General features: G+C 30.4%; 1 protein-coding gene across 1 annotated transcript; it reads right to left on the reverse strand.

Annotated features, from left to right (window-relative positions):
* Positions 1-27,989: 27,989 nt before the first annotated feature.
* Positions 27,990-38,071, reverse strand: LOC129906665 (putative uncharacterized protein DDB_G0291812). Its single transcript, XM_055982532.1, has 3 exons — positions 38,044-38,071; positions 37,443-37,527; positions 27,990-29,013 (listed from the first exon to the last, which is right to left on the reverse strand). The coding sequence occupies exon 3, from the start codon at positions 28,889-28,891 to the stop codon at positions 28,100-28,102; it is 792 nt and encodes a 263-aa protein (XP_055838507.1). The 5' UTR covers positions 28,892-29,013; positions 37,443-37,527; positions 38,044-38,071; the 3' UTR covers positions 27,990-28,099.
* Positions 38,072-72,089: the final 34,018 nt, after the last annotated feature.

Raw genomic sequence — 72,089 nt, forward strand, 5'->3', positions numbered from 1 at the left:
AGATGAACAGAAAAACCTCATCGAAGGTAAGCTTGATACTATCGAGAACAAGTTCATTGCTCTTGATGCTTCCATCAAAGGTGTTGAAAAACAATCTCAAGAAAAGTTCGAGAAAGTTGAAGACAAACTCGAAAAAGTTAAAATAAAATTCGATGACAAATTGAAAGGAATGGAAGTGAAAATGCAAAGTTTTACCGAAGAACTTGACAAGGTTCGAAAAATTAAGGTGCGAGAAAGTTCTGGTGAGTATTTAAAGAAGAAGGAAATGCATCCACCAACCTTTGATGGACAAAGTTCTTGGTCGATCTACAAGAAACAGTTTGAGGCAGCTGCCACAACAAATGGCTGGGATGACGAAGACAAATGTATAGCGCTGACTCTTGCTCTTAGAGGTCCTGCTGCTGAGTTGTTACAAACGTTACCACCAGAAAAGAATGGTAACTTTAACGCTCTTGTCCAGGTCATTGAAAAACGCTTTGGAGATGGCCATATGCAGGAAGTCTTCCGCGTCCAACTCAATACAAGAGTCCAGAAAAGAGGAGAAACTCTGCAACAACTTCAAGCAGATATTGAAAGGTTGGCTCATCTGGCATATCCGACAGAAGGAGACGACATTATCAATCAGTTTGCGACAGAAGCCTTTGTACGTGCTGTATCGGATATAAATCTTCAGCGAGCAATTCGAACAGCTGGAAAACGTTCCCTTCCTGAAGCATTAGCGTTTGCACTGACTATGGAAGCAGCAGAACAGGCTTCTCAAGGCGTTCATCGGGTAAGAGAAGTTGCAGTGGAGGAATGCTCTTGTCAAAAACTCGCGTTCCAAAGAAACCAGCGAGACGGAGCTGCTCGATGCTGGAACTGTAACAAGACAGGACATCTCCAGCGGCAGTGCAGATTGCCACCAAGAAGAACTGCTTGCGAACACTGTGGAAACAGGAATATTGCCCAACAACAGGTAAGCGATACAACTAACACTCATGCTCAGCTTGATTCCCATTCGGGAAAACGAGTAAGAACCAACTTCGAGGGGCAGAAGCTGGTTTCTGGTATCGATGGCCCCAGAACCACAATTCAAGTCTCACAGACTAAACGAGACAACAAAAGTCTGACAGTGGAGGCGACCATAAACAACAAACAACACGTGGCTACAATTGACACCGGTGCCACCGCCTCTATTGTACGAAGAGACTTGGTGAAGATGACATGGCTACATAACACCAACAGCTACCGTCTGAAGACAGCCACAGGAGAAGCAGCAAGGGTGTACGGTGAAGTTCGTCTTACGATCCGTATGGCAGAACTAGAGTTTTCGCATGTGTTTTTGGTGGCAGATATATGTGACGAGTGCATCATTGGAATCGACTTCATGAAGGACCATGAAATCATTTTGGATATAGATAATCAAGTCCTGAAATACAGAAATGTGGAGATATTGGGATCTATGGCAACGAAAATTCAACAACAATTAGAACTGTCATCAAAGAAGACATGTGCCTGCCTCCTTCTTCAGAAGTTTTTGTGTGGACGAAACTAAAGGGGAATATTGGAAGCCATCGATACCTCATGGTTGAGCCAGAAGTTGAACAAAGTTCCCAAAACATCATCATCGGGAAGACTCTTGTGGCACCAAAGAACAACATGGTACCTGTACGGATACTTAACATCAAACCGTACCCAATCAAGCTTAAGAAAGGAGAAGTTGTTGGGCAATGTGAATCTGTGGCCGCAATAACTAAGATCAACGAGGTGGATACACAGATGACTATGAACTCGGAGAAACTAAAGAAACAAATTCTCAAATCAGACAACTTGAGTCAACATCAGCTTAATGTTGCGGGAAGTCTTCTTCACGAATATGCTGATATTTTCTCTTCACCCAGCGGGCAATACGGCCGGACACAACTGGTGCAGCATCGAATCGATACAGGAGATGCTAGGCCGATTCGTCAACCAGCAAGACGTCTCCCGTTGGCCAAACAAGGTGAAGTTGAAGAAATGATAACAACAATGAAGAAAGACGGGCTAATCGAAAATTCCAAAAGCCCTTGGGCATCACCGGTAGTTCTCGTCAAAAAGAAGGATGGAAGCACTCGATTTTGTGTCGACTACCGCAGGCTGAATGATGTGACGAAGAAAGACAGCTACCCACTGCCAAGAATCAGCGATACTCTAGATGCAATGGAAGGAGCACAATGGTTTTCGACTTTGGATTTGAAGAGTGGCTACTGGCAGGTAGAAATCCATCCAGAAGATCGGGAGAAGACGGCTTTCTCCACAGGAAATGGTCTGTGGCAGTTTAATGTCATGCCGTTTGGGCTATGCAATGCCCCAGCTACTTTTGAGCGCTTAATGGAGTGCGTTTTAAATGGATTAACCTGGAAATCTTGCCTAGTCTATTTGGATGATGTCATCGTTTACGGGAAAACATTTGATGACCATTGTGAAAACCTAAAGGCTGTATTCCAAAGGCTACGAGAAGCACATCTTAAGTTGAATCCAAAGAAATGTGCACTTTTCAAGACCGAGGTTAAATATTTGGGGCATATCATCTCATCCCAAGGAGTGAAGACTGATCCTGAAAAAGTTGACACTGTGAAGAACTGGCCAACCCCTCAGGACAAGCATCAACTTCGGAGTTTCCTCGGTCTGGCAACGTACTATCGACGATTTGTAAAGGATTTTGCGAGAATCGCCAAAAGCTTGCACCAACTTACGGAGAAGGGTAAACCCTTTAAATGGTCAGGTGAGTGTGAGAAAAGCTTTCAGGAACTGAAGCTGCGGTTATGTGAAGCTCCTGTGCTGGCCTATCCGACTCCAGGCAAACAATTCATCATTGACGCAGATGCAAGTAATGTTGGAGTTGGTGCTGTTTTATCGCAAGTTCATGACGGAGAAGAAAAGGTCGTTGCCTATTTCAGCAAGGTACTCTCGAAACAAGAAAGAAACTATTGCGTGACCAGAAGGGAACTTCTAGCTCTAGTATTGGCAACAAAGCACTTCCATAAGTACATCTATGGACAGAAGTTCCTTCTTCGCACAGATCATGGTGCACTAAATTGGCTTTTGAACTTCAAAAATCCAGAGGGTCAAGTAGCAAGATGGATCGAGATACTTCAGACGTATCAATGTCAGATTCAACATCGAAGAGGAAAACTGCATTCAAATGCAGACGCATTATCTCGGCGCCCGTGCAAGCAAGACTGCAAACATTGCACACGACTAGAAGAAAAGGAAGTTGTCGCTGTTAGAAGAACGAGAGCTGATCCCATTTGCGGCTGGAGTAATGAAGAACTCAGAATGGCCCAACAGGAAGATTCGGACATCGAACCCATCCTTGCATGGAAGGAACATCAAGAGAAACCAGAATGGGCCGACATCTCCAACCGAAGCCCCACTCTAAAAGCATATTGGGCACAATGGGACTCACTTCATGTGCAAGAAGGGCTACTCAGGCGTAAGTGGGAATCCGCAGATGGTAAATCCTATGTAATGCAGCTAGTCGTACCTCAGTCAAAGGTAAATGATGTTCTCCGAGAGATGCACGATGGAACTTCTGGAGGCCATTAAGGCATCAACAAGACGCTGGAAAAGCTACGACAGCAATTCTACTGGTTACGTATGAGAGAAAACGTTGAAAAGTGGTGCCGAAAATGTGATACTTGTGCCGCTAGCAAAGGACCAGCTAGAAAAATCCAAAGCAAGATGCAGCAGTACAATGTGGGTGCACCTTTTGAGAGAATTGCAATAGACGTAGCAGGTACTTTTCCCGAAACCAACAACGGAAATCGATACATCCTTGTAGTGATGGACTACTTCAGCAAATGGCCTGAGGCATTTGCCATTCCAAACCAGGAAACCAAAACAGTTGTGGATAAGATTGTCTTTCATTGGGTGAGCAGGTTCGGAGTACCCATGGAACTTCATTCCGACCAAGGAAGGAACTTCGAATCTAAGATTTTTCAAGAGGTTTGCTCACTCCTTGGCATCAAGAAGACGCGAACAACACCACTTCATCCACAATCTGATGGGATGGTTGAGCGATTTAACAGGACACTTAAGGAACACCTGTAAAAAGTAGTCAATGATAATCAACGAGACTGGGACCGACATATTCCATTATTCTTGATGGCTTATAGAAGTGCAACACATAGTTCTACTGGACATACACCATCGGAAGTCCTATTTGGCTCAACAATACGTCTGCCAAGTGAGATAAAATTTGGAAGTGTTCCAAACGAGCCACATGAAATGGATGAGTACGTAGATAACCTGAAAGGAACACTGGCTGACATTCACCAACGGACAAGGACAAATATAAAAGCGTCTAGTGACAGGATGAAAACAAGATATGACGCACGAGCGACAGCAACAGGGTTTCAAGAAGGAGAACTTGTGTGGTTTTACAATCCCCACCGACAAAAGGGACTATCACCGAAGCTACAACAAAACTGGGAAGGCCCTTACACAGTAATAACCAGAATTAACGACGTGGTTTACCGTATACAAAGAGGGGTAAGAGGCAAACTAAAGGTAGTTCATTGTGACCGTTTACATCGTTATAATGGTGATAGAAGCAATGGAGTTGTTCGGGACGAACAATCCTAAGAGGGGGGCAATGTAACGATGAATTACTGAACTACTTTTAAGATAAAAGTCTGAACACACTACCTACTACTGCAAAGGTAGAAATGTGAACGGACCTTTAGTAATTAAGAAAAATATCTCACTGAACACATCTAAAAATATTCCACTGAACACATCTAAAAATATCTCACTGAACACATCTCAAAATATCCCACACTGAACACATCTCAAAATATCCCACTAGACTGGAAGTATGAAGTGCCCTTCCTGGAAAGGAAGTTTCGAGAGACAGGGACGAGAGCCTTCGAGGACGTTCTCGAGTCTCGAGATTCCGGTATAAAAGGCAGCGTAGACACCGACCGGAGACAGTTTAATCTTGAAAGTGAAAGAGTACAGTACAAAGTGAAATAAAGTGTTGCGAATTGTTAGTAGTAAATAAAGTGATTTAAAAGTGTGTTTGTTTGAGCGAATAATAAAAGTAAATTGAGTTGAAATAAAGTGTGTTCTTATTTGAACGGAAATATAAGTGGAAATTAAATAAGTTTTATTGTGAACCCGGAATAAAACTTTACAGTATCTTATTGAAATAATACGACCAAATTAAATATTATAAACATAAAATGAAAAATGTGTTTATTCAATAATCGATAAAATATTAATGATATTAAATGAAAAACAAACTAATATAAATATTACAAAATGAGCAGTAGTTGTGATAATAAAAAACACCACAGACAAGAACAACGGAACATTCAAAAAATAATATCTGACCAATAAAAAAAGATAAAAATAAATTGTAAACGCAGTTACAATGGATAATATTTCTTAATATACCTTAAAATCGTTGCTAGCACTACTATTAACAGAGAACTAAGCGTTTACGTAGGTCAAGGTATGCCAAAGTGAGCGTTTTCTCAAGCCTTTATTTTTTCAAAGTACAAAATCTCGGCATTGCGCAAGCATGCGCAGCTAAATATTTTTATTTTGGCTCAACAATTTGTTGGTACACATACCCTATTCGGCCTAATGCATGGACTCGAATGGATTATTAACGGTACCTGCCATAGAACCGTTTTTTTTTTAATCCGATATTCTCCGAAACGGCTTATTCGATCTCAACGAACTTTTTGTGAAGAAGCACTTATATAACTCAAATATAAGCCAAAAATAAAACTAAAAAAAAATAATTTTTGGATTATAAAAAAAATTTTGAAAATCTTTTTTGAAAAATAAAATTTTCGAAAACGGGATGTAAGCATTCTTTTATAACAACACTGGGTTCATGCATTTTGTTAATTATGTTCTCTTTCTTAATTAAGTTCAACTTCACTTATTTGTAAATCAGTTTTATATCATATACAAAATTATACAGTAATACCACTGTAAACTACTACTGTTTAAATATCACACGATCATGTAAAGCTCTTTGTATATACCATCAGAAATATGAACGTTTTATGTTTAGCCCTATGGCTCATGCTGGGCATTCGATTTTATACTTTTGTGAAGAGAAGAACAATAAAGCTAATCAAATGTAAAAGTTGTATTTCGTCTTATTTTCTTTATCGTCTTAAATTAATTGTGGCCGTCCTTATAGATCAGAAGTGGGATCAAGAACACGTGAAATTTATATTGAGAATTTCAATATACCGATAAAACAAAATTGTGTGTGAATATTATTTATAAAAATAATAAAGAACATTTGTGTGTAAGATGGAGAGTGCCATCAAAAATAGAGTGAATTTTTTTTTGGAAAACGCAACCGTGAACGAGCTGAAAGAAAAACTAAGTGCCCTAAAATTAGTGACAACTGGTACAAAGCCAACGCTTCTACTCCGTCTCCAACAAGCATGGGAGAGCATGGCATCCAATGACCTGGATCAATGTGTTCCCCAAATGACAGAAGACGACGACTCACTTCCTGCAACTGGGTCTGTAGAAAATATTCATCAGAGCACCGTCGATTTGGATCAGCAAATAGAACATTTAAGACAACAGCTCCTTAAAAAACAAGAAATCGCAAGACTTAAAAAACAACTAGCAGAACTTACAGCTATAGAAGAATCGACAAAAACTAAATTTCCTTTTTTCCATTTCAAGGATATTGAGGAATCAATTCATCCTTTTAGTGGTGACGACAACTATTCTATAGAAAAGTGGCTTAATCAGTTTGAAGAGTGTGCCGAAGTTATGGATTGGGACTCTCGAATGCGTTTCATTTATGCAAAGCGCCTTCTCAGTGGGACAGCAAGACTTTTTTTGAGAACAATGTCCACAAAAAATTGGGAAGAACTTAGGAGCGCGCTCTTAAAAGAATTCTTCAAGAAAGTCACACGTGCAGATATACAGATATGCAGATAACCAACTTCGTACCCGTCGAAAAAAACGTGATGAATCTTTTCAAACTTATATGTTTTGCATGCAAGAAATTGCTTCTTTTGCCGAAGTAGATGAGGCAGATTTGCTGCAATACATTATTGATGGCGTTCCTGATTCACAAACCAACAAGATGATTCTCTATGGAGCGAATGACTTAGAAGAGCTTAAGTTTTTTATGAAAAAGTATGAAAAAATTAAGGCTGCCATGCCAGTGTACAGCAATACATCATACCAAACGAGACCTCGTCCAACAACATCAACAGAGCAAAAACCAGTTTTGTGCAATAACAACATCAGGTGTTTTAATTGCAATACTACTGGCCATTACAGCACCAGTTGTCCGAAACCACGACAGTCGAGGGGCCCATGCTTTCAATGTGGAAGCCATCTACATCATGCCGTAGACTGTCAAACAAAGCCATCAGTTTGCACACTTCAAACACCAATCGTTTCCTCGCCCGATCATGAAGAAGACAAAGAACAGGTGGATTCCAGCCAGGTTATTTGCGTTTCTAATAATAACAAGTTTGAACATCACATTAGGTACTGTTTTAAGCAAAACCAAGACTCAGCATCAAACTACTCCACATCTTTGCTCACACTGTTGGATTCCGGGAGCCCAATAAGTTTTATACAACAAGGTTTTGTTCCAACATTCTTGTCAGAACCAGTGCATGAAGCTGACTACAATTTTACCGGCATAAACAACAGCCCGCTTAAGGTGTTGGGTAGCGTAAGTTCACAAATTTATTTTGAAAATAATTCAGTTAGATTAAATTTAATTATAGTTAGTAATAATAGCATGAAATATCCAGTTGTTTTAGGTAGGGATTTTTTAAAAATTAATAATATGGAATTGACAAAAACCAAAAAAGTGATTGATGTAAATGTAGTTGATAAACAGGTTCAAATGTGTAATGATAATGACGATTTTAGTGAAAAATTTGAAAATCAAATTTTAAATATCGATATCTCTGATGATAGCACATCTCTAAATTGTTCAAACCAAAATATAATTATAAACGAAAAGCTGCCATACGACATTCGAATTAAAATGATAAAGATGATAACAGAGGCTTGTTCAAAAAGGCCATTAGAATCAATACCTAGTTTATCAAATCAAGTAGAAATGGAAATAAGATTAAGCAAAGTAGAACCTTTTTTTAGTACACCTCGAAGGCTTCCATATGCTCACAAGATTGAACTGAAAAATATTCTTGATGATTTGATCAAAAGAAACGTTATTCGTGAAAGTAATTCACCCTATTCTTCTCCGATAGTTCTCATAAAGAAAAAAAACAACGAATTTCATGTTGATTTGGATAAGGCTCGTGAACAGGCTTCAGAAGCAATTGAAAATCATCAAACCTATAGTAAACAATATTATGATAAAAAACACAAGCCACCCCACGTGTATCGTATTGGTGACTTTGTTATGTTAAAAAATATTGATACTACCCCAGGCGTGAACAAGAAGTTGTTGGCTAAATATAGGGGTCCTTATGAAGTTGTGAAAGTTTTGGACAACGACAGATATATGGTCAAAGATATTGATGGTATTCAGATTTCGCGCATACCTTACAAAGGAGTTTGCTCTCCATGTAATATGAAACCTTACGTTTCAGAAAAGTAGACAATTTGAACTTGGTTTTCACAGCATAATTTTAAATAAACAACCGCAATAGAAAAATTGATTTCGCATTATTTTAAAAAAATTGAATTAATATGCATTCGCATAATAATATTTTATATTAAAAAGAAACTGAAAACTTGAATGTTAGATTAAACGTAATATAAAAAAAAAAATAAATAAATAAATAAATAAACGTAAAATATAATATGTATAAACGTACAATATTAAACATCACTGTCTGTTTTATGTATACCTACATGTATCTTTGTATATCTTAACTTAAACGTTTTATGTTTAGCCCTATGGCTGATGCTGGGCATTCGATTTTATACTTTTGTGAAGAGAAGAACAATAAAGCTAATCAAATGTAAAAGTTGTATTTCGTCTTATTTTCTTTATCGTCTTAAATTAATTGTGGCCGTCCTTATAGGGACATTGTATTTTTGTTATGTAATATTTTATACATAACGAAGTCTTTATTAAAAAATTTGTCGTGTAGGCAAGGGATTTGGATCCGAGAGTTGGGTTCCTCTCCCTAATATTTTTTATCCCTATATTCCCTACTTTCTAGTTATTTTGGCACACTGGTAGCCAGTTTGTTAGAGGCGACTAGGCCTACTTATTTAATTCAGAGATACCAGAGGTATCTTTGAATTCCTGGAATGAGAGAAAAATAAAGATTAGTAATTTAGTTGCTTTGTTATTCTTACGTTTATTGTTTTCGTATCTGGACACCACGACGGGCAGCAGGTAATATTTTTGAATGTCATGCCTTAATTTTTCCTACACTATTTATACAACTTGTAACGTATAAAGTATTACCCAATTACAAAACTAGGATTGCTTACATTGCAATCTTGGGTAAAACTTTATTTTATTGCTATTTAAATTGAAATACAAAGAATTACCCAATTACAAAATTAATATTGCATACATTGCAATTTTGGGCAATTCTTTGTTTATTATTTATCTACCTATATTTAAATTATACCTACTTAATTACTTCTACCTTACTTTGCGTCATCCTCAATTTCTTGGTGACGCAATTTGAGCCATCAACACTCAATTACCAATCTGACCCATCAGCACTTTTCTTTTAATTACACGGTGTTACAAAAATGAGGTTTTAAAATATACGCTTGCGGAGACCTATCACGTTTTGTAGAGCTAGTCGCACTGATTACGAAACGGTATTTAAAAAGTCCCTAACACCCCCAAAATCTAGAGTTAGGGGCAAAAAACCGTTTTTTTGACCTTCACCCATTGAAAAAAATCTAGCTTCGTCAAATTTTTACCCATTTTCGACTTTTTTTTACAGTTTCTGATAGGAGATACACCTTCTAACAATGTATAAAACATGTAACTCGGTTAAACCACCTAGAATTTATAAGCTGTCAAAGTTCAAAAATTCCATTTTTTTCATCATTTACTCAACTTCGACATCAAATTAAAGTGTACCTATATTTTCACAACAACATGCTGTTTTAAAAATATATTCTTAAATAATATTTATTTCCAAATGAAAAGAGGTTTTTTTTTATAGAAATCAGTTTAAAATTGGCTCAGTTACGATTTCAACCCAGATACAGAAATTCGAACTTTTAGGTATAGAACATAAATGTTGTTTTGGCACGTAGTAGGATAACTTGGGCGCCAGGATTTGATAACGGGTTTTTGTAGAGGAATTCAATACAAAAATTTTTTTCTTTGGGAGGGGGGTCTATCTCCCGCCGTATAGGTGGGAAATAGAAATTTGCGATGCGGCGGTACTAAATGTTAACATTAAGGGCTGAAACTTTTACAGTATTTTTTTTTCGTCATTTCCAACAATATTTTCGGTAATGCTTTGAAAAGAAAAAAAAAATTTTGAATCAGTCTAATGTACATATGTTTATGTATATTGGTAAATACCCCGTTTATATGAGCAGACTTAAAGGTCGGATTCAGCTTATTTAATTTAAAGTTTTCGCACAAGTCGGGTTAAATTTTTAGCCGATAATACATTTTTGAAACATTTGAGGTGGAAAGATAATTTCAATTGTCAAAAATTTACTTTGGGAGCCGGTTAAATTTTTATCTTCAGAGGTACATTTTTTTGTATTTTTTTTTTGTATTTTTTTCATTAACTAATCAAGAACCGAAAATAAAGAAAGAAAATTGAGAAAGCAGTACAACATTATGAGTGCGTGTATTAGGGAACATTTATATTTTTCAATATACCTACATTACATAATTGATTTTATTGATGATGAAAAAATTGTTAGTGGCAACACAAAAATAAAACTCACAGGACAACGCGTGTTGGAAGTTTGTTAATTGTTAATATTTATAAAATTTTTTTTAACATCATTAATTCTTTTGATTTGCAGAAAATAAATATTTATCTACGTTATAATTTATCCCAATTCACTCAGCTGAATTAAGCCAAAGATAATTTTTTATTCACCAGATGTCTAAGATTTATTTTCGGCTAAATAATTTAACCCAATGCACACACGGCCTTAAAGTCACATAATTACCCGCGAATAACAGTTTTTTTTGAAAATTTTATATTTTATGTCGTTTTCTATTTGCTTTTGAGATTTTTGTGTAAAAATCTCAGATTTTTTCACGCAAATAGAATATGAAATCTAGTTTTGTAATTGTGAACGACATCTGTTCATATATATAAAAAAAAACATTTTAAAATAAAACAACAAGAAATGTTCAGACAAATGTGTGAATCTTGCTAAAAATCGAGATTCAGATTTTTGAATCTCGGATTCATTTTTTTGAGTCTCAATCTCAAGTCGCAAATAGATCATTAAATCTGAGATTTTTCCACTTTTCCCCCTCTTCACCCCCTCTTTCAGCTGTCAGATTCACAAATCTGATTCTGAATCTCGTCAATTAAATAGAAAATGACATTTGTTTGGACGTACACATGCGGCTTAAGTTTCAAGAGCACCTTAAGAGGGGGTGTACCGTCACATGGTGGAATGCTTTCACATTTATAAAAATAATGGAATGAAATACATTTTGTTATTTGAATTTAGTTAAAATATTCGACCTTATATCTCAATTTGAGAAATTGTAATTTAGAGAGCATTAAAAGCCATAATTTTAGTAGTTGTTTTAATATACGACCGATTTATTTTGTGTTTGTTTCTTACTCAGACTAAACATTTTATTTTTTTAAATTCTATTTTGGATTGAGATTGAATCATTCTATTATTTTGAACAACACATTTATGGATCGAATATATTAGCCCCGTTCCATTGGAGGTGGTAGTTTACTCATGAGTAGATCTAGTACTACAATTAACACATGATCTTCTGTGTAGTTGTTGTACTAGATTTCTACTCATGAGTAAACTAGCACCTCGAATGGAACAGGGCTTTTATTATAAATAAAGTTTTGGCAAATTTCAAGTTATTAAAAAAAAACTGAGATTGGCGAATTATTTCCCAATGAAGAAGTAAAGTAAAAAAAATTGCGTATTAATGCGGTTATGGCTTCAGGTGGACGATATCATCCGGCCCACCCTAGACAAAATCTCTAGCTACGCCCATGGAGATAACCTCAAAAAATGTCACGAAACAAATTTTTTTTTTCTTTGATCTGGATGTGCGAATATGTTAATCATATAGTTTTTGGATTTCTGAATCCAGATTCGAAGTCAATTTTGCCCTATCACGTCAAGTTTCTGAGATATCCTCAAAAAAATGTCAAAATAAAAAAAAACAAAAGTTCTTATCTGGGGTTCCGACTAAGCTTTTTATATAGTTTTTGGGCCCCTGAAACCGAATCCGAAGTTTATTTTGCCGTATCATGCCTGGTTTTTGAGATATCCTCAAAAAATATCAGATAGGAACTTTTTTTTTTAGTTTTGACATTTTTTGAGGATATTTCAAAAACATGACGTGATACGGCAAAATAAACTTCGGATTCGGTTTCAGCGACCCAAAAACTATATTAAAAGCCTAGTCGCAACCCCAGATAAGAACTTTTGTTTTTTTGGTTTTGACTTTTTTTTAGGATATCTCAGAAACCTGACGTGATAGGGCGAAATTGACTTCGAGTCTGGATTCAAAAATTCAAAAACTATATGATTAACATATTCGCACATCCAGATCAAAGAAAACAAATTTTTTTCGTGACATTTTTTTACATTATCTCGAAAACCTGACGTGATGGGGCAAAACGGAGTTCGGATTCGGTTTTGGCGACCCAAAAACTATATGAAAAACTTAGTCGCAACCCCAGGTCAGAACTTTTATTTTTTTTTGTGTGGCTGTGTTATCTGTGGAATTCTAAAAAGAACGGGTGCTCATATGTGCTCCATTTTTTGTTTTTGTTTTTTTAAATTACATCCTCAGTATATTTTAAAAGGCTTACTTTTTGATCTAGGTTTATTAGGAAGGTTCTTATTTTAAAAATATATGTAATTTGTTGCCCCCATAATCTTATATGGTTGGAAAAACTGTAGATGAGAAAAGCATGGGATTTTAGTCCTTGAAAAGTAAACTTTAAAATTTAGCGAAACTATTGCATAGTACGACAAACAAATCTCACTTAATCATTAATTTCATCCATCAAAAAAAAAAAACCTTGAAAAAACGGTCAAAAACTTTGGGGCAAAATAAATATTCTTCACCTTTATTCGGTGAAAAATCATTTTAGAAATAGAAATTTTAGCACACGTTCGTAAACCTATCACATATATGTACTATAAGTTTCAGATTTTTTGCAAGCTTTCAAGAACTCCTAAAAATAAAATACCACTCAAAAATACTCCTAAAAAATAGCTGTTTTTTCAAAAATCCATATTTAAAAAATTAGGGTCTTGAAAAAAATCTGTATGAGAAACTAAATTATTATCTTTCCATTGGAATACTTGGTTCAAATTTCGGTGAAAAAAATCCTTCATCTATTTATAACAACCACTATTTCAAAAATCTACTCCTTGGATTGCATTCATAACTCAGCATTCAATTTTTAAGAACTTTTTCAACACTTCAGACATTCTTCCAACAAATTTATCCAACAGATGAACAAAAATCAAAATACGTTCTACGGCTAACCATTTAGAAATTATTTTTTTGTTTACCATGTCATTTTACCCCAATTTACCCGATTTAATGATTGAATTTTTAGAAATCCGTTCTCAGTGTTCACTTTTAGGACACAAACTTTTAAATAATTTATAGTAAATTTTGTCTTAACCAATTCTCTCCCATTGTACTTTTTAAATTACAGCAAAATGCATTAACAATTTGTGCATGCTTTCTTTTTGCTTCGGTCGAAAAAGTTTGTATATAAAAAAAAATTTAACAAACCAAATGTTTTGCTTATTTCTGCAATAATCAATTGGAAATAAACCCAAAATTAAGAAAATAATAAATTTTATCATATTTTTATACATAAATACGGAGATAAACAAAGCTAAAGTTAAATGTACCTACTTTTAAAAGTACAGTGGGATCATACGTTCATTTTTCTTTCAAGGACTTTGAATGGATTTTATAACTATCCCCAGTATAAATTTGTATGGAAAACTTTTCCAAAATTTTGGTGCTGCCCTATAGAACAAGTTGATAACAACGAGGAAGTAGTCAACCCTTATAATAGTTAGCTCAGGGAAATAAGGCTCATGGACATTACGCCAACTTTTATGGGGCTCATCACCAAGTCAAGTGGGACATTAGTCCCATATAAAAAATTCGATTTTGTACTTATGTCCCACCTTATTGGGGCATCAGGCCATACCAGAATTGTATGGAGTTATACCCCACCTAGCATATTTGTTTTCAAAAGGTATCCAACAAAAGGATTCCTTTAATATAGATTCCTCAAATGCAAAGGAACTTTGCATACAATACTTCGCACCTACCCCATATCCAATAGTGTATCCAAGCAGGGGGTTGCGGGGAAGCAGTATGCCCTCACCCCCCCCCTAAACATATTTAACTAATACTGAGTACAAGCACTGTATAATATGTAAGCAATAATGGTGTGTAAGCAATGGTGGACACACTATAGGATTTTTGGTACGTGCGAGGTTATGTCGTTGGGCCTTATATGCCTGATTTCTTGACCATTGGACAGTATGATAGATGAAGAAGACATCGATGATGACAACAAAAATAATAGAGCTACTGTAATGTTCGACTTAAAATTCCAAAAGCACTAACACTCCAATATCTCAAAAATCGCATTATAGGGAGCGCAGTTTCTTAAAAAAACTGTCTAATGAACTAAAGTGTCGCAAATGTCATTTATGGTTAAAATGTTGCTGTTTAATGTGTAATGTTACACTTTGCATTGCAAAAGAATGTTTTGAAAATTCTAATATTAATGAAAATTAATATGGTATGCATGATCCCATTGTACTAAAAAATGGACACCCCCATAACTCCTAACCAACAATTTTTAAAAATATTTTTTCTTTCTATATATCTTAACTTTTATCTAAATAAACAGAAAAAATCATAGAAATATATTATTTTTAATTTTTACTACACTTGGGTGCTAATGGGTTACGTTGGACTTGACGTCATATATTAAGACAAAATTCCAATCAATACTAAATAGTTAACGGCAAGTGGAACTTGAGGAAGAGTCATGCTTTTTCATGTTTGAAGCACGGGTTCATTGATTTATAACAAATTCATGCCTATTACAGAAGACGCAGTGACTCACTCCCGGGGAATCTACTCAATCCGCAACCGAAACAAATTTCAATCTGTGAACTCCCCGGGATGAACTGTATTATCGATCCACCAAAAAACACACTAAACTGCTTACCGACATATGTCGTTGTTGACTCTTACATAGCCAAATGTTATTCTATCACTTCCGCACCGGCGGCTTCGGTAATACGAAAACTTGTGGAAGTGACTCTCACTCCCGTCGCAGTGCATCTGCGTCTTCGATAATAGGCATGATTATCACGTCACAAATAGAAATATCATTCAGCCAACTAAATTTCGCAAATGAATTAATTCCAACTTTCGGGGTATCTTGCCCCATTGTGCAGTGGGTCTTAAGATGCTATAGTGTTGGTTTATAAGTATTTTCAGCAAAAAAAAAAGAGTCTGACAAACTGCAAACAACTGAATAAGTTTTTTACTAATTGACTAAAAACTATGAAAATCAAGTTAGCTGGTTCTTGAATTCAGGTGACGATTTTTTGTTCTCATTTTTGACTTTTTTATACTCCGCCAACGATATTGTATGTACATATCGATATCGTCCCAAAAGAAAAATTAAATTCAACTTAAACTTGTTATTAAAGAGAAACGCATGCTTTTTGTTTTCAAAATTAGTTTATTTTATAATATCATATTAGGTAGATATATCCAATACAATATCTATTAGTTATTATTTTCTGTTTTATATTTTTTTTTTGAATATATTATATCATATAAGGCAAATTAAAACTGTTGTATTTACTTATCGATTTGTATCTTATGTTATTTTAATAAATGTTTATTTATGATGTTTCTTATTCAATTTATTTTAGTTAGACGCATCACTTTCATTTCGTTTAATGATTCATTTAATGTGAATTTAGAATTGTGAGACGTTTTATATAACCTAATCATAAAAGTATATTTATATATATATATGTATATATATATATATATTTGTATATATTTATAATAAAAATACAAATATTCTCCACCTTTTTTAATCTATAAAAAAATTAAGAAATTTAAAACTACTGCTTCATCTGCTTATATTATTTTTTTATTCTGTTATAATGATTTGTATGAATTAAATAACCTCATTTCATTTGCTGATTTAAATATATTTATTTAATATAATAGCAAATAGTAAAGAAAAGACACTTAAATTAATACTTTCATTATTTTGTTAAGTATAGTATATTCATACATATGTAGGATGTTTGCACACGTCATAACCTGAATTGCAATATTTCTCTTTAGCAACATCATTTCTTCAGATTTATAAAAACCTATAGGAAAATTTATTCTAAGTATTAAATTTAAAGAAAACCAAACGTCAGAGACCCAGCTTATTATCGAAGGCTACCTATGTTTGTATTTGTATATATTTTTTTATTGTTCACGCTGTGCGTTTAAATACCTAATGTATTTTGTCCATTAAGAAAAGGTAATTATAATATAGGCATACTGCAGATTTTTCCTTTTTTTAAGGAATCCATAACAAAGGCATTGTTATTAAATAAAACATAATGGCGCAAAATTTTAAACGATTTAGTAAAATGTTAAAGCTATTTTAGTAAGTTACTAAGTTAAAAAAAAAAATTTGCTAATTTAAAACGATTTTAGCATAACGTGTGCATATACAGGGCACATTGAAATAGCAATACAACGCCTTAACCACTTGGTCGATTAAGCTGCGTCCACATTATGTTGATTTGTGATGATCAATACGTTTGATCAACTAAGTGGAGTAAATGTGGACGTGTTGCGGTGTTGCTTTCGTTGATCCGAACTCAACCCGATATACATATGAATATCAGTAAGATCCAGCTTGTTGACAGTGAAATGGCAGTTGAATTCAAAAATGACGTTTCACTGACATTCAATATGAAATATAACACGTCCCGACTAGAGATTGCAATCCCAGGATGATTTTACGATCCCGGGATTTAAAAAATTCAATCCCGGGATCCCGGGATAATCCCGGGATTTGAAAAATATTTTCAGACTCAACTTGGAAGGCAAAAAAAACAAGTTTAATTGCATTAATTTTTATTATTAACAACGGACAAAGAGCAAAAAAATTATATTCTTCATAAAAACAATCAAAACAAGTAAAACAAAATAGCTTTAAACAAAAACTAAAAAATATTGCTAACGGATTGATATTGTCTGTAGGTTTACTTAAGAAGTAATTAAACAATTAAATAAATATTAAATTAAATTAAATTGGAATTATTTTTATAGTAAAATCGAATAAAAAGCAAAGGAGCAAATGTTTTGGCTGCAAGTCTGCTTCTAATTTTGGTTCCAAAACTTGCAGCAGCAAAAAATGCACGTTCGGGTTCAATACTCGTTGGAGGGATGGACATTAAATATTTATGTGCCTGCTCTAAGTATTTTCCTCTTATCTTATCTTAAAAGCAGCATCACTATTTTGATAGCTTAATTAAAGTCGTTTCATCAGTCGCTTCTATATTTTGGTAGGGTTCTATGTTTTTGAGACTATTTTTAACTTTATTTTCTAATTCTTCGCAGCTTGAAGAAACAGGAACAGGTTTAGTTTCATGAATATAGTCATCGTTGACAGCACCCACACGTTTTAAAATTGATGTAATTTGCTTTATTAATGTTATTTTGTTGGGATTTGAAAATAAATTTCTTACTTCTGGGCTTGAGTTTTCGAAAATTACTTTTGAGTTCTGTAGGTGAGCAAGAACACCAGATAATTCTGCTCGCCGCCGCAAGCTCAAGCGATTAATAAAAGCTGTCCAAAGTTTGTTAAAGTTTTCGACTCTAACTGCTTAAAAAGAAATTTAAGAGCACCATCAGCTGTACTCAAGTTAGAATCAGAACGGCAAAAAGATTCAACTGTTAATCTATTGGAGCTAGTAGGTACTTCAATAATCTCATTTATCAAATCAAAATCTGTTTCTTCAAACCTTATAAGGTGATTGAGATCGATAAGCGATTTTTGAATGCTCTGTTTTAAAAGTGCAAAGCGTTCAATCATCGTGAGAACTGAGAAGTCTATTCCACAATCAACTAGTAAGGAAAGTTTCTTCCATTTTTTTTTGCAGAATTGAGTCATTTTTTGTATGCGAATATTTAGCCACCAATCCCGAAAATCCCGGGATTGGAGAGCTATAATCCCGGGATTTTCGGGATGAAAAAATGGGCCGGGATCCCGGGATTCCGGCATCCCGAATCCCGGGATTGCAATCTCTAGTCCCGACTTAACTGAAAGTGTGGACGATTAATATGCTGGATGCTGGTCAACAATTAAAAAAACAGTGTTGATCGACATGGACGCAGCTTTTATATTTTCTTTTGAATTCTGCTTAATTTTTATTAATCAAAACTGATAATTTTGGCATTACGACGATTAGACTGCAAAATTTCGTAAGTCGTTTTTGCCTGATTGTTTAGAAATCGAAAAAACCTCTTAAAATAATTTTTTTAAAATGAATGAAAAACAAAATTAGTTGGTTTAAGTTATTAAATAAAGTATTTTTTTTTCTTTCATTTTTTAAATTGTTTTATAAGTTTTTTTTCGATTTCTAAACAAACAGGCAAAAACGACTTACGAAGTTTTGCAGTTCAACCGTCGATTAGTATTTACTAGTTGGGAAAACAATAAAAAAGGATTACAATTTTCGATTACTAAATTAATAAATATTTTACAATTTTTTAACTAGTAATATGCTAAGCTCTTAAAAATAGCTTGTTTAAAATTTTGCACCAAGGATTATAATGTTTAAGCCGTCGTATTGAGACATAAAAACCTACATAATGTAGGTACATATAATTGCTTTTTTAATTCCCAAATAATAACTTCCATATTAAGCATTTCTATTGTTGCAATTATCTACAAATTGGCTTATATGTATGTTATATCTAGACCCTCTACAATAAAAAGTCGGGCTAGTTTCTTCCTTTTTTGTTTAATTTACTCTTACATTCCATTTTCCATCAAAGAAAAGGTTATTATATCGGAAACAAAAAGTTTAACTTTTTTCTCCCTTTACCAAGTCCCTAGTTTCTGGCTATGTCTGTCTTCATAATTTTACCTTTCCCTGAATTGTATCCTATTTGTCGTTCGTTTTCTCTTAAATGAACATAAATATTTTCAAAATTCACGAATTCATAGGTTAGAAAAAATTCCCAACCATATTAAAAAACAGCCAATTTGTTTAGCTTAGCTACAATTTACATTAATTTATCAAGCTGCAAATTCAATTTCAATTTCTTCTAATTAAAAAAAGTTATTAACTTATACAATATTATTGGAATAATAACAATGTCATCTGTGCATATCAGTACGTATGTAACTAGCTTTTCATAAAAGGGAGTGGGGTTAATTTTTGTCATTTTCTTAAAATAGTACCTACTATAATAAGGTATTCACGATATTACGCGACTTTTGAATGTTTTTAAATGTTTTTTGTCTTAGCGAAGCGGTAATTTTGGGATAGGCTTTACTCGTTGTTTATGGTTATATGCATTTAAAAAGATTGAAAAAAATATATGGACTAGATGTGGGTTTTGTTTGCATGTATCTAAATACCTGAAATGTATATTTAGGCATTAATGAACCGATTAGAAAAATTCAAAGACTTAATTGTCTTGCAAGACATCAATTATAATATTTACTAATTTTGTTTAAAACGACACTTACCGATTTTGAGATAGTTCCTTTTGTTTATAAAATTTCAGGAATTTGCAAAAACTAACATTGCAGCTAGATTTATCATCCCCAAAAACATATAAAAACACTCCCATATTGCGTTGATCTTAAAATCTATAATCAAAGCGGGTATAAAGTTTAAGCTGAGTAGGGGTATAGTTTTTTCAAATTAACTCGAAAAATATGGGTCATATAGAAAAATTTATTAAGATAAGTTATAGAAAATAAAATTTTCAACAAGTTTTACCCACATAATTTTTGTCAAAAATCAAAAATGGCCAAGATTCACTAAAACGTGTTTTACCTTTAATCCAAGATGGCGGCTTAAGCACAAGGTCGATTTTCTCGAAAAACTGGTTTTAAGCTCTCAGTGATCCCCTCTACCATCTTATAAAAAAAAAATTGCACGATCTAATTTTTTCCATTTCAGCCTAATTTGTTGTACATCCCGACTGGGCTAAACCACTGCGTTTACAACCTATGTAAAGTACAACGTGAAACTGTACACATGTTGTACAGGGCTACCTTTGCGCCTCCAAAGAGGCGTTTTTCCTCTTTTTTTCACCCAATCCACTTTCCCTCCACTTTTTAAAAATTGTCGAAAAATACCGCTTTTTGATATTTTGGTTCCTCTTTTTCCTATTTTTTAAAGTAATGTACGTTTGATTAAAAAAAAATGGACATTTTTTGGAAAATCAAGGAAAATGTGACTTATACCACTTTCAATTGTAAAAAAAAATAGAAGTAACTGTTGTTAAGCGCTGATTTGATTAAATAAGGTTATTTTTGATAAATTTTGTGTTGTTTCTTGAAGAAATTATGCACAGGTTATATTATTCTCATTATGTTCATACAATTTTAATTTTAAGAAATTGTGTTAAAAGGTTTGTGTTGCGGTTCGGGAAATTCGAAAGTCGTTGGTGCCTCTTTTTTATCAAAATCCCCTTTTTTGGCCTCTTTTTGAAAATCTATAAAGGTAGCCCTGATGTTGTATAACTACCTTTGTAAAGTACATGTACAACGTGTAACTGTTTTACAACTTATAGCTATAGAGCATCATCATGGTATTCAATCAACAATTTTATTAGCTCATGATTTTAATAAATGAAAATTAATTTTTTTTATGGTATGGATTACAGCGATTAATTATGTAAAACTTATATCAAGTAGATAAAAGCGATAACTTTGTCCCTTACATATATAACATCACCTTCAATTGAGAATGCCGGAAAATAGGTAAATAAGTAAGAAGTTTTGGAGTTTAGAGCAAACATGAGCAATATGCTGGATAATTAGTTGCTGAACAAGCCTAAGTCACAATTTCAAAATTGCACAGGAGAGCTATTTTAAACTTGCAAATGTATTTACTCCTATAGGCTATTTAATGACATTCAATTAAAATTTTAAGTGATCAACTGCGCGAAGAAAAATGGTCATCACATAGGCAGGCGCAGATCGCAATTGGCTTTCTTCTCAAAAGGAAAACGAAAATTAGAAATTTTGGAGGCCAATTTTACATTCATGTGACGAAATGATTCATATAAAAAAAAAACAGATTTTTCTAAAAGAAGTGTAAATAATTCTATATCTCACTTGGTTTTAGAAAAAGGAAATTGCAAGAAAGTGCTGCTTGTGGCGTGTTGATTTGCTCGGATTACTTTCGGATCGGTTCTAGAAAAATTTTGTATCTACTATTTGAGATTTCTGCTATTGAGTTTATTATGGAAATAAGCAGTTTAAATTAATATATGAACTGGAGAACCGACTTGAGGTGATTGTACTCTTTAACGCTGCAATGGGAAATAATAGAAAAATGCATTTTAAATGGAGCCGTTTTACTTATGAATCGCTTTATGTGTAACTATGTGTAGTGTGTACAATGTACATACGTGTTTCGCCGGGTTGGCCTCCAAAATCGGCGGCAAGCGTCCCGGTTTCGAAATTGCTTATAAGTTATACCAGAAGTTTTTAGGCCTTGAAGGTCGTGTTTATGCACTTAGCATCAAAACAGGCATCCTGAGTATTAAATTAAAAAGTTATTTTAAAAACAAAAAACAATTAATAATTTTTTTATTTTGTTGGCTTCTACTTGGTACAAGTCATTTATATTTAAGCAAATCATTTTTTTTGTTGATTTTAGAACCTGCACTTTCTTTGTTTTAATTTTTGTTACGTCGTTTCGGCACAGTACCTTCTTCAGACTGAAGAAGGTACTGTGTTTTTTTTTTGTTGATTTTAGAACCTGCACTTTCTTTGTTTTAATTTTTGTTACGTCGTTTCGGCACACAGTACCTTCTTCAGTCTGAAGAAGGTACTGTGTGCCGAAACGACGTAACAAAAAAATTGTTTTAATTTTTGTTACGTCGTTTCGGCACACAGTACCTTCTTCAGTCTGAAGAAGGTACTGTGTGCCGAAACGACGTAACAAAAATTAAAACAAAGAAAGTGCAGGTTCTAAAATCAAAAAAAAAAAAATGATTTGCTTAAAAATTAATAATGTTTCGTTTTTTAACTTTTTATCAAAAATAAATATATCAGCGATGTCATTGTAGTCGTTTTAGCTTAAACTGTAGAGTTGAAGTGACACAAGCGTATTTTAATTTTTGACATATTTTGATCTTTTGGAAAACAGTGTGAAAGTTGCTCTTAAGATTCCCGTGAAATATAGGTACTGATATCGGAAATATTTCTTCTGTCTGTTCCTCACAGTTTTTGCTTCACCAAAGTATGTTATGTCATTTGGTTATAATACATATATGGATTTTATTTTTAAAAGATTGGCAATTTGGTATGTTAGAGACGTGTGCATCTAGTAAATTTTACTTTTGAAGTAAAACAAAAGCAGGTCATTTTATTAGTGTTCCTTGTTTGTAAACTTTTGCACTAAAATATTTAAGGTCTGATTATAATGGACGGAAAATTTTAAGACTTTTTTTAATTAGAGATGCCTGGGTCCACTTAAACGCAACAACATTTCAGATTCTATGACAATTGTTAAGAACCGTACCATATCCATTAGAAATGGCCAGCCATAACGTAAAAACAACGTTTGGCGTAAAATATGTATATTTGAAGGGGAGGATAATGTAATAGTGGCACAGCGCTGAGGCCACTGTTCGACATGAAAGCGATGTACATAAACATTTTCCAACTATGGATCACGAGCATTGAACGAGCATTGAAAGTAAAATCTTGCCGGGTAGATATGAAGAATGGTTATATGAAAAAAGTGCAAGTGGACCCATTAAAAATAATAGTAACAAGACTATACCAAATGAAACCGATTCCCAACTATTCTTAGTTTACTTATCTTTAAAATACATAAGTGTTGTTATTGGATTTTTTTTTTTTGAAATAAGCATTTGATAAAATTGTTTGTATAATAAATTTGTAAGCTTGCACATCTTTTTAAAGATATATTTAAAACAATAAAAATAACAAATATTTTTAGGTGTGTTTAGTTTTTTTTTGTTTGCTGGTTGTTTTTTGTGTAAAAACATTTATATATAAAATATTTTCAACTGTATTTATAAATATTTCTATAAAAACTTTGTTATATTTTATCTTGTTCTAACTTTTTTAATTTCTCTTTTGTGTTATTATTGTTTATTTTATCATATAAATTGCGCTACTTCAGAAAAATTAAAAAAAAATTTTTTCCGTTGATCATAACCAGCCCTTTCTCTGTTTAATTTTTGACTTACAACTTTCCTTAAATTTTTTTTTATTAAGATCACATTTTAACATCATATGTTTTTTTTTTAAATTATTTTTTTCTTTTTTATTCACATAAATATAACAATACAATCATAACGAGTAATTCCGATTTTTAAAAAAATAGTCAATTTTGTACAAAATTCATTATTTATCCATAAAAATAAAGAAAATAGATTATAATTTACGAAAGAGTTCAGTGATAGTTGTGTCTTTGGGTTTGTATACTCCCGATAAATTATGTTTTGGAATTGTCTACTTAGAAAGTGTTTATCTGAATATTATTATAAAAAGATGCATATTTGATAAATGAACTAATATTTAAAAATTGCAAAAATAGGTAATCATAAAAATACTAATTCTCTTGCCTACAAAGTGTAAGCTCTTTAATCGTGTTGTAAGTATTAATCCTATTGTTGTTATTGTTGACCTAGAAGATATTTCCTTTTCTAGATAACTTAATATATGGAACATTTAGTATAATTTATTTATAGTTTACATTTCATACTAAATTTTGTTGTTTAACATATTGTTTTTTATAAACACATTTTTTGTAAGTCAATAACCAATCAAGCAAAGTACATAAAGTCGAAAAATAAATATAAAAATAAAGAAATCTTCTCGTTTAACCCTTAACTATAGTGGTGAAAATTTGTGGTGTTTTGAAATGATAAAATAAAATACAAAATTGAATTTTTTTATAAATTTTGTTTTTAAGCATCAAAAGATAACAATTTAAAAAAAAATAAAAAAATAAAAAAAAAAAGAGAAAATTCATTTTCAACGGTTTTTATTAACTTTTTAAAAGTTGATGTGGGTCCCCTGGACCCACCACTATAGTTAAGGGTTAAAACCTAGATAGTTTTTTTTTTATTAAACACGCAACGATACTCGTTCATGATTACGAGTTACGACTGTCATTTGCCTATCGTTTGACTTTCGTTCTCGTTTGTCTTGCTTAGAAAAAAAGTTCGCCAAACTTCAAAGCCAATTTTATTTCCACTGATTGCAATGAACAGGCAAAAATATAAACATACTCAAATTATTTAAACGAAGAAGCAAATTTCTTCTTTCTTAAACCATAAAACAAACAATTGGTTCAAATCCTGATGGCCAATTAACAATGGCAGAGAAAAAGTTCTCGTAAAGATGATTTTCTTCTTTAAACTCATAAAATAAATTGTCGAAACCACAAAATATGTTCATAACTTCAATTTTATTATGTTTTTGAATAGAAAACATAATTAAATTGCACAAGAAAAGTAAAAAAAAAATAATTTCCCACTAAAGATTTTGTTTGTCTACTTATTTTTTGACAGCTTTTCATAGACGTGAAGTTGGTACGCTTGCAAAAAAAACATGGATTCATTATCGGTGTACTAAATCGCTCTATGTCGTGACTATAGTTGTCCTGGGTATCGTTGTTTTTCCTTTCGTTTCGTAATATGAAATAGGGCCCCTGGGTCAATTCAAACCTGTTTAAGTGTTTTAAATTAATTTGGTACTATAATAACAGAAAAAAGCTTTCCTTTTTCTAGTCAAATTTGGTATTTATTGAAAATTGCAAACATTTCTTACATTTTCGTCCAAAATTGTTCTTTTAGGCTAGGCGCACACATGCGATTTTAGTCGCGCGATTATTCAGTCGCAAAAATGGATCACATGGATTTCAATGCCTCTGAACACACATGCTTCCCGCGATTAAAAAATTGAAAATTGTGTCTACAGTCATTGTCATCTAATTTGCGACTGAATAATCGCGCGATCAAAATCGCATGTGTGCGCTTAGCCTTACGCCGTAAAATTTTCTGTGAAAGAAAAAGAGGTGAAATGCTTAACTTAACATTCCACCTAGAAAAATAGTTTGCAATGGGGGGAAACTTTTCGAAGTGGAGAGTTTTCCGCCCAAAACTCACAATAAGGGGAATGTGAAATGTCATTTTTTCTGGGTGGAATTATGAAAAAGTGAAACTCGCAATAGGGGTGATTAATAAAATTTTTTCATTAACTATACTATGATATGGAACAAATGAAGTGCAACACAGAAAAACCCTTCCGGATGGAAAACAAGGTGGCCGAATATCTCAAAAAAACTTTTATACTGAGTACTACATCGAATATTAAGTCAGTATTTTTTGTGGAACCTTTGTTACTAAGTTCATCCTTGAATTTTATGTAGTAATCAGTGTTGCCAGAATATTTTCGAGACAAGGAGCCGATTATGAAAAATCTTGGATCCAAAAATAGCCGCTTTCAAAAATGGTAAAAAAAAACGCAAACAATTTTTGTGGCATACCTACCAAATTTTTTTTTAAATTTTCAAATAACTTACCTATCAGACTTAAATTATAATTATTATTTATTATTTATATATTGTGGTTTTCATGCTCATTTACGGGCGCAAAATTAAATTTTAAATGAAAATCAAATGAAAAATGTATGCAAATTGGTTCTGTTCCTTTTTTGGTGGATTTTTAATGTAAAATGCTTTGATTTTAAAGGAGCGAGAAATCGAGAAGTTCAAACTTAAAAGAGCCAAAATCCGATAAATCGAAAATCAAAATTTCAAGGAGCGAGTTAAAGGTTCAAGGCTCTGGCAACACTGGTTGTAATTGCTTATAGGTACTTGTCAATTACATTGTTTCTGAAAAAAGTATTCGCTGATTATCCGATTCAAAGTTATTTTATGTATTTCTCTTAGTGTTTCTTTTGTTTTAGTTGTATTGAAGTTGCATATTATATTTTTTTCGATAAAAAATAAGGGAGGTTCATACATCGTGGCACTTTAAACTTTTAAAAAATAAAGTCAATTTAAATGGAAAACTTCTGTTGGCATTTTTACTGTTCAGTAGGGCTCAGATTCTAGAGGAACTTATTAAAAGTAAAAACTTAATCAAAAGTATATTCAACAGCCTTTAAAGCTTTGAAATAAAATTAGGTTAGAAAACAATGGATAAAAATACTAAAAAAAAAAAAACATTTTGAAGAGCCATCTCCGAGGATACGGTAGAAAACAAATAGGTAGCTAGAAAACAAATAGCTACTATGAACGTTTTTTTTTATTCTTAAGGGCTACCAATTTTTATTTTTATTGCATGTAATTTTCTGATAGTTATTCTGGTGTTGCCGAACAAATTTATTTTACAATTCAGAAAATTCGTGTTTATTCAGTTACGATCATAAATAGATCACTTAAGTGAAAAATAAATTTATATTTATATTTATATTATATTTCACTTCAATTAGGTATATGTATATTTCAGTTTTCAGTTTTTTTTTGATTTTCCTATAGTTCTGCTATTTTAGTTTAAAGTAATAATTTTTATTATTTTCATAAAGTCTTCTAAATATTATAATTTGTTTAGATTAAAGTCATGTAAGTATCGTTATTTTATTGTAGTAAAATTTTTTAATTTTTTACTACTATTATTATGTTATATTCATCTTTATTTAAATTTTATTAAGACCTCTTTTTTTTCAAAATGTGTTTATACTAATAGTGTGGTTGTCTTCGTTTTGAGATACATGCATTAATGTCTTCTAAAACAGTTTTTTTTCTTGTTGCATTTTTTCTATGTGATTTTATTTGTAACTTGTAAGTGCCTAAAGAACTAGAAACATTGTCATTGTTATGGCATGATGAATCCATACTATGTACACAAACTCGTACATAGTAGACAAATAAATATTTATAATTTCATACATTATTACTTACTCTTTATTATATATAATGTACCAGTATGTTATTTATTATAAATAAATACATTCCTATTGAAGTGTGTGTCATATATTAATGTTATGTTATAAAACTTTTTTTAATCTTACATAAAACAGCTATTAGTTGCTTTCGCACTATATCAACAATCCATTAAATTTGAACATAATTCAAAATATTTTTTTTTTCATAGCGAGGCTTGTCTGCAAAGCTCACCTTTTTTAAAGCTTAATTTCAATGAAAAAAAACGAGTACGTACCTATTTAGTTTATTACTACCTTTTCATTTAGAATTGAGAGATCGAGTTGGGTTTGGAAGGGAAAGATAGCAAAATTTGGAATATACTGAGCGAATGCTTTAAAATCGAACCAAACCCATTTCGACTTGATCTAGATTTTTAAAGTTTAAACGATGTTACGATGTATAAAAACGTAGGATTTTTCAAAGTAAACATAAAAAGTTTTCTTATCTACTTGATGTCTACTTTAGTATTCCTCTAAGGGAAGGCGTGATGATCAAAGACACAGCAATTTATTTTACTAAAAAAAAATACAATTTTCAATTAAATTAAATATTAAATAAAATAAACAAGCAGACATCGCAAATAACTTTAAAAATCTCGAGCTCTTAGCTGGTGTTCAAATATTGAATTTTTGGTTTATTCAAAGTCTTGATGTTGACAATATATTTTTAAGCTAAGGCAAACAATTTTTTTTTATTTCGTGGACGTCGTAATAGTTTCTGGAAGATTTGAAGTATTAGAAGGATACTGATGTAATATATTTGAATTTATTTGAATTCTCTTCAGGTTGCTGGCTTCACATGAATCCTCATTTTTGTGTTGTGTTGCTGATGCTGATCTATAAAGCATTGGGGCAGCTGCATATGTTGGATTTGATGGTAAAACAGAAAAGCAATTTGTATTTATATTGCTAAGACTAGGATCTATGATATCGTAATACCCAAGTGTTGGCGTAATAAGTTGCTGTGTGTTCAAATAATGTTGAAAAGTAGGAGTGTAAACGTTTGCAGTAGCTGTAGCAGATATATTAGAAGTTTTTGCTGCCATCACGGGAGTTGGGATTGTACTAGTTGATGTAGTAAGGGCAAAGATGCTGGGTGATTCACTTTTTGATTTCGGTGAAGCAAAATTTTGTGCCGCAGTAAATGACTTTATTGAGGATGATGAAATTTGTCGCGAAAGCGGTGTTGGTGACATGGTGTTGTGTTGATAAGGTGCTAAAATATTTTTATTCTTTTCAGTAATATTTGTGTTGAGAATATTATTGCTAAAACTATTCATTAAGTTATTATTGTTATTGTAGTTGCTTATGCTGGTAAATGTTGCTGAAGTTGCACGATTAGCGTTCTTTGTAATAGTAAGTTGTTGTTTTTGTAGCTGCTCTTGTTGTTTATGCTCATTGGGGGACTTTGTTGATGCAGCTCCTAATTGATTTTGATGATGCAATGGCTGTTGCGCTGGTTGGTGATTGAATATAGTAGCCATAATATTTGCCGGCGGTAATGCAACCGGTATATGATAGTATTTACAAAGTTTACGTCTACACTGACCATTAGCATGATCACGACACACAGCCACACGTTGATCACATACTTCAACTTTGTCGTCTAAAAATAAAATAAGTAAATGTGTATATAAGTATTTATAAGATAAGAGAGTGATAAATTAAATTGTATGCACATATTTCAAATTTTTAATGGAGTTGTGCGCCAAAGAGTTGTCAGATGTCCATTTACATCTATGGGAAAGCAATCTAAAATTATATCGTCGGCTTACAAGTAAAAGTCACCAACTGCAATAATGTAGTTGAATATTGATGCCCGACGCACGTTTCGACAAGATTCCACTTGCCGTGGTTGAAATTTTTAAGGGAGTTGTGTACCCGTGACTACGACATGTGGAATCTTGTCGAAACGTCGGGCATCAATATTCAAGTAATTTGAATTACAAAAAATCGCGGTAAGTCCGTTAAGTTATTTAAAATAAATAGGATGAAATTTCGTTCACCTTAATTAAGATTATTTCTCTTAAAAATATGGCCGTAACATAGTTTTAAGAAAACAAAATTTTCTTGTACTGAACTAGAAAGTAGGTACGAAAAAGAAAGTACGAAGTTACAATAGGTACTACAGAAGGGATTAATTTTGTTCTATTGGCCATACATTTTTGCTGGTACTTTAATTTAAAACTTTCTTATTAAGAAGTGATAGAGATTTTAATTACCTATATACGTATATTTTTTACACAATGCATTTTCTAATACGAACAACGGTACTCCTAGTGCAGGAAGTTATAAACAGGAAGGCACGAGTAAAATAATATGGTGATCTGAATTAGTTAAAACATCCTAAATATAGCGAATAATAAACAAGAAGCAATATTGTTCGAAAAAAAAATGAAAGAACCTTGTTACTTAACGTTAAGGAACAATACAGTTCTAATTACCAGATAGAACTTTGAATCTTTGCAGAAAATATTTCAAATGGAATCTTTTTTCATTTAAAAATAAAGAAACATTTTAAATTACATATATTTTTAACATCTTGTATTCTGGAAGCAAAATAATGATTTATTACCTCACTTTTTATACATTCTTAATTTTCTTATCAACGAGAAGGCGTTGAAGCATACGATTTTTAGTATTTAATAACAAATTATTTGGGGCAGTGTGCTTCATCGATAAATTTCGTATTGAAATCCACAGTATTGACAAAAATAGTATTTAATGTGTTTCTTTTTACTTTTTTCCCCAAATTTTGCCTTTGAAATTGACAATTGACTGAAATAACTTGATTTAAAAATTAGAATTAGGTAGGTTTATAATTCTGGTTTTTGAAAATGGTATATTTCATAACTGTAAGTGTTTCAAAATTATTTGCATAGTAGGTTTTTCACTGCAGTAAAACTAGAAACTGTGACGGTTGGAATTGTGTTAAGTGCTGCAAAATGCGTTCTCTCATGGATGTTGAAATTAAAATGATTAAATTCCGTAACTACAACCTGGAATCAAATTGAAAATTAAGTGAAACAAAACAAAAAATTCTTAACTTTTTCAAAAATATGAAACAAAAATATGTGTTTATCATTGAAATATGCACTAAAAACCATTAACAAATAAATGCCATTTTAAAGGAAATTGCCTGATTCGAAAAACTGTCTTATTCTATTCTATTAATGCGGAAAAAAAATATGTATTCACACAAGAATCCTTGCCCTGATAATAACATTCCTGTTAAGAAATTTAAGTAGATTAATAATTTTTGAACTAAGGGATGGGCTAACGAAAAGAAGTGATTTAATTTGTTGGAATGACCAAGGATTGTTGGGAAAGATCTAAAAAGCACTATTCGTATACTACAAAAAGAAATCACCTCACACACCATGTTGTTGTTACTTTTAAAAAATATTTGGATAGATTTTATTAAGCAAGTAGTTTTTCTAGGTGCTTATATGGCAAACCAAAAAATTCAATGATTTTTACGCTTGAAAAAATATTTGTGTTTTTTGGTTTTTAAGGTTAAATGCAACAAATCAACTAAAGCTTCTTAACAGGAATGTTATATTTACTACATTGAATCAAGTATGAATTCTAAGTCAAAAAAATAACATTTGAGGCGCAATGCCCACACCAACTTACTTTTTATAAATTATAAATATAAGAGGTAACTGTGGTGTATGCGTATTATTTTTTTTTGTGAGGTGAATACAAAATTATGCTTCTTATTTTTAAACTAAGCGAAAACAAAAGTATGGTTAACCTTGGGCAAACAAACAACGATTTTAAACTAAAGATTTTTTCACAGGAAAAAAAATCACAATTTTTCAGGTTTCTGATTCGAAATGTTTTAAAAAAAGTTGAGCTATGGTCAAACGAACCAAAGTGCAGAACCAACAATATTTATACTGTTTAAAAAGAAATTATTTTTTTTGTGATATTTGAGGTGAAAAAAAAATAATTACGTTATAATATAAGAACTAAGAGTGGGCTAATAAAAAAAAAATCTTGTGCTATCCTGGCTTAACCTTGGGCAATCGAACCAGGAAGGTTTTTCAAACCTTCGAGCTTTTTTGTAGAGCGTTCAATTTTATACAAGAAAATGATTAAATCTAGTCTTTTTATAAACCATAAGAAAATTTAAAATTCCAAACTCAAAAACACAATCTTTTCCATGTACCTAAGTCATATGGGAAATAGAAATTTGCGATGTGGCAGTACTTACATAATATTAAGGTCTATAGCTCTTACATCATATTTATTTTACAAAAAAGTCCTACTATTACTTTATCTCACAGTATCGTGGTTATTTTCTCAAATAAGACAGGAGTTAGCTTAAATTGAAGGTATGGAATAAAATGTTTGTGAGGAAGATTTGGAGAGGTATGCTGAAGTCTATCTGTCAACCCGCGAACCTTTTAGAGATGAGTCATAAATTTTCATGGAGTAAACTCTGCCTCACAACACCTACGGAGTTAGTGAGATCTCCTAGACCTAATTTAAGTACCCAAAGATACTTGGCTGATGTTCTCGAACAGCATGCGGTTCCAATCACCCCTAGATTTGGTCCACAAATCAGTCTGATGCACGATAATGCATGCTAGAGTGGTTTGAGAATATCTTCATGATTAAAATGTGCCACCTTTGAATTGACCACACAGATATCCGGATGTAAATTCAACAGAACATGTCTAGGAAATGTTGAAAAAAATGCATTTGCGGCCGAAATCCACCTCCAAGCATTCTTGATTAACAGAAAACTGCAGTGAAAGAAAAGTTACAACAAAACCTTCAAAACTTAATTCGTTGAATGAATAGACGACTCCAAATTACCATATGCGCTAGAGGAGACAATGCCAAGTATTGAAAAAAATTATTGGAAATAACTGTCACGCGTTTCCATTTTTTTAAATTTTTTTTCCTAAAAAACAAAAATTATTTTAATATCAGTTTTCAGACCTTGAATTGCTAAATTTGGTTTATCTTTTTTTTGGTTAATAATACTGTTGCAATTTAGCATTTTTCTGACTTGCTAAACAATAAGCAAACACAAAAAAATACAACAAATAATTTTAAAGCCATTTCAAACAAGATGCAGGGGTATAACTAAAGAAAAAAAAAGTGTGCGTTAATTTTGAGCAGGAGTTTATGAACACCAAAAAAATGTTTTTTTTTAATCAGTCTAATTACACTGTGTTACAAAATAAAAATCATGTTAATTATTTTGGAAGTGACCTAGCAGAGGTTGTAGGTATTACTGAGTACATCATATTTCTGAACTTAAAATTTTGTATAGACCCTCAAAATTTCAAGTTATCGTAAAAAAACGTTTTTTCGATGTTTTCACATTTCAACGGTTTTTTATTCAGTCATTTTTCGGTCAATTTCAGATTTGTTTACAGTTCTAAACAAAGTAGAACTTGTTCTTTTTGAAAATATTTTATTTATTTTGCTCAAGCACAAAATTGGGTGTAGATTTTATGGACTGAATCTGAAAGTACAACATTTATTCCCCTTTTTTTTCGGAGACCGTTTTAAAATACATTTGGTGTTTTCACTTCCAAAGTAATTAACACTAGCCCTCGAAATTCGAGTGCCAATTTCTTTATTTTTTTTGATTTACAACAATTTTGAACACAATTATACCAAAATACTTTTTTTATTTTATATAGTATTTGTTGTTGTTTTCTCGCGCTTAACTACACTTTTTAAAGACAAAATACATAAGTATATAATATAGGTACCTACTTTTTGATATATTTTAAACCTGATTCAGATACCTATTGTTGAACAATAACGAAGAAAAAAATAACAAAAATAATAAAAAATTATTTAAATTATTTTAATTTTAATTGGAGCGATTGAATATAATTCAATTTATATTCAATCGCTCCACTTAAAATAAAAATAATTTAAATAATTTTTTATTATTTTTGTTATTTTTTTTCTTCGTTATTATATCAGCCTGACCACGGGCATACATTTTTTAAGTGTCTGAATTTAAACAAATTCCCTTAGAACATTAAAATTCACAGTATATTCATGCTGTGAGTTTTATATAGTGTCGTGTCGTAAACACCGACCAAAATAAGGCGTCTTAGTAAGGGTACGACAGATCTAACTGATGAGCCAACTGTCGTACCTGGGCGAAACGCTTTACAAATTTTTGGAGTTGAGGTCACTTGAACTTATAAATTGAATGATATTGTTGAACTACGCTCAACTACGTAAAAAAAGTATCGAAAAAGAAAATGCAAAGTGTTTTCGACTTAAGGGCAGCCTCCACCAACTTCACTCAAATTTGTCATTCACACCATTGTATATATGTATATTTCTAGGGCGTTATTTATTGCACTTCCAGTTGGAATGATATTTGTGGTATGGGGAACAAGGGGAACTTCCAGCAAATGTCATTTCTGGGCTGGTGAAGATGTAAACAAACGTTTTTTGTACTGATAAATAGCTTTTTTTGTTGTAATTGACATTGGAAAAAATGTTTGTTTACCTCTTCACCAGTGGAGGTTGACTTGAGAAAGAAGTTCTTCTAGTACTTTTCCACTTGGAAAAGCGCCATTCAGTTTTCCAGGAAAATTTTAATGAATGCGTTCAGATATTTATTAGAGATTAAAGATAGGTTCACATTTTATTAAAGGTGCGTTCAGGTGTTGATCTTCAATGTACCTATACAGTAGAAAAAGGTAATCCGTGGTACTGTGTGGCAGTGAAATTTTAAGCAAAACATCTCTTTGAATGTGAGAATCGACATTTTTTAATTAAACAAATCAATTCTTAAGGCTTTACCACACCAACTGTGTCGCACGACAACGTTTTTTTCTGTTGAAGCCATAACTAGGTACAATGACCTAAAAAGTGAAATAGTGGGAAATTTACAAAAATTTCTAGCGCCATTTGTTTTTGGAAAAAATTACAAAAATTGTTTTTGAAACCAAAAAAAAGGCTTTCTGCATCATTATTTTTAATTTTGTGGTCGGAAAAACTGTCACAAAATAAGTTTGAAAATTTTCACTTTTTGCAAAAAGTGGCCGTTGTTGTTATACATACGGTGACCGTATTTCTAAAAGTGAAACCCGGGACCAGTAAAAAATTTGTTGGGTCGTTTTGAAAACTTTGTTTTTTTTTTTCAAACAAAAAAAAATATAATAAATAAAATAAAATGATATTGCTTAAACGAACATTTTCGTTGAATTCATTTAAGTCGTTTACGACTAAGTCAAAAATCAAGAAAACGGTTTTATAATAGGAACTGTTAATAACTCCTGAAAATAATTGTTTTATCAAAATTGTGAGAGCTGTTTTTTAACATTTTAATTTTATTTTAAATGATTTTGAAATTTTGTAATATTGAATTCAACTGTCCTTAAAAGTTTTGAAATTTAGCTGGGTTTTTCTGTTTCATAATGTATGTTGTTCATTATTCGAAAAAAAATTTTTCTGGTGTAGCTTCCCAGCCTGACAAAAACAAGCTGGAATTAAATGAAAATTGATGAAGAATTTTTAAAAACTAATGCTTTAATTCGAAAAATTAAAAAAAACTTTTGTTTTCCAACCACTGTTTTCTTGTTTTTCGTACAAAGTAATTAAAATTTTGAATACAAAAATCAGAGAATGTGGAAATACGGGACAATCACGGGACAAATTACAAAATAGGGGACACTTATACGTCCCGGGTTTCCTACATAAAAACCAGGGACAAGCTATAGAAATACGGGACAGTCCCGGGTAAACCGGGACGGATGGTCACCGCAGTTATACATAACTTAAAGTGACCGAAAAAGTGGGAAATGTACAAAATTAAATTTTTTTTATTTCTTTCTAGCAATATTTGTTTTTGGAAAAAAACTAAAAATTTTTTTTTTAAACCAAAAAATAAGCTTTTTGCTTTTGTCGTCGTAAAAACTGTCATAAAATGAGTTTGAAATCTATCACTTTTTGACTTTTTGCAAAAAGTTGCCGTTGTAGTTATACTTTTAAAGCCTTAAGGCTTAACTACAATCACCTGAAAAGTGAAAAAGTGGGAAATTTACAAAAGTAAAAAAAAATTATTTCTTTCAACTCCATTTGTTTTTGGAAAAAACTACAAAAATTGTTTTTCAAACCAAAAAATAAGCTTTCTGCATCATTAATTTTAATTTTTTGGTCGAAAAAACTATCACAAAATGAGTTTGAAAATTTTCACTTTTTGACTTTTTGCAAAAAGTGGCCGTTGTAGTTATAGGTTTAACTACATTGGCTCAAAAAATGAAAAAGTACAAAAGTGAAAATTTTCCAACGCATTTTTTGTATGGTTTTTCGGGCTAGAAAATTAAAACAAAAAATGCGGAAAGCATATTTTTTTTGTATAAAAACAATTTGTTAACTCTTTCTTACAAAAAAATGTGAAAATTTTCAAACTCATTTTTTGACAGTTTTTCTTACCTTAAAATCAAAAATAACACTGTGCAAGTTTTTTTCAAAAAAATTTTCGGACCTGAGAAATCGAATGGCATCATTAGTTTTTCGATTTATCAGTACGACTTCGAACAAAATTTTGTTCAGAAGTTTTTTCAATAATTTTAAGTATTTTGCCTGGTTTGAAGTAATTTTTCTTGTTTATGTTGCTATTTATTCGACTATTTATTATTTATTATTATTTACTACTAGCATAAAACAAATAAAGAATTTTATGCAATTTATTTAACAATTTAGCAAGAAAAAATTCAAAAAATTTGGATTTTTTTGCATTGTTATCGTTTTATTATGTATTAGTGGAGGAACTAAAGCAAATTACAGATCCAATTTTGATAATTTCTGTTCTTAAACGTCGGCAATGAAAAATACTTGAAAAACTTTGTATGTGTTAAAAATTTCCGGTGTTGCCGTTTTGTTTATTTTTTCAAAACTTTTAATTTCATAAATGAAATGATGTATAAGGATTATTTAGATTATTTACAGAAAAAAATTGTATTGGAGTGAAGGATAAGATTAAATCGTTTAGGCAATTTTCTCACAAATCGGCTTCAAATGTACAAAAAAATGTATTAAAACACAACGGCAATACATTCGTTACTAAGATATACATTTTCACAAAGCCAGTAGTTTATGCTGGTAGTAAATAACTTTTGAGAAATGACTTTAAACCGGGCAAAATGCTTAAAATTACTAAAAAAAATTTGTTCGAAGTCGTACCAATAAGGATAAATCGATAAACTAATGATGCCAATCGATTTCTCAGGTCCGAAATAGGGGGAAACAGTCAACAGCGCACTTTTCTCAAAAAATTTTTTGAAAAAAACTTGCCCAGTGTCAAAGATTTCGACATGCACAGTGTAATGATGCAGAAAGCTTATTTTTTGCTTCAATAAACAAAAACAAATAGCGCTAGAAAGAAATAAAAAAAATTAATTTTGTAAATTCCCTTTTTTTCACTTTTTAGGTTATTGTATATAAAGAACAAAAAAGACGTTTTTGTTCATAAGAAAACGCTTTGTCATGCGGCATTTGGTGTGCGATAAAATATTAGTGCCTTTTATGCAAAAATGTAAACGTCTAAAAGTGAGAACTTGGTAAAATGGTAAAGGAACTGTCAAATTCTTATGTTCTTCCAAGCGAGAAAAGGACGAAGATAGATTTCATTGGTATCAAAAGTGTTTACAAAAGATTGGACCTTAGTAATAGACTCGATTTTAATAGCATTCATACATATGTACATGGGGCACTTTTGAACATAAGAGAGCCTATATTTTTAAAACATCAAAATTCAATATAAATAATTTGCTTCACTAACCAAATGTTCTTTGAAATCGAAGTTCAATGTTACTGTTCATTGTTAGTAAACTTTACAGATCAAGAAGACGAACATATTTCGTTCAAGCTGTGGCGAAAGCAAAAAGTGTTCAAATGTGCCCCACTCTCCCCTACATATGTATAGTATTTTGTTCGACTAAAAGCAGGATTAATTGATTTAGCGAGCACTGACGGGTCTCAGTTAAAACAATTTTGAGTGTTATTGTTGTATATATATTTGTTTGATGTAACACTTACCTTCAGTTAAATGAACAAATCTGCAATTTAACCGACTGCACAGAGATCTATTAAAATCTTGGCACACCGGGAGGGTGTCCAGTAACTAGAATGTTTTTTTGAAGAAAATAAAAAAAAAATTTTGTTAGTGTCTTAAAATTGAATGTCAAAAAAGAATATAAAACATTTGCGAATAGCAGCAAAAATATATATAAATATAGATGTATATAGAAATAATAATATCTTTTTTTTAATTTATTGTTTTTTTTTTGTGCAGGAAATGCACTTTTTTCTTTTGAACAGAATAACAATTCTCTTATAATCCTATTTAAATTATTACAAAATGTACATCATATAATTTCTTATTTAAACCACTTTTTGTTTTAATTTTTCTCTCGTGTTTCAATGCCATCAAGTAAGTACGTATATTATATTCAATAAAAAAGCACATAGCGAAAAGTGTTATTCTTGTCTATTCGTAAGAAAATTAAGCAGCAAAGGAAATAAAATGTTTTATATTTATAAAGCAAGTACACAGAAAGTATAAAAAATGTTTTTAAAATAGCGATATGAGAAAAAACTTCAAACAATAACTTTAAAAATTTAAAACAAATAAACTCACATTATATTTTCTTAGCTTTTGGTCTGTATTTATATTTTCTGGAGTTAAACTATTGGCACTCTACATTTTAAACGCTTTAAATTGGATTAAATAAAAATTGATTGCTGGTACTTTGTTTTGATTTTTATTTTTATTATTTTTATTTATGAACAATTTTGTGGATGTGATAAGGATGTATTATTGCACAGAAACATATCCTAATAGGTGGCACTAGAAATAGTAAGTAGGATGCGATTTGTATTATGTTTTAAGTATTTAGGTAACATAATAGACATATATAATTTGTTTTATTGTTTGATAGCTGTTTGATTAAAGGTAAATGTGTATACAAATAAGTATAGAGTTTTTTTAAGCCAGAAAGAAAACACATTTCAAATATGTGTAATAATGTCGCCTACAACAAGAATTTGGCAAAATAAAGGTAAATATACTGCAAACAAAATGCAATAGGTTATATATATGTTTGTTTTTAAGAAGCCAGCACAAAAAGTATTTTATTGTCAAATATTAAGTTTCTTACGTTAAAAAAAAAAAAACACAAATAAAAAATGCATACCTACACATTTTAAACAAAAAAGTATTTTTTTTTAATAATTACAAAAGAGATATGAAACTATTGTTTTGCGTACTAAAATATTTTGTCAGAACTTGATTTTTACCTAATAACATATATAATGCCGTTCATTAGAATAGGACACTGCGAGTATAATACACCCGTCTCCGGAGGGGCTGAAATTTAATAATGTATTGAGTTTTTGTTTTAAATTTTTGTAGTTAAAATGTTCGTTTTATTTTATCAAAACTTAGGTTATAATTTAAAATAAATGTCTGTGTTGATAATAACGCAGTTGACGAAATCAAAATAATTTTGTTTGTATTTCGGTAACATAATGTTACTTTATATACATACATATACCTATATTTATAATTCATTTTAACATTAGATTAAAGAGTTTTACATTTTTAAATTAATTCATTAAATTTATCTTTTGAGTTTCAATATTGTTTTGGCTATATGACTATATGTATGGTAGAAATTGTATATTCATGTGGACATAGGCGTCCAAAGGTTTCTCTTTATCAAAACCCCACTCTGCCTACCACCTTCTACTCTCACTTTCCCGTAGAGAACCTTAACCTTAGTGGGAATTTGTTGGTGTAGCAGCAAATGAGAGAGGGGGAGAAGTTTTTCCACAAAGGTTATTCTACTAGGAACCATGCGGGAGGGGAATAATCTCCTAGATGAGATCACTAGGGAGTCTACTGTTCCATTTAGAATAAACTAATTACTCAGCACTTTGGACTACTTCGATATTTTCAGAGCTAAAGTCAATAAGAAATTAAGGATAAGGAGGAACTTATGGAACAACGACAAGCCCTGGATATAGACGGACTTTGATGTCGGAAAAGGTTCAAGATAAGGCGACACACTGTCATGCTACCTTTTGTACATCATCCTTCAAAGAAAAAGTTCAATTCAGTTTGGATGCGGAATAGACCCAATTTATGTATGCGGAACTCATATGGTTTCCAGATATGTCACGCCAAAAATGATGTGTATATTTAAAATAAAAGCATCAATTGTACGCAACTACCGACTCTAGTTGGAATTAATGATGGTACATAGGTAGTTAAAATTAAAATACAAAATATATTTCAATTTAAGAATGAAATTGACGTATTAGCTGCGTTTTAATCGATTGCGAAATTATCCATATAGATCAGGATAATCGGCCCTAGCGAGGTATCCGCTGGAGCGGAAATTTGTCCGATTTTATACGAATCGGATAGTTTTTACCTGTCGGAAATACACCTTGAAGCAAAATTTTGTATAAAATCGGAGAATTTTCCGCTCCGACGGATACCTCGCTACGGCAGAATAACTCATACTCAATTTCCCGTCCCTAATTCTTCTCCCTAAAAAAGGCTACTGAAAGTAATTAAAAAAAATAAATAAACTGATTGAATTAAAAAAAAAATAACTTTTAAATAAAAAATTAATTTAAATAAATTAAAAACTTTTTCTGAGCTATTGTGGTTAAGAAAAGAACAAATAGATAAAGCTCAGAAAATGTTTTAATTCATTTAAATTAATTTTGTGTTTAAAAATTATTTTTTTTAATTCACTCAGTTTGTTTATTTTTTTTAATTACTTTCAGTAGTCTTTTTTATGAAATAAAACTTATTATTTTATGAAAATAAACTTGGCTTTAAAAAAAAGCACAAAAAATTAATACTCATTAACGTGTTTTTTTGACTTAAATGATATGAAAGTGTAAAAAACAACTTAAAAAACGAAGAAAATTCTATTTGATGCAAAATTGTGGAGAAACGGTTGTCCGCAGAAAAAAAAAGTTTTGAGACATACTTAAACTGTAATAAATTCTTGGTTGGTTGTAAAAAAATCTTTCAAATCAAACGTAGTTTGGCAAAAATACGGCCAGTTAAAGGACAAGAGAGCAAAAATCATGAAAACCGTGGTAACTCGAAAACGGGAAGAAAACGAGAAAATTACCTCTTAAGTTTTTCGACTAAAAATTACCTCAGGAATCCATGGTTTTCATTTGGGGCGGTTACTGTGGGACACCCTGTATATGGTTTTCTTATTAAGCTCAGGGTCGATTCTTGTTCTATGATATTTTGAAATGAAAAATTAAAATTTCACAGTATTCACATCGAATTCGATTCTGATCATAAATAGAACTTTAGATGAAAAAAGGGAAAAACAAAAAGGAAAAACAATACACAAATTCAAACGAATGGCGTGGTCAACTTACAAACAGTATTATCAAAATTATCACGTGTTTGCATAGTTTGGGTATATTTAGCTGTAAGGTCCAGATATTTTTTTTTATTTTCCCCAATTTTTTTTTTTAATTTTTGCCAAGAATTCATGCATTTGGCCCCTGTGTGCGATGCTCTAAATTATCGTTTTAAAAATGTTTTATATCGATATAACTGGCCTCTTGGTCGAGAACGAGACAAATGCTTTGCATAATAAACTTTTTGTATCTAAATGGTTATTGATGGAGAAAATTATTTTCATAAAAAACGCATTACCTACAGTTTGAAAAAAAAAATTGTTAATTATTATTAAAATATTCTTGAGGATTTAAATTGAGTGTTAAAAAAAATTCGCTTTTGTATAATTGGACGTCAAATGTACCAAAGAAAAAGATCGGTTGTTGATGGACATGTTAATATTAAAATGTGTCTTTAATGTGACGTATTACACAGGTCGACAAAAATAAAAATATTTTTTGTGCTTGGGTTTAATTTGCACTTTTTGGGTTCATGGTGAACAAAAACAATAGATAATCACCCTTTCCCCTCCTAAGATTTGCTTTTGTAGTGTTGGGAGCAAAAATACAATTTTCATACCCTGTGAGTCTAACTCGAGTTTTATGAGCTATAGTGCAAGAACCGTGCATTGTACAAAAAAACTGTTAAGGTATAAAATGTAGACAATTGAAAGGTCTAAATTTTTACTAAAGCACTTTATTCGACTTAAATTATAGGAAAAAAGTAATGATGAATACAAGGGTTTTTTGCTCTGAAAAACCCTGTTTTTTGAGTTCAAACTGTAATATTTTTGAATTTAACTTCAACTTTGGAAACTTTTATACTTTTTTAAAAACTGCAATACTGGGATAAGTTTTAAAAATAATAAACCAGAGTCACACAATACAAACTTTTTTCGTCTTGTTGCTCTGAAATAAAAGTAAGAAATTGAGTTTTTACGAAACTTGAAACTGTTAATTAATTTGCAGAAAAATGGCTTATGAAATAAAAAATATTTTTATTAATTAATTGTTTCTTATTATTAAGCAATGTTTTATTGAAAGAATACTGTTGCAAAGTAGGGAAATTTCTAAAGAACTGCATATTTAATCGAAAACCGTAAGGATTTGGGCTGAAAAAGCTACCAAATTCTGAGAGATATTAAGTTTCGTTTGATCCATTATTTTCTAGACACCCTGTATATGCAACAAAATAATAAAAATACTATGCAAACAAATTAATTTAATGTTTCAATAAATAAAGAATTTCAATATGAATTAGTTTGGCTACAGTTTGGATACAGTTATTTTTGTAGATTAAAAATACCATCAGAGTGATTTACTTTTACCATAAATATTGAAAAAAGAAGGTATCAAATAATGCCTCTAGCTCCCATTTGAAAAAAAATTCGAACAAAACGAAAATTTCGATATAATTTTTCTTTTTTCTGCTTAATTTTCTGCTTAATTTTCTTCTTAATTTTCTTCTTTTTTTAATTTTTCTGAATATGAATATGACATAGCATTAAAATGAAGAAAACAAAACAAAAATCAGCCAAATCGGTTAAGACGTTCTCGAGTTTTTGCCAAAATTACGTCCGACAATTTTTGTAAAAGACAGATTTTCTTGAATACTGGAAATTGCTCTGCTGACCTCAACAGCAAATTAAAAATAAAAAGAAAAATGTTTTCCAGATGAGTATCAATATATCTATCATAATTTCATAGTCACAACCCATGCAAAAATTTCGTGTTGACCTGTGTTATCTTATTTGCGATTTAATGAAAAGTAAACAGTAAAAACACAAGCCTTAGGAAGATTAAGATGGGATTTATTTTGAAGCCATGTTATGTGGTACTCAGTATTTATGTAACTGTTAACAACAACAAACGATTATAACTTTTATTAATTACACTGTGCTTGAAAACGTAACTTTTTTTGCCCACAGATGGCGCTTTTATCTACTTAAGATAACTCGAGTATGCTGAACACGATGGCGTCCTTGGTTGGATCATTTAAGAAAGATTTTGGCCTCTGAAGTTTTCTGTTTTAAGCCAGAAATCAACCAAAACACCCATCATATATTTGGTATGTATTTCAGCACTTTTAGTGGCCTAACACCTTAAAACAAATTAATTATATGAAATTTTGATGATTTTTTGTAGGAAGTAACTTTAAACTAGTATCATTTTATTGTCACATTATATATAAAACTGGAATAATAAAATTTGAAGAAAATCGAAGCAAAATATGAAGTTTTTTCAAAAATAAAAGAGTTTTTGTTAAAAACTTGTTTAAAAGTTTCAAAATAATAATTTTATTGATGAAATATCTTCTACAAATTGTTATTCTACTAAAAGAACATTTATTTTATCTATAAACGCCGATATAAACCAATAAATATCAAATATAGGTATGATGGGTCTTTTCGTTGCTTTCTGGCTTAAAAGAGAAAACTTCATAGGCCAAAACCTTTCTTAACTAAGCCAACTTTGAAAAATAAATACGCCATGCATCGTGTTCAGCATAGTCGAAATATCTTTAGTAGATAGGAGCGCCATCTGTCGGTTTTTTGAACTAGCACAGTGTAGTGTTATTAATAATCCTTTATTGTTGAAGGGTCAAAAATATTTAAGTTTAAAAAAAAAAGTTCTCTAACCACAAACAAAAAACATTTGTTTATCCTTAGCAACCATTTGCTTGTGTTTTACTGAGGTATGTAAGTAGGTACTGAGTTGAAAAAACACGGCTTTAATCTCCATGATTTGTACGAGATTTACGCGACAAATCTTATGATTAAGAAAGATTTAGTGTAAATAACCATTCATTTAGATTTAGGTGACTTTGAAAACGAAACATTATGAAATAATAACTTTGCGGAAGTATTTTTTCGTACTTTATTTCAGAAATTCATCGAAAGTGCTGGAAAACAAACCTTTTTGGAAGAATCCCTAAGAGTGATTTATTTATTTTAATTCGTTAAAGACTAACGGGAATAATACTTATACGTTATACATATATTATCATAGCCGTAGCTAGGATTTCATTTCGGGAGGGGTTAGCTCAGACCGAGCAAAATTTTTGTTTATATATTTTTACATTTTGTAGAAGCCTTCCTACCCCTTATACAAAAAACTATTTCGTAAAATATCATAGATATTACACTGGCCAACAATTTTCAACTTTTCAAAATTTTCCAGAAAGATTTATATCAAATATTATAGATTTGGGCTCAGTAAGCTCAAAAATAATATTGGTTTCTTTCTATCAGCTCTAGTTTTTGAAATATTTAATTTTTCATATTTCATATCATTTCATTTTTCATAATTTTTAAGTTTTTCTTATTTTGAGCGTTTATTAAAATTTTCCAGAAAAAAATATATTAAACTCAATGTATTTGGGGTCAGTAAACCTAAAAATCACATTAATTTTTTTCTAGGAGCTCTATTTTTTGAAATATTAAGTTTTCCACAATTTGGGGGTAATTTCGTACTAATTTTAAAGTTATGCTTATTTTAACTGTTTGTTAACATTTTCCAAAATTTTTCTTATCGAATCTAATGCATTTGGGTTCACTAAGCCTTAAAATCACACTGGTTGCTTTCTAGGAGCTCTATTTTTTTTAAATATTTTAATTTTTCACATTTTTGGGGTAATTTCATACAATTTTTTTAGATTTTATTATTACAAGCGTTCTTAAAGTTTTGTTGGAAAAATTTGTTTCTAATGTAACGTATTTCGATTCAGTTAATTAAATAAAAATACAAAAAAAAAAACATTTCTTAAATAAAAAAAAATTTAACAAAAAAAATTGTATTTTCTATGCCTTTTCATGTATGAATAATTTAAAAACTAGAGCTGCTAGAAAAAAAAACAATGTTATTCTTGGAATCAGCACCCTAAATTTAAGAATTGATAAACAACGGTCTGGAAATTTTTTGTGTATTGGGGAGTGTTATCAATAAATCATAAATGGACTTTTTTCTCTCTGATGAGATTTATGTAAATTATAAATTAAACCCTGTAACCCCCCCTCCCCTAAATACGGCTATGTATATTATGTATTTAGTCTATTTATCTTATCTATCTATTTACCTATACTTTAAAACTACGTGATGAAATTCGAATAATTCCCATGGCAGATGACTGCAACTCAAAATGAAAGAGGGTATCCGTAATTCAGTTTTGAATACGGTTCAAGAAAACAAGAAAACAAAATGATTAATATCACTAAGCTTAATATAAAGATATTAAGTTATGTGATGTGTTGGACCTTTTCATGATATCAATACGATATATAAATACATTTGCCAATGAAGGAGCAAGGCTTAGTGACAAACAATTCACAATCATTTGTGTGTGCGTGTAATTCATATGAAAAAGTGCAAGGGACCTATTAATTTACCACCGAGTCCAAAGGACTAAGGAGAGATGCACTTTTTCATGACAATGATACTCTCGGAGGTTTTGTTAATGCCTCGCAAGAGGCAATACCCCTGAAAAATGCCACAGCAAAAAAGTTAAAATTAACTACTTCATATTTTATAGAAGCAAACGTGCGAGTGCAAGTACAAGTTGGAAAAGTGTTGTGCCTACAAACATAGAGACTTGTTTTTAAAAGAATTAAACGTTGTCAAGTCATAAAAAATTTTTTTCAGGGTGTTGCTTTAAATAAAAGTAAGAAATTATTATTATTATCAATTATTACTAATTATTATTAATTGTTCCAAATTATTAACCAATGTTTCAGTGAAAAAATTGTAAAAGACAAAAAACAATTATGAAAAGGGAGAGCAAGCTACAGAATTTCACTAGCCTTTATTTTGGCCTATTTCGTTTGAACCATTACGTTTGGCACACTCTGTATAAAAAAACGATTCTAAAAAACTATTTCATGATTTTTTTTTTCATTTTTAGAGGTTTTGTATATAAAAATAACACCCATTTAAAAAATGCATTGTATTATATAGCCCCATAGTCCGTCCATCTGACTTTTCAAATAGTTACAAATAACTGTATTGTAATAAATAAAACTGACTCTTTAATAGTTAATTAGTAAAAAACTTCGATTGACTATTAAAAAACACATATGTAGGCTCATAAGCAAAAAGAATGAGCTTTAGCTCTATCTCACTTATCAGTACCTACATTTTTTTTAGATATACATATTTCAAGAAAATGTACTAAAAAATGAGATACGAGTTTAAGCTCATTTTTTTTGCATTGGTACAAGTCATAAAACTATTTGTAGGTAAGTATTTAAAATAGTTACTCCGAAATCCCGATTTTAACAATGAAAATAGTTATATATGACTATTTTTTTCTGTGTGTAGGCAGGAAGGCAGGGATAAGATCCCAGACCTCTGGTGTCATAGTCCATCGCAACAACCATTGTGCTACGTAGCACAACGAAACGAATATGATATTTAATGATGATCCTGTGTGATTTTTGAAACGATTCAAAATTGGAGTAGATAAGACTAAGGTTTTATCTTATATGTAATAGCCTTATTTTATTGGTAACTGAGTACTGAGGTAACGGACACATTTACCAACAAAACACGGGTAATGTTGTTAAGAAGAGAATATATCCAATTTTAGGTCTAAATAATATCCTCAGATTTAATCGTATAAGCTTTTACAACATTAATTGGAGAACATTTTCTGCATGTTTATGCATTCATCATCATTGTTTCATTGGAGGTGGTAGTCTACTTGTAGATGTTTTGGTTAATCTCGAGTAGATACGATTTGTATTAATTCGTTGAAAGTGCGTTCCATTGAAAATCGCTAGTAAACTACTAGTAGTAATTCGCCACCTCCCAAAGGAACAGGGCTAATAAACACGGTTTAAATTATGTCCTCAAACATTTAATCTTTAATAACACTGGTCAGCAAAATTGAACTTTTTTTTGCCACAAGAACCAAGATATACTTTTCTAAAGATTTTTGATGTGCTGAACTCGAATCTTAAGTCAGAAAAATTTGATTGGCCTCCGTTTTTGAGGTTGCAACATATAGAAAAGTATATTTTGGTTCTTGTGGCAAAAACCTTGTTGACCAGTGTAATCGAACCTAGCGAGTTATCCGTCAAAGCGAACTATGTACATATCGTCCCGTTTCTGCTTGGACCTCGTAAGTACATTTTTATAAAAGATTTTTTTTTTCTGTTAAAGATCGCTCAAAAACTAACAGAAAGAATAGATGCAAAGGTTTAAGTGTAGAAATAACTCAATCAATATGCCTTAAACATAACTTCATTTCCCTTTGTTCAGTTCATATTTTTAATTTTGATAAAAATGTATATAATTATATTAATTTTAAAAACTGAAAAAAAATTGCTGTGTACCTACGTCGTTCAGGGAGAAACGGGACGATATGCCCAATTTCATATGAATCGGAGAGTATTGATGGATACCTCGCTAAAGTCGAATAATTTTGTATCAAAATATACTTAAATATATGTATGCAGGTACGTACACTGTACGTACCTGCATGTAATAAATTTTATTTTTTTCTTATTATTTTTAAAGCACTAAGGATCGGATTTAATTTTTAAATGTATGTGTACTTCGATTTCAATTGTTTTTATTAAACCTAGGTACTTGACGAAAATAGTGAATGTATACTAGTATAACTGAAAAACATTACATCTTTAAAATTAACGACTTATATAGACAAATTTAATTTATTGCTTGCTTAATTTTCTTCGAACTTGAATACATTTTCTTTTTCAGGATTACAAACATCAAAAAAACTTTAGCTAACTTGAGTTTAAAATAATTAAATGATTTGACACATTTTTTTTCGTAAAACAAAAGAGTAATAACAATGTTTATATTTTTTAAACGGTACCTGCCCATTTGCGTCAGTGTAGATAACATAAGATGCATTTAACGGTACTTTACTGGATGCTTTTTTAAATTAATATTATTTTTAATATAGGCAGAAATCAAAATTTTATAAACCATGCATTTTTAATTAAAAAAGCCATTCGTGTTGGCAGGAAACATATATTTGTTAATATTTGTTTAAGTATAAATTGAAAAGCAAATGAATATGGTTATTAAAATAATTCTTTTACAAATACATCAAAATATTTTTTATTTCAACAGCATTGAAATGATATTTTATAATAATCCATTCCAAATCAAAAAATAAAGTAAATATATATGTGCAAAGCAATATTTTTTGTGCAAAAATAATTACATGCAGGTTATAATATAATATGTGACAATATTGAATGAAGGTCAGCGACAGCAGCCAAGAACGTTGCATCATAGGCAGGTGTTGGGTTTGCAAAAGGATACATATTTGCGCATCACCCCAAAGATATTTGCGAGTATTCCAATTTGCCAATTTTTTTTTTATAAAATGTCAGTAAAAATAATTGGTTTCATGATGGAGTGTAACAATTCCATTGCCATTTTTTAGAAAAAAAGGTTAGAACGATGTTGTTTTTATTATTGTGATCCAGTTTGCGTTTATTTGAATGCAAAAGAAGAATTAGCCAGGGTTGGTAGCCGGTATAAGTGATTTGTATATGCACAGGTACAGATAAAGGAAGCCACCAGCCAAAAATTTGTTGTTTAGTGTTTTAGTTCAATAAAAGGATACAGTCATACAGTTGAAGGTTTTTGTGCGTAAGAGAAAGGCATGTAAAAAGTTTTAAAATAAACAGAAAAAATGAGAGCAAGAATCTTTTAAATTATAAATTATTATAATTATTTGCTTGTGCTTTTTGAAAGGTGCAAGATGGTTTCTAGGCTTAAGGAAAGCGTTCAGTAATTTTCTATCAAAATATTAAATTTATAAGCATAAAATCGTTTAAAATAAAAATGGAATGAAAACCTTTTAATAGAAAAAAATCGTGATGAAAGAGAATTGCATTTTTGACAAAACAGTAGGTATATTCTCTTTTTATCTTAATGCATAACCCCCGAAGGAGTTTATTTCAATTGTGGTGCAGAAATAAGGCCGCATATCTGACAAAAGTGAACATTTTGAAATGTTTTGAGAGAAGGAACTTTATGGAAACACATTAAAGAGTTATTTCAGAGAAATGAAGAATCAGTTCAACGGCAGTAAAGACAATGACCTGAACATCGAAAAAAAATTGGAATTTTATTTTTGTATTGAATTAATTCCGCTTACAATGCCACCTCACAACAGAAAAATGCCTGACAAAGTGACAAATGTGTTCTAAAGTGAGTTTATTTGATTGTGCCATATTCGCTTTATCACTGCTGAAGCTGAATATATGAGGTACGTTCTTTTTCTAACAATAGTAAACTATTGTTAACTATCATTAACTTTTGTCGTTCCTAAACTACAAAATAGTTACGATTTGTATTTATGTGACAGATGAACATCGTTCCTAAACTGGTTCTGAAGTATCAAACAGTTAAAAATCGTAACTATTTCCAACTCACCTCCATGATGTGAGTTGAACCCTCATGAGATTGTTGATGTGTCAAAGTGTATGTTTTGTTTACAAAACAAACTCAAAGATTTTTTTTCTTTTGAAAATGAGCGGAAAAAATGAAATTAAAAAGAGAGTTTTGTAATTTTTTGATGAAAGAGAATTTATTTTGAATAAAAAACATGATTTTTTGTTATAATAGTGGAAATAAAAGTATTCTCAAAGAAATTTAACTGGTGGTTTGACAGTTTAACAACACCTAATAATAAATCGTTCCTAAATGATTTGTAAAAAACCCAACAATTTCCAACAATGACACATCAACAATATTTTTTGACATAACAACCATAGTTGACCATTGTTAGAAAAAGAACGCACTTATGTCAATTCAATTCAACTCAACTAAAAAAGTCTTAATTCAAGATTTTATGATTAAGACTATGACTCAAACAACATAATATGGAAATAGAGAACAAGTTTGATTGACGAACCCAGGACCAAATAGTAGAATCAATATTAGGGCTCAATTATAGCTATCAGTAAAATCCATAAGTAAAAATTTTGTTTTGCTATTTTGAATATATTTGAAAATATATTTCGACTATTTCTTTCAAAAACAAACAATGTATTTAGTGTTAAATATAAAAAAAAACCATTTCGTTTTACTGATGCGTTTCATTTTTTTACTGTTCCGGTGCCATCATTAAAAAAAATTACTGATGTAATGATCAGTAAAAATGATCAGTAAAAAAATTTTTGGGGAGCGAATGTCAAATAAACATTTAATTTAATGACGTAAATTTACTTATTGCTATGAACGCTCATCAGTAAAACATTTCAGATTCCTGATGTTTCAATTTTTACTAATGGATTTTACTGATAGCCATAACTGAGACCTTACTGACTTGTTGAGTTAAAATTTGAAATATTGTAGAGTTAGTTCAAAATTAGCGAATTTAAGTGTTTCTACCAATTATATTGTTGTATCACATATCATGTATGTTATACAATTTTATCAAATAAATTTTATATTACTTTTTAAAAATAAACCATTCCGCATACTTATCTCTGCGAATGCACAGTTTTATTTAATGTTCCGACGGCGACAAATCTTTTTCCGTTTTCAATTAAAAGAACATTTTGAAACAGAATGAGTTCCGTTGGTGACGAATGTTAAAAGTGTTCGTTCTTTTATGAAAGTATTACCTGCTTACATACATAGGTACATAGGTATACATTTGTATACATTATTCAACTTTAGGTTAAAAATATACAAAAAACCTGAAAAAGCATAACATGAATATATATTTAATATTCTAAAATGTTTTAAAGCATAATTGCTAAGCGATATAAAGCCAGTATATAACAAACATTGAAAATTTAAAGCATAATACTTACTACAAAAAGCCTGGAAAAAATAATAAACTAATGAAACATACATTTGTTAATTAATTTTATTTTGGTAAAAAAGTAAAGGTAACCAACATTGTGACTCAAAGTTGTGTTCTTTTTTGTGTATTTTTAAGTGTGAATTCTTTGTGTTTGCATTTTATTTAAAGTAGGTGTGCTTTCATCCATTGTGTATTTATGTTTTCAATGTTAGATGAGTAACTAAGTGTTTTCTCCCTAAAAAAAGCAAATGATAAAATTTATTTTCTAAAATAAGGTTTGTATTATGTTTTTTATTTGTAAGCAAAATACACACGCACAAATATAGCTTGGATAATAATTGTTGGTTGACTTTCAGTAGCCATGCATCTTGCTCGCATATATATTTCCATCATCCATAGACATTTAGCAGGTTGAGGTTCACTTTTTTTTAGCAAAAACAAAAGTTTTTTTTTCTACAGAGAATATTGAGCATTTTCAATTTAATGAAAGGTGCCCTTTATAGCTAAAAAAACAAAGCGGTTGTTATATTATTTTCAACAAAATATAGGCAGGGTTATTTTAATTAAGATTTGCTTAATATTATTCCCAAAATAAATAAAAACTTTAAGCATTATTTTCAACGTTAGAATCGACCTGGAGAAATAAAAACAATTATTTGATTATTAATATTTTAAAATATTTAAAAACATACTTATTTTGATATTGTATATTTAATATAGTACCTATATAAATAATAAAAAAGCTATAAAATATAAGCTACAAACAGAGCAAATGTACTTTTAGTTTAACATCTTTGCCAAATTAAAATAATTAAAGTGCGTCTTACCTTAAAAATGTGCGACATTTTGTAACACCAACTTGAAGCTCCGATTTAATCAAATAAAAATTAAATTATTTACTTATTTTTGAACTTGGCGATTAACTGAAATTATAGCAAAATAAAAAGAAACCAATTTGTCTCTCGAAATTAATTATAGGTATGTACATACAAACTCACTATTGCGGTACAACTTCATCGGCTGAAAAATAAGAGCAATAAAAGGTACCAAAAAAGACGACTTTTAAATAGATCTATGCATTACTTCAAAACTAGAATTTTATTTCGTAATGTCACTTTTTCACACCTCGAAAACAACAAGGAAATTTCGTTTTCTGAAAACCGAAAATACAGTAGGAGTGTGTTATGGTTTGAAAAACCTAACCAAAAGTTATATACCATTTGAAACGATCAACTAATGGTAATTTACAAAGACTACATATTATTGAAGTGCCAATGATTATTATAAGGTATTTGTATGAAAAACTAGTCTTATATTTTAACGCCCTTCAAGTCTCTTACCTGACTTTTGTAATGTTTCCAGAAGTATTTGCTTAGTTAAGATTCAGCTTTGTTATAAAGAAAATTTCATTGCTGATTTCTTACAAGATATACATATGTACGTATGCTAACAATTTTGAAAGAAAATAATAAGATTCATAAATAATACGTACTATAAATTTAATAGCTACTTATTAATCTCTGATTTCTAAAAGTGAGTATACAACAATATATGTAGTAATAAAAGTGAGCAACAAATTATACCTAGTGACAACAAATGCAGTGCTAATGTTATTAATCATTACATTACATTATATCATTGTAGTCATATTTAAAAACTTAATCTGACTTTATACAAAATACCAACTTCCATTTATATTGTGTTCCAATAATTTTTAAATTAGTTGACATTATTTTTCGCGCAATTAGCAACAGTGAGATTTAAAAACTACAAACTACAACTGCCCTGATTATTAAAAATAGAGTTCAACTTAAGAGAACGCATTATTATTGTGAAAATCCATTGCAAAAAATAGGAACGTTACGCTAAGACCTCTCTGACTAAACGCCATGCGTTGCTGGAACTGAAGCTGTGTTTTTGGCATTGCCATCCGTATCCGCAGCTACCGCTTATAATAGAAGGTGCATTTAAATTTTTTGTTGAATGTTAGGCGTGCTTTTTTGGCAAAGTTAACCGCAGTAGGGTTTCCCAAACATCAACACTGAACAAAAATGTATATGCATGCACCAAGATAAAGGAAAACGTAAACTTATACACTTCGTCAAAATTCTATCCCCAGCTTGGTTTAGCTTGTATTCCTATCGGCAGCTGCCAGTTGTTTTTGTAATGCATGTAATCGCCAACACAGCTGTTGATATTAGCGAAATTCTACTTGCGGATAGCCTTGCCAAAAAAGAAACCTATAATAACAATTTTTGAGATTTTAACTGGATCACATGGATCAGAATGACTGGGAAGCACCACTTACATAAAACACATTAATTTACTACCATAACAAATAAAATCACCATAGCTCAATATAAACTAGCGTTATACGATCTTTGGTGTTTTATTTAATCTCGGTTTCATGCGAATAAACCAGAAACAATTTCTGAGCTCAAGGCTTAGATAAAAAAGTGGTCAATTATTCAACGCTGCAACGTATATTTTTTTCCAATTCACATAAGCGAAATATTATTTGCTTCACAATGCAATAAAATACCAAAACTAATTAAAATAATAATTGTTTTTAATGTAAAATTAATAATTGAAACACCCTATTATTAAACACTGTCAAACTAATAATAACAACTTCCAACATTTAAGAGATTTTATAGAGGGATAATAAGTATCTACATACCTAGATTCTAGATTCTACATACCTAAATAGTTTTATTTTAAGTTAGAAAGAAAGGTTAAGAAGTATAAGATAAAACTCATAATCAAAGAAGTAGCGCCAGATTGTCTTATTTGAGAATAAATATATTATGTACCAAGAAATAAGGTCCATATTTTTCTAAGAAAATTTAAGAGCAATGAGAAATATGTATGATAGATCTATTTTACCTTGACCAAGTAGAAAAATTTTGGTAAAGCCCATTTTCGCCGACGGCGCACGGTTACCCATATTAGTTTCAAATTTGAAATTATTTATCACTTCAAATTTAAAATTTGTATGGTAATTATCTCATTTTCCCTTTCGAAACAGGCAATTATGTTAGCTATCTAGCCCAGTTCGAATTGTAATCTACTACTTAAAGCAAGGCTGACTTAAGTGATCGAAATAATACTAGCAAAAAGTTGAAAATTGAAAATTTTACTAATTTTGTAAAACATTCTACTTATAGTAGAAGATCCCGCCAATTTCTGCAATACTCGAAACATTTAACGCAACAACAAAGAACCCATCCATAGAATTTTGTTTTGTTTTCGATAATCTAATAAAAAATAGAAGGTTTTATGTACAAAAATAGGAAACACAAAGTTGTATATCAATAATATTATGGGTAAATTTTTTACTGACCAAATAGAGAATAACAAAGTTCTATCAGCCAATTTTGCTACATAGAACCTTGTAATTCTCAAAACATCCACATTTTGGTTCATAGAACTATAGTTTTTTGCGTTTTACGCTTGATGGGGTGAATTATGGTACTTGCACATATGCTCATTCGATAGCGCTTGAAAATACGAATCCAACGATACCCATAACTCATTTTTTTTGTAGAATTGGCGTTTAGAACCCTATAATTCTGGGCCGACGCCGACGCTGTCAAAGTATAAGGTTACAAACAACGCTTTAAAATTATTTTTTTTGAGTTTTTTTTTCGACTACAGCACCCTGTAAGAACAAGATGTTTTAGTTTAGATTCTACATGTTATTTATATTTAAAACAAAAGGATTTCTCTTTTGAATTGATAACACTGGTGAACAAAATTAAACTTTTTTTTGTTGCCGTAATAAAAATATACTTTTCTGAAGGTTTTCGGTGTGCTGAACTCGAATCCGAAGTAAAAAAATTAATCAGCTCCTGTTTTTGAAATATTACCATTAGAAAATGCTGTACTTCGGACATTATTTTGTTTGAGCATATTTAGTAACGGTTTCTATAAGAACTATTTTCCGTCTCTCAAGACCTTTTTAAATCTTACCGATATCTTTTTTACAGCCCGAGATATCCTAATTTTTTTGGCATTTTATATATTTACCATAGAAATTTTATAACGCCATTATCTCCTTTATTATACATAGGTATAGGCATTATAGACATGAGACATCCCATAAGAATTGTGTATGATCGACAACTCACTCATGCCATTTTGACATAAGCTTATGCGAGCTCATGCCTATTACATTTGGGCCTTACTGCTATTTAAACTGTTAATTTATAACAGCTTTGAAGTTTGAACGACATGTGCAAGTCTTGCTCAATTCAATTCTACACACTACACAACAGACAACATGCAAGTAAATTAAACTGAATAAAGGGACGTGCTTTGGATGTGTCAATTAGGTTAAATAATTAGCCCAGGATAAATTTTTCACATTTATTTGTGTATTGTATATATCGCATTTAGTTTTGTTTAAATTAAGCTGATTCAAATCGGCTAAGTTTTTGACATTGCATAGGTAGGAACACTTTTTTGAAAATTTTTCTTTAATATTTTTTAAGATGGACTGAATCAGCAATATTATTTAGGTACATAGATACAAGAAACTATATTTTTTCAGGATTGTTGGATTGTCTTAGTTTTAAACAAAATACAAAAGCACATTATAACTCCTTAAATTTGATGTTTATTTGAAGTTGAAAAAGTCAAAATTAAAAAAAAATACTTTTTTGTATTTAAGTTCATTTTTTTTTTTTAAATTTGAATTACAAGGTAAAAGTTTTTTTTTTAATTGAATGCTCTATTTAGTTCTTAGTCAAATCCTTAAAAATAGATGCAAAAAACTATTCTAGTTTTTCAAAAATGAAAAAAAAAAAGATAGGAACTTTTATATTTGTTTTATTTGGAAAAATTTGTGTAATGGTTATTTATCCAACAGATTTGTAAGTTCTAATTACACTTAGGACTCGGAATCAACCCCAAGAACGTAGTGGTATTTTGGCTCCCCTTTTTGGGTTTTTTTTGTTTATTTTTGGTGTTTTTTTTTTTTAATGTTTTTTGCCATTTTTAGAGTTTTGTATTTTTTTTTATTTTTATATATTTTTAAAGTTGTTTTTATTACGTTCTGAATATTTCAGGACTATTTTTGAAATGTAAGAGTTATAATGTTACGTATAATAGAAAAATATTTCACATTACATAGATTTCAGGACAGCTTAGGTCCTCAGGGACCACAAAACCTTTTCTCGATTTTTATCGTGAAAGCCATTTTTCATGAATCCATGTTAACTTTTCGCGTTAATTTAAAAAAGAAGACGTCCTGATCAGCAGCGTGTTACCGTGACCTTTTTTCCATTTGCTTTGAGGCTAATTTTTTTTATTTTAAAAAAAATTTGGAGAAAAGATACATCTTCCTTGAATCTCAAAAACTAAGATACTTTTAATCATGCGGTTTTTGTTTTTGACTTAAAATCAATGAGAGCATCGATTTGTGTAAAAAATTTTACCTTTATTAAAAACAATTGAATAAAATAAACTTAAAGAAAAAAAAATATTTTTTTCTAAAATGATTACCTTAAAACTAAATATCTCAAAAACTATTTACTCAATCAACTTCAAATAAACATCAAATTCAAGAAGTATATTTTAGCTTTCCAAAAAGGTATAGGACATTATATTGTGCTTTTGTTTTTTGTTTAATTTTTTTCCCCATTCTAAGTCAAATGTACATGTACATATACATATCGCACCCTCAGTGCAAAAGAGATAATTCAAAAAATGACATTTTTAAGATAATGATGATAAAATGTTGCTTTTTAAATTTATCTTTCTTTTGAAGGGCTTGTTGTTAACATGAACGAAAAATTCGAAAGATTATGACTGTTTTTATCCAATTCCTACTATATTAAAAGTCAAACTCTTTCCCAGTTTCCAGTGCAAAACAGAGCTAACACAAAATGCTCACCTTTTTTCTTCAGTAATTTTCAATGAAAGAAAGAGATAATCCAAAATAGTCCCATAAATCACTCTGATTTTCTCATTTTGAAAAAAAAAAAAAAAATCTATGCAAAACAGAGACATTCCAAAATAATCCACTTCAAACAATTCTTGGTTCCAATGCAAAACTGATACAAAACAAAAATATTTAATTTTTCTTATTGCTAAAGAGCGATAAACCAAAATAGTTCTCCTTTTTTATCTGAATGTTTCCATGCAAAAGAGCGACAATAGAAAAAAGATTTTTTTTTCTAATTATTTATATTATTTAAACAAATTTAAAAAATAAATTTATTAAAAATACAAAATATGTAAACATAGGTAATGGTTCTTGTAATAGACCTTTGACATTATGGAAATTGCTGTCGCATGGAAAGTTATAGGAGAAAGTTTAGAGTCAGTATTTTGCAGAAGCGTTTTCTCGAAATGGACTTTTTTGAGTTCTCACTCTTTTGCACTGAGGGTGCGATATGTATAATGCCTGTAACTCAAAAAAGGGATCAGGTACGATTTTGAAATTTACAAATTCGAATTTACATTTCGAACAAATCTGCATCATTACTTTTGGGGTCCATTTTTGTAAAACTTGCCGCTTTTTCAAGACCACCGTGTCATATCGGCATCTCCAGATCCATGTTCATGTCTTGGATGGGACTACTATGAAGATATTTAAATGTTCAAACAATATGTCTAGAGTTTATCCTACTCCTATAGAGAGATGGAATCACTTTCTTTGCCCTTTCCAAACAGCAATTGCCATGCTTATGCTTACAGTAGGTACTACTTCTGAAATATTTTCGATCTCATACTTATAAAGGCTGACACAATTAGGAAACATAAAAAGCATTCAATATTGAATTATGTTCATTGGTTTGGTGTTATAGGTGAATCCTGACATATTTCGTTTTATTGGGTCTCCTAACTTTGAAAAAAAAAGAAGCTGCCACGCCCGTAGAAGCAGCTCAAGTTGTTGTTCTATTACTATTATAAGAAAGAATGAGCCCATGTTCAGTGTCCTCAAATTTCCATTCAATCCAATCTTGCCTAAAATTTAGAGACTGTTCAGGGGAACTGGAGAATTTTTGCTAATGACCTCTTTGCGTGTGCGGTGTACCAGAGATGATTTCTTAATGATTTTTCTTCAAAATCGCCATTTTACTGACTTCATGTCCATGAACATTTCAGACATGTAGAGGAACATTAACTAGTGACAGTTAGGAGACGAAAAACAAACGTTTACTCAGCGCGGTACTTTCACTTTGCATCAACTTTCGTTGTATGCTTGTACAAAACTCGGCTTTGGTAATACAAAACTTGTACAAAACTTTGGCACGATAGGTATTTACGGCTGGGGAAATGAACATTATTCTTATGCAGTGCATAACTACTGGTTTCTAATGAATATGGCTGAGTGTGTTCAATTATATATGTATATGTATACATATTATAATAAAGAATAAACGCTTTTGTATGCGTTCCGTTCCGACTCCCAAGTCTTTTTAGTTCTAAATGACAATGTAAATAAAGGTAATAAGTAATACAATATTTTGTTATATCAGAACAAGGCTGTAACTCGTGTAGGGAAAGCGTTAACCTTTCTATACCCGAATCAAAAACTAACACGAAACTTAAGAGCCCGTATTTTCTTTTCTACTTTAACTAAATTTGTTTTAATAATTAGAGTGATATATAGAATACTATATTGTTATTGAAATAAAACAAAAATGTATATTAGTTATTGCATTTTATGAAGTATGACAGTGACAATCTTTTTATCAAACTCGTCGGTCTCACAGACCAATCAATGTGCCAATAAAGGAAAGGTTAAAGGGCCCAACCCATAGAATGCGTTGCGTCCGTTCCGTCGAAGTTTTCAACTGACAGCTCGATAAAATACACACGTTCTTATGGAAAGCGACCCATAAGCGACGGATCGGACGGAGGCCGACGGATTCGACGGAAGAAGTAGCCCAACTTTCTACTTTTTCATCCGTCGAATCCTTTGACATTGATCAGTTCGATTTTCTGCTTCTGAGTGCACACCGGGAGTTTCAGAACTAAGAGCTGTGTTCTTTGCTTTTTCGATTTTATGAATTGTGAACTTTCATTGTTCATTTGTGAAGAAATTGAAATAAAAATAACATTTAATGATATATATAATAATATATATCAATTATAATCAAAATTCTGTTGTAGAGTTCAATTTTACAATGCAAAAATCATACCTAAAACTGGTAATCTGTTATTAAAAATTGTTTGTAACTGAAGAGCAAGTACCTACATGAAATCTATTATTTTAATAAAAAAAAAGAACGACGATAATAGTTAACAATTTTTTGCATCAGAACTTTATTAATGCACATTCAGCGATAAAATATCGAACACACCTTGGAATTTGAAGTGAGCTGTCAAAAAGCAATCCGTCGTACGATGTATTCTATGAGTCACCCCTTTCTTCCCCATCCGTCAACTTCAGCAGATCGATTGACGGAACGGACGCAACGGATTCTGGGTTGGGACCTTAAAGAGGTTTCATTTAGATTACCTACAGTAGTCAGCACCGAAAAGGTCAACCCTTGCTCTACAAAGAGCCAACGTCGGTAAAAGGCCCTAAAATATAGTCTAGTTGAAAAAAGAGATTCTTGGCACTAAAATGAAACCACTATACAACTCTTTCCCTACACGAGTAACCAAATTGTGCCCTTATAACAAAATATTGAACTAATATTCAGTAAGCGCAACAACACCTGGCTTAGAAAGCAAATACATACAAATATATTTATTCTCCATTATTATAATATATTAAGTTAAAAGCACTAGCATCAAATTTAGATAAATCGGAAACGAAATGTGATATTGAAAAGATTTCAACAGGTTTTGACAAAAAATAAAGAAAATAAGGAACCATTGCAATTGATATATTTAAACAAAACTCACTATAAAGGATTAGCTGGAAAACAGTTCCAAGAGGTTCTTGTATTTTCTTCGAAATTGAGTTCAGCCTCCAGAAAGGTCTTATTTTTTTAAAGTTGATTTTTTTTACCAGTGTAAAAAAAAATTCACCCCTTATGTGGGTGCGTATTTATATGAAAAATATCAATTTACTGAGTACCTACCTACCTACCTACCTTTATAAAAGGCATCAACCAAAAGATTGCTATAATTTCAGTTTAAAGTATATGCTTGATCAAAAAATAATAACATACATTTTTTTAAAAGCATTTTATTCAAAATAACGATTTTGTTGTCATAAACACAAATGCAGCCCTATAGGTATTTATTTGTAAATATTTTAATTTATAAGTGTGTGAAAAGCTTTGGATGTGTGTCAGGATTGTTAGTATCATCGAATTGTGCCTGGCTTTAAAAATGTGAGTAAACCCGTAGTCATTTTAAGCTCTACAAACAAAAAAAAAATAAGAAAATCATAAAAGGGAAAGTTTCTGATTGATAAAAAAGCCAATTCTTAGATTTACTAATAATGTTATATTATAAGTATTTTATATTTCTACACAAAAGGCGTGTTTTTATTATTTGTTTATTTCGTTTTCAAAATAAAAACTGGAAATATTTTTTTTTGTTTTGCATTTCAAATGCAAACGTTTAGTTCCGGCTCGAGTATCATAACATGCAATCAAGAATACACAATGAAATAAAGGCTGTATCCTTTACCCTAAAATGAGTATATGAATAAGTTTATTCAAGTACATATCTTTAATACAAATCTTAAGGTTAAAAAAACCTTTAGCCGTTTATTCAAATTGTCTGTAAGTTAACCTCACTGAACAAAGGAGATTTAGAACTAAACCAATATTATAACACATAAACATTCAAAATTAAAAAGAGCCCATTGTATAATGATTTTTTTTTTCTGCTAAAAACATTGTATGAACTGTAGCGTTCAGCTCCAAAACGGCGTAACCCACATTAAAAAAAACTAAAAATAATAATAATGAATAAATAAACTGAGTACAAAAAGCGAACCGCAATAAAATAATTTGTAATATGAAAAAGTCTTATTTAATTATATGTAATTATATGAACCAGAGTTAAAATTATGGCAAATTGCCTTTATTCACATTTTGGCTTCGAAGTCTAAATCGCTTTAAATATTTATAATAAATGTAATTTCGGAAATAAAAAACTATGATACGCACAAATAATAAATTATTTTATTGCGAAAAAACGTTAAAAACATGATTTTCTTCAAATACATTTTCCTCATAACTAAATTTTTGGGGTTAGGCCATTTTGGCGATGAGGGCCTCAATTTATGTTAAGATTTTCACTTGAAGCAAATAAATTATAACTTAATATACATATATAAGCAATATTTAAAAAGTCAGAATTGGGATTTATAATAAAAAAGATAAGGCTTTTTATATGTTAAGCTCATAGCAATGCTGGAAACATTACAAAAGCTTGTTTTTGTTTTGTAAACACAAAAACATTTTATACATTCACTAGATCTTGACTAATTCTAAGAATATGTCACCATCTGTCCGAAATATGTTAAAAATTAAAAAAATAGAAGAACTGGTTTTTGCTTATAATAGAGGAAAATCTAAATATGAGTGTGTAATATTTATGTTAGAATAAGAGATAAACAGCTTAACATTGTACAATTTTTTTGACAATAATGATATAAGCAGATTGGTGCCCGACAAAGTATCCAAGAAGAAATTTGTTTTATTAAATAAAATTAAAATAATATTTCTAATAAGCACACATTCATTTTATCATCAGTTTAGTATAAGCAAGTACTTTTGTACCACTTGAAATAAAAAAAAGCAATTTAAAAAATATGTTCTTTCTTTCAAATTAAAGCGTCTGTATGTTTTGGAACGCCAAGGGGCGTATTATGTTTTTTAATTTTTTTTTGTTTTATTTTTATTTTCTGAGAAATATAAGGGGTATTCATGTTCAGAACTATAACCACAAAATCAACAACAGAATAAGAATTTATTTATAGAATTTCTGAAGTATGTTTATTTCAAAAGTGGCAACGCCATTAAAAAAACGTGAACACCCCTTACAACCAAAAACTTGTGATTTAAATATATTGTAATTTTTTGTCTACATATAACCACTAGCACTACAATAATATATACGTAATGATATGAATTTCTAAAAAGGCAATTTCCTTGAATTTAGAAGATTGTTCCACTTGAAATCAGAGCAGGTACCACTCGAACAACATGAAATGAATTCAAATTATATAAAATAACATAAAACAAAATAGGTTTTCTTTGATCAAAATCACATTAAATACTATTAGAACTAGCAAATAAAATTGTTTAATTTTAATTAATAAAATAATATAATTTATATTTATGTATTAATATTTTCCCATAATTTTTGTATTTACATTTATTCTAACTGGTTTACAAAGTTAAACATTTATTTGAATCAGAAACCAAATTACGCTTTTTTGCACAAACTAAACAAATTATACATCGAAAGTTTGTTCGTTATGTTAAATATCATAAAGGTTCCCAAAGTTACTCAATAAAATATTTCTCAATCCTGCACACAAAAAGTATACCTTGGTTTCTGGCTGTAAACCTGTGCTATAAATTTCAACATAATCCTTCAAATTTTAATTAATTAAATAGACTACGCATAACATGACTGATTATGAATTGTTCTACATATTTTTCACGATATTTACTTTAGATTTTTTGAAAGACCTATAGATAAATTGGATCTGGAACAACAACGCATATCAAAAGTACAAAACATTTTTTGACGTAAATACCTTCGGCCGGAAGAAAGTTCTTATGAGCGGGGATTGGGAGCGGATATCATAAAATCATATTAAAGTTGGTATGAAGCAGCTAGCGCTAGACTTGAGCTATGACTTAAGTTTTCAATTCCAAATTTTTAAAACCTTCGGGTGTTACCTAGTTCACAATTTTATCAAGTATGTAGGTATCGACTTGTGAAGAAATGTTTTCGCATTAAAAAAATTAATTTAAGCATTAATAGCAAGAATGCCAAGAAGTAGTTACATTGATTTTAAGGAATAAAAACCTGCAATTGTATATCGATCAAATGATTTGATGATAGTAATATTTTAAAATACCTTTCCGATTTGTTAAACAGATTCTTGTTGATTATCAAAAAATAGTATTTTGCAGGGGTGAAAATATAAAAGTAAGTCCTCTATTCTGACTTGCCAATCGCTAGAAAAATTTTTGGAATCAAAGTTTTTCGGTCTATAGCAAGCGATTCAGAGTTTTAAAAGTTATATTGAAACATTGTTTTGTTTATTTTAGCTGCATTTCGATGCGAATGTCGTCGTCGTTGTTTTAATCGGAATACCACGGCATCAGTATTTATGCAAAATCGTTCGCCTAAGAATAGAGAAGATAGAAATCTTTTATTTATTTATATTTGTTTCATGAGTTTAAAAGGGGAGTTAGCTTTTTACTTGAAGCCGACGAGTCGATCTATAACATTGCGGGCATCGAATTTCGAAAGTAATTTTCATGAATTCAAATAAAAAAACTTAAACTATTTAAAATTCTAAAAGTTAAATATTCCGGAAAAAATGTTAAAAAATTCATTCTCAGTTTATCAACGCAGGCTATTTATTTGAAACGCTTATTTTTTTTTAATATGATAACATTTTTTAAGTTAATAATTTAAATTTGTTATAAATTTTAGTCCGCGAACCAATTGCTGGGTCGAAAGTTATTTGTTTCGTATGGAACAAACTTTATACAAAAAAAAAGTAAAGGAACTTAAAAATACATAAAAAATAATGAAAATATGAAAACAGATGACTAATCAGAAGATATTTTTCCTATATGACCTTGAAACATCACAAAGAACAACAAAATTACAAGGTATTTTTGCACATTTTTTGAATACATTGAATGAGAACCATGTATGAAGGAGAAAGATCAAAGAAAAAGCATCGAGTTAAGGTATAATAATATAATTGTATAATTACTTTTTTTTTTAAATATATAATAATAATAATATGTTTAATATAGTATTTCAAAACATCCATGCATTATTTTTTGTTTTGTTTTATATACTTTCTCAAACTTTTTTTTTTATTTTAACAAAAGTGTGTAGTTTTTCTCAATTCTTTATTTGTGAATCATTTTGTATTTTTGAATATTTTCATATAAAATATTTTTGTAGTATATTATTTGAACAATATATCTAATACGTGTGTTATATTCGGGGCTACAAATATAACTTCTTTTTAATTTTGTCAGTTATTATTTTCTAAAAATATATACTTTTCAGTTATGAATAATTTTAATTAATGTTTTTTTTTGTTTAATTTATGAGAGGCTAAGTTTAAGTTTTTAAACTAATTCATTTTTTTACAAGATGAAATCAATTTTACTTTTGTATTTTTTTTAAATAACTGTTATATTGGTGTTGTTTTTTCTGGTTTCTGTAAAGTTTGTTGCTTTTGAACAATATCTACATAATTTTTTTGTTATTAGTAGTACCTTATTGTGTTTTAATATATTTTGCTTTGATGAGTTCTTTTTATTAATGAAGATTTTTTTAACTACTTTTTATGACAAAGTATAAACTTTTCACGGTGAAACACTTTTTGAATGTGTAGCCGGACGGATTTGAGTAAAATATACAATCGTGAGGTATGTTAAAAAATAGGTATTTACATGTATTTATATATTAAATGTAGAAACAGTATAAATGTTTGTTCTATTGCATGCTGTGTGCACTTATTTATAAGACTGATTTTCAGTTTTTCTATATTTATTAATTGTATTCATGGCATTGTCTTGGGAAAAGTTTACACCCTGTCGTAGTTGATTAATATGGTGTTGGGGGTTGTCTTTCTTAACAAAATTATATTATATTATAAGCAATAGAAATAGGTAGTTAAGTAAATGTTTTGGTAAAAATCAGGCACTTTTTTCACTTTTTGTTTTGTAAAATTTTATTTTGAAATAAAAAAAATAAAAAATGAAAGCGAAATAATAACAAATATAATTAGATTAACAGTAATCGTTCTGAAGTATTAGTTATCATTTTTGTCCTTTAGTATATTTTTGTAATGTAATAATTATGTATGTATTTAAGTTCAATTAATAAATCAAGAAAAAATATATCAATTACTAAATTATATTTTTATTGCTAATTTCAATAACACACAAAGCACTGAATCAGTGTTGATAAGCCAGTTTTGTAGTATGAATATGCCTAAATAAGTGCAATAATGAAATCAACTTAAATAAAAGTTGTACTTTTTCAAGCAAATCACTTTGAAAATTTGCATATAGTGGAGTCAAATTAGCTTTATACCTCGGAATCCAGGGAAAGTCGATGCATCTGCAAAGTGAGTATAGGGCTGCATTACTAAAAGCTCAAATAAGAAAGTTAAAAAAAAAATTTCACCGCTCTCGATTACAACAGTTTTTATGAACCGTTTACTGTCATTCCGTATGCAAGCGTCAATCGGAATTGCTGTCTCATTTTAGATTTTGCTCAAACTTTGTAGGGATGTTCTCTAGGACTGTAAGGAAGCAAACCCATGATGATTTAATTTTAAGCTGCGTGGTTTCCCCGCTACCCGCATTCGAACTTTTTCAGAAGGTCATTTTTATGTTATTATAGCTTTGCGTCTACTAAAGATTTCTTTTTGTTTGAAACGTCATTTTAAAGCTTAAGAATAGTAATTTTTGAATATGTATTAAAAAATTACGTAATAATTATCCCTGAATTAAAAATAATTTTTGAAAAACTGGTAATTTTGCTGATTTTTCATGGTTTTTGACTGGCTCCAGAACCTTGGCTATTATCTGTAGGAAGCTTATACTTACCAAATATTAAATATAGATATTTGTCAACAAAATTAATCTAAAATGAACTCGACAGCTGTACTCCGTATGCAAAAATTTTAAGTTCAAAGTATTGAGTATTTTAAAAAAGCTAATTTTTATACTGTCATTTTCCACGATTTGACTATACGAAGAAATGTGAAACTTACAGTATGTTAAGTAAAGAGTACAAACTAAATACACTATTAATTTCATGCTTCTATCTTATGTCAAACATAGTGCAATCATAGCCTTAAGTAGGGGTTATTTTGGCTTTTTAGCATTTTTGCGAATTTTCAAACAAGCGGTACACTAAGAAGATATGAAAATAACACAATTTTATTTAGAGGACTTAAAGTTTAAAGTTTCAACTTAACACACTGTTAGTTTCATGTTTCTATCTTTAGTCAACGTAAGAAATCATAGTATAAAAAAATTTTTTTTCAAAAAACTCTAAACTTTGAACTTAAAATTTTTGCATACGGAGTACAGCTGTCGAGTTCATTTTAGATTAATTTTGTTGACAAATATCTATATTTAATATTTGGTAAGTATAAGCTTCCTACATATAATAGCCAAGGTTCTGGAGCCAGTCAAAAACCATGAAAAATCAGCAAAATTACCAGTTTTTCAAAAATTATTTTTAATTCAGGGATAATTATTACGTAATTTTTTAATACATATTCAAAAATTACTATTCTTAAGCTTTAAAATGGCGTTTCAAACAAAAAGAAATCTTTAGTAGACGCAAAGCTATAATAACATAAAAATGACCTTCTGAAAAAGTTCGAATGCGGGTAGCGGGGAAACCACGCAACTTAAAATTAAATCATCATGGATTTGCTTCCTTACAGTCCTAGAGAACATCCCTACAAAGTTTGAGTAAAATCTAAAATGAGACAGCAATTCCGATTGACGCTTGCATACGGAATGACAGTAAACGGTCCATAAAAACTGTTGTAATCGAGAGCGGTGAAATTTTTTTTTTTAACTTTCTTATTTGACCCTTTTATAATGCAGCCCTATACTCGTTTTTCAGATGCATCGACTTTCCCTGGATTCCGAGATTTTACAAATTTTATGTATAATTTGACTCGACTAATATGAAAACTAAAAAATATTTATTGGATTCTAGATTGAAATTTATATGTATGACATCTTGATTTTGAATAAGTCTATGATTAACCAGATAAGAATTAACAAATTCTTTTGACAAACGTTTTGAAAATATTCAAGTTAAATAAATTTCAAAGTCGCATAACATGAAACTTCCGCTCCATCCACCGATATTTGTACTCATTTCCATAAAATAGTCCTGTTCCGTTGGAGGTGGAAGTCTACTAATAGTAGATGTTTTGGTTAATCTAGTAGTAACATCTACTCATGCTCTTTTTCCCGAGTAGATTGAAAATTGCTAGTAAACTACTAGTAGTACTTTGCCACCTCCCATAGGAACAGAGCTTATGTTGAACATAATGAAAAAAATTGTTCCACAGAATAAATACCAATTAACCATAGTTTAGTATCAACAAATTTGGTAAAATACACTGACAAATATCCACAGTAAAATTACATTTATAATTTGGGCTCTAGGTACCAAAGATGTACCTAGTATTTACTATGCAAATACTATATAGAATTTAGTTCAATGAAAATTTCTATGCAGTGTTCTGAACTTCATTACAAATACAATTGTCATACATACTTCAAATGTAATGAAAGAAGAATGGGCTTCGCTCCATCGCGATACATCGGTGTAACACATAAGTGAATCATATTACTGGAAAGGTCTAAGTGTGTGTAGTAATTTTGTTGTATGGGCACAAGGTATTAATATCTATATATTTATATGCACACAAAGCATGCATATGCACATATTAGATGGATATACAAAATAAACTTAAATTTAAAAAAATAAATATACATAAATTTATATTGCGACAGCATTTTGAACTTATGTTTCATCCTGCCTTGTAGTATTTCAAGTTCTTCACTGTGAACTTCACTAAGAAGTTTATCATTTTTAAACCCGCTTGTTTTAATTTTAAGTTTTATTAATTCCGACTCAGTAATATGGGGCATTCAATGAAAAAGAAAGCCGCAAAAATTGTACGAAAATTCCTCTTTTGGGTATACATACTACTAACCACAAAACAATTAATTATTTAAATCCATTGGCCTTGTCACTTTATTTGAAAACCAGTTACTTATCGTAAGAAAATTTCATGAACCATTAAAATTAATTTATATTTTTACGTAAAAGTGTAAATTAATCAATTGGAAAAGGATTTATCTGATATTAGCTGTTTTTTGGCAATACTATCCGTATCCTCAGTTTTGCTTTCACATGTACTACAAAAATAGTAAGCAGCTGCCGGTAAGGATAGAATTAAAATATTTTCTTTGTTCCTTTATCTTGTCTATCTTATCGTGTCTATAAATATTTGTTCAATGAGGATGAGGATATTTCGGAAATCCCGCTGCGGATAACTTAGTCATAATTTTGCCAAATTTTGCTACTATATAGGTAACAGCAAAAAGTGATTAGAATGAGCCAGACTTCAAATTTTTATTTTGCCCAGTTAAATTAATCATCAAATTTTACTGTAAGTACTTTGATTGTCTACGTGAATTATGTTCAATTACGTGTAAAATTTCACAGGGATGCGACGGAATGCCCCATTATTACACTACGGTAAAAATAAAACACAAGGTTTTAGAAAGGATAAAATTAATTTTTAAAAGGTAATCAATCAGACACTTAGTTAAAAAGGGTGATTCAGGAGCAATGTGCCATAAAGCTAGAGCGTGTAGGTTGGGTCTAGATAAGAAGAAAATCGTATAGGATGGGGGTCTATTCCCCTTCGTTTAGCCTTCACAGCAAGAATCCATGGGCGGCGAGCAACCCATACGTACTGAAAAAAATTCTCAGGTAGGGGAGAGTGGGGCTAAATGTAACAGGGGTAAGAATTAACAGCTAAAAAAAGCGATGTTCCTTTCAATATTAAGAAACGCGTAAAGGAGAAAAATGCTCAATTTTTGAATATCTACCGGCACATTTTCTTCAGATGAAGATTAGACGACAGGGTGAGAAGTTACACTAGTGGTGCCCAAAAAATGCATGTTTGTAACTTTTTTTTTTAATTTTATTTTTGGTCTACCTCTTTACCCGAAAAAGATAGAGTGCTAAGTGTTTTTTTGTTATATGCAACCGTGTTTTGGCTCAAATTGCGTGTATGTGTTATGTCTATATCAGTTTCGCTTTTTTTTTAAATTGATTTTATGTGCCAAATTTCATGCTGGGGCTAGTTGTAACATTTTTCCGGGGCAAGTTGTACCATGTAAAAACCTACCTATACTGAAAAACTGTTTACCTAATATAATTAACAACCCTGAATATGAATGCTTGTAATTGAATTTGTATTTATTTTGAAATTGGAAACACATTTTTGAACCACCATTTGAATTCATAAAGCTTATAAAACAATTTATGAATTCGAATAACTTTTATTTAAGACTACTGTCAAATTTTCTCTGGAAATCTTGGATTTGCTCCACTTTTTACAAATTTGCACCAAAATTTCATGACTAAGATTTGTTTTTATTGTTATTAATTAAAAACAAATAAATATAAACAAATAAAGGTATTTTTCTCTTATTTTTAGTTCTTGGTACAACCTACCCCGGTATGTGTTACACTTTGCCCCGTATGTGGGGTAAGTTGAAACAACACGATTTTTTTTTTGGAAGCTATATTTTTCAACATTACCGTTATGTTTTGCTAAATTTTTATGATGGATCTTGGAGCTAAAACATGGGTCTTTAATTTAAAAAAGGTCTGGTTGACCCACTTTCAAATTTGTAGGAGAACCATCGATTTTAGAAAAAAGTGTTACATTTGGCCCCACTCTCCCCTAAGTTTACAGGTGCTATCAATGGAAAAAATGATCAATTCAGGGTCAATCCAATACTGTGTCACTTTGTTGTCTTTAGGCGTTTTCCCGTGGACTCTTCAAATATATTCAGAATTTGCAAAATAAAATGAAGCAAATATACTCATACTCAACATTTATGTATTTTATTTAGTTTTTTTTTTTGGGATATGAGAGGATTTAGCGTGTTTAAAAAAGTGAGCTTTTAATACATCGGAATTTCACCGATTTTTATTTAATGTGTTGTATTTGTAATATTGAATCGGTTTGTGCTTTTAGCTAGGCGTTACATTAAAATCAATAATGACTTCATTTTTGATCAATGTTAAAAAAAAAGTATCACAAAAAGATTTGATTTGGCCTTTTTGACATTTAATTTAAGTATGAACTGCAAATAAGTTTGCTCCACAGGACTTAAGTCTATAATAGACTTATGCCCCACCTCGGGAGACATCACAAAAACAATACAAAATTAATAGAAAGCTCTTTTTGAAGTTCTTAACGTTTTCGTGTTTTGTAGGAATAATAAAGGATTTTTCATCGGACTGTAATAATGGATGGAATATTGATTTAACACTTCACTACGAAGCCAGCTGTCAGAATAGTGTACAGCGGCTGGCAGAAGAAATGATTCGAAATTGGAGTTTAATTTTAGGCAAAACATAAATCGTTCGACTAAAATAGTATTGAAATACAAGAGCGGCGTTGATGATTGTATCACTCTAGAAGGAAGCTACGTTAATGAATAAAATTTTCTAAACAATTTTTTTTTTTGTTAAACCGGGGATAAGCTGATACGTTATCATGCAGAAAATATTAAAGCAGGGGGTATATTCGCAGACGACACCTGAAGAGTTTTTTTTAATTAACTGTTCATGCCTGCATAAATGTACCTTTATAGGTAGTAGGGCCTTCGTAAAATAAAGGAGATTATCTACGTGAGCATGTTTATTTTTTTATAAAAAAGGGAACTATATTTAAATGATTCATTGCGCTCTCTCTTAAGTATTAACCGATCTGTTGTTTAAGATTTTCATACATTTAAATTAAATCTACGGATTTATAGTTGTTTCGAACTTTCTAAACTAAATTTTTTAGAAAGGTATATAATTTAAAAGCTGTATAGTGTTTGTGTTGAGTCATGTTGTTTCGAAGTAATTTTAATATAGTATAGTGCAGAGTGTTCAGAACAAATTGATAGAAAATGTCAAATTAAACGTATTCATATCGTACATTCATACATTCTAGGAATAATTATTTTTTATTAAAGCAAGATTTTATGAAAAATTCATTTACAGTGAAATGAAGTTTTTTGTTAAATAAGACGTGCACATATTTTACAAATTTCAATTTGCAAAAAATAATATATAGCTATGAAAAATGACTTTTTATTACATCCAATTGTTTTATGGTTTAGTTTTGCAACTGAAATATAAGTTTTGTTTTTCGAAGTGGCCATACAAATGGTACAGTTTTGTTTTCCTATTATACAGACACTTCCATTGCAGGTATTTAAATTTTGTTGATTGTACAATGAATATGACATTACTAAACATCATTCTTAAAGTTAATATTCCCAATATGCAATACGTGTATAAGATTTGATTTTGTCATTCAACTACTAAATCAACAGAAAAAATATTTGTGTCTTCTAGTGAATAGGTAAGAATTAGATTTGATGAGAATTAAAAACGCGGTTAATGGGAACTATATAGGTAATAAAGGAAAGGTGGAGTTCTAAAAAATATTTAAAGTTAAGAAGCGTTTGATAAGTAATTTTTCCTAAAGCAAAAATATTGTTAATGAATAGAAGAGGAACTAAGGATTTAAGAAGTTAGAAAAACTTGTCATTGTTTATGAATTCGAAAAAAATACTGTTTGCACATGAAATAACGGAGTTTTTTTTTTCAGTTTCTGCACAAAAAGGACGAATTTACCATTTAATGTATGTATATCTAAGCACCTAAGTTGTAAGTCAAATATGTTCTTTGTTTTGTTAATAACGATACTTTATTTTGTGGTTATCAGTTTATTTCTTATTCACTTTTTAATTAACCACATTTAAAAATCGAATACTTATTTCTTATTTTTTCAACTCTTACTGGACAAAATTTCTTATACTAATTTTTTTGAAATATTCCCTAAAATGTACTCATATTATACATATTCAAAATTTTAAAATTTTAATATGTATGTATAACATTTTTACTAAACACAATCATATTTTATAAAAAAAATTTTATAATATGTGGTGTTTATAGTTATTGTAGTTGTTTTTAATTCTATTTATGTTTTTTTTTATTTTTAAAACCACGTAACTTGAAACTCACGTATAGTATAATATTTTAAAACAACTAATATATGTATAAACCCTAAGGTCATAAACCAAAGTCTATTCATTTAAAAATGAACTCAATAAATATAATAATGTAAATAAAATGTAATATAAAATGAATGTATCACAAAATAAAAAAAACTAAATGTGTAGAAATAATATGTATGCCTTTTTAAAATTTTTGATAAATTTATTAAATTAAGTGTAAAAATTGCAATGCTTTTTTAAAATAAAAAAATATTAAATTTATTTTTACTTTATAATATGTATTCAAAAGTAAAGTTTTTTTTTATTTTCATGTTTTGGAAGACATTTGCTTTTTAGTGATTTTCTTGCCGTAAAAAAAAATGTCGCAACCGGATTAAGTAAATGCTTCTACAAAGTTGAATTTAAAGGAAAATACTAGAAATACTTTTTTTAAATATAATTTTAAGCCATTGTTAT

The sequence above is a fragment of the Episyrphus balteatus genome, chromosome 1, assembly GCF_945859705.1.
Source record: "Episyrphus balteatus chromosome 1, idEpiBalt1.1, whole genome shotgun sequence".
Classification (NCBI taxonomy): Eukaryota; Metazoa; Arthropoda; class Insecta; order Diptera; family Syrphidae; genus Episyrphus; species Episyrphus balteatus.

Excerpts from the sequence above, each read along its gene's own strand:
- LOC129906665 (XM_055982532.1), bottom strand. The coding sequence starts at position 28,891 with ATGGCTACTATATTCAATCACCAACCAGCGCAACAGCCATTGCATCAT.